Below are 72,089 nucleotides of genomic sequence, written 5' to 3'. Positions count from 1 at the left end.
TGCCAAGTAATACCTTCAGGCATCGCAAATATATTCCCTAACAAAGTATAGAGCCTAATTAGTGGTTTTCATAGTTAACAGCCCCAGTCATTTGGAATGAACAGAACAAGCAATCACCAAGTGATCCTAGTGTAACTTTGCATGTTCCTCTGGCCATGTCTACATCTAAAATTTTGCAGCGCTGGTTGTTACAGCTGTATTAGTACAGCTGTATAGGGCCAGCGCTGCAGAGTGGCCACACTTACAGCAACCAGCGCTGCAAGTGGTGTTAGATGTGGCCACACTGCAGCGCTGTTGGGCGGCTTCAAGGGGGGTTCCGGGACCGAGAGAGCAAACCGGGAAAGGAAACCAGCTTCGCCGCGGTTTGCTCTCTCGGTCCCGGAACCCCGAGCAAGCAGGTCTCCTTCCCCGCGGTTTGCTGGCTGGCTCCGGGACCGAGAGAGCAAACCGCGGCGTTCCCGGTTTGCTCTCTCGGTCCCGGAACCCCGAGCAAGCAGGTCTCCTTCCCTGCGGTTTGCTGGCTGGCTCCGGGACCGAGAGAGCAAACCGCGGCGTTCCCGGTTTGCTCTCTCGGTCCCGGAACCCCGAGCAAGCAGGTCTCCTTCCCTGCGGTTTGCTGGGTGGCTCCGGGACCGAGAGAGCAAACCGCGGCGTTCCCGGTTTGCTCTCTCGGTCCCGGAACCCCGAGCAAGCAGGTCTCCTTCCCCGCGGTTTGCTGGCTGGCTCCGGGACCGAGAGAGCAAACCGCGGCGTTCCCGGTTTGCTCTCTCGGTCCCGGAACCCCGAGCAAGCAGGTCTCCTTCCCCGCGGTTTGCTGGCTGGCTCCGGGACCGAGAGAGCAAACCGCGGCGTTCCCGGTTTGCTCTCTCGGTCCCGGAACCCCGAGCAAGCAGGTCTCCTTCCCCGCGGTTTGCTGGCTGGCTCCGGGACCGAGAGAGCAAACCGCGGCGTTCCCGGTTTGCTCTCTCGGTCCCGGAACCCCGAGCAAGCAGGTCTCCTTCCCCGCGGTTTGCTGGCTGGCTCCGGGACCGAGAGAGCAAACCGGGAAAGGAAACCAGCTTGATTACCAGAGGCTTCCTCCTTCCACGGAGGTCAAGAAAAGCGCTGGTGAGTGTCTACATTGCATTACCAGCGCTGGATCACCAGCGCTGGATCCTCTACACCCGAGACAAAACGGGAGTACGGCCAGCGCTGCAAACAGGGAGTTGCAGCGCTGGTGATGCCCTGCAGATGTGGACACTCTCAAAGTTGCAGCGCTGTAACTCCCTCACCAGCGCTGCAACTTTCTGATGTAGACAAGCCCTCTTTTTGTAACTTACTACTTTTCTTTTCTTTTCTTTTCTTTTGTTAAGGGAACCCAAACTGGCTCTGGTTGTAGTAAATGGGTGATAATTGCTGTCAAGCACCTTGCAGAGAGAATGAACTCTGATCTGAGGCAGGGACAGAGATGTAACAGTTTGAGTAAAGTGGGAGAGACCCTGTGAGCTTTCTCCCCCAAACAGTAACACAGGTGGACAATGTGTGGGGCCTGGGAAAAGCTCCTGAGTTCCCAGTTGTGTTTATAACAGTGTCTACATGACAAGTCAGTGGGAGTTTCACTCCTATTCTGTTCTGTATACATTCTTGTACTGCCTTCAACACCATAGTAGGAGCACCTTACAATTTTTATTTCTACCACCAGGGCTTCCCTGGGACTACTAGAACGGGAGCTCCTGCCCATAAGCAACTGGGGTAGTTTTGAGGGCAGGCCCTACTCTTTTCTGAAGGTCTTGTGGCACTTATTATCCATCCATTCCTATCACATGAGCCACTCAGGTGGTTACAAATCACTGTTTGGGAGCCAGTGATTGACAAGGAATGAACGTAGGAGGAGAGAAAACTATAGGTGGAGTTTTAGACCATTTTTCCTCAAGTTACTGGAACTTGCAGCTGCTCACTGATACCACACATGGTGGGCCATACTGTGGAATAGAGGGAGAGTGGAAGGAGGGAATTGAAAGAAAAAGAAATCTTACCTTGGCTTCACCAGTGGCAGCATGAGCATATGCAATTATAAGATAGCTGGCAGATGACAGAGTTAGTTAATGTAACAAGCCCTGTAAAGCATTTAGCCACATTCTAGTGTTTAATCAGCTGTGTAAAGTGCAATATCTATCTTTCAATTTTATGCCATTAAGGGAGACAAGATTTTGATTAGGTACTTAATCTGGGCAAGAGGAAAACAGGCCCACAGCAAGCCCACAATAGGCAGCAGAAGGGACGTTGGACGAAGGATTCGATAAAGGAGAAAGACAGAATTTAACATAAAAGAGAATTAGTGCAGCTCCTTTCAATCTAGTGCACAGATTTTTATGGACTAATCAATTAGGGGCTGTCGTTGCGCTGCTGGGAAGTGGTGCCGTGTTAGAGGCTTTGCTATATTAATTCTGTTCATTACACTGAGGTCAGACTGAGTGCTTTGGAGAAGCCCCTGCTACTGAGCAGGTCACATCCCTCATGTTGCCTCTTTGTGAAAATGAGGCAATTGGATAGAGCTGGAATTGAGTCAAGGCGGCTCCGGATTGTGTAGTGATCTGCTAGTTTGTGTGTTCTAGAGACTTGTTGAGATGGAAAGGTGCCCCTACCAGAATTCCATGGCAATTGAAAGTACTGGAGTATCTGATTGATCTGTCTGGCCCCCAGTATCTGAGTTTCTCCTACAAAACCCCAAATACATATAGACCAGATCTTTGGTGAAAGAAAATAATTGCCTGAAAAATGATTGGGGGTTGTGTGTGTTAAATGTTTTCTAAAAAGTTAAACAAAAGATACTTTACTATTGGTCCTTGGTCCTGGAAGGCTAAACAGTTGGGCTATCTGCCCCATCTGTTCTTCCCGAGCCTCCTCACTGCCCATTTCCAAGCTAATCTTCCATTCTTTAATGGCGCACTCATTCCATCTAAGGTGCCTATATGGCCTCCATTACCTTAGGATTTGAGCACCTCATACACTTGTATCCTTACAACACCCCTGTCAGGCAGGGAAGTGCTATTATCCCCATTTTACAGACAGGAGAATGGAAATGCTTAAGCAGAGAGACTAAGTGTCTTGCCCAAGGTCACCAAGGAAGAGCTTGAACCCAAATCTCCTAAGTGCTTTAACCACTGGCCTATCCTTCTATAGGTTCATGCCCAGATCTGCTTTCCTTGGAGTCTCCCTCCTGAATGACTACAGGCTTCCTTTTTATCTCCCAGCAGGCCTGGTTCTTGGTTATGACTCTTGTACTCTTATTCCCTCCACCTGGCATATGTGAGGCTGATCTCCACCCCCTTAAAGGGCCAAATCATCCCATGACACTCAGGGGGCAGGTGTTTGATCAACATGTAGGAGTGAAAATGCATAGTGGATGAGAGCGGGATGAAAGTAAGCATATATGAGGGGCTATGTCACAGACTGGGCTGGCCCTTCAAGGGATTTGGGCATAGTCCCCCCTGTACCTTGTTATCCATTTCCAGGTTTGGGACTGGGTCAGGTAACCAGGCACCATATGATGGTAGCTGAGACCAGAGCTTCCTGAAAGATGGAATCTGTTGCCTCAGAGAGGAAGACTAGAACAGAGGAAAGACGTAGTACTGGCCTCCCCAGAGAAGCAGAGTTTGGAGTGGGTCCAGCAGAGCTCCTGTGTTCAAAGAGAGCTAAGAAAGACTTTCATATCAGGGCTTCAGGCCCCAGCTAAATGTGGAAAGTGATCTTTAAGGAGGCTTCTGCAGGAGGCTGAGAGAGGATTCACCAAAGAGTTCTCTACATCAGCCAGATGAAAAGTTCTGGTTGGACCTACCTGCAGTGAGGGACATGAGCAGAAACCTTAAGAGGAAGAGGTTTGAGGAAACTCCAGGCAGGGTTTAGAGAAAGAATTGTTAAGCTTGGTAAGGGGCTGGAGAAACTGTACAACAGAGGAAAGACTTGTTTTGATTCAAGTTGACATTGGAGCTGTCATGATTTCATAAAGTAGACCCCAAGAAGGGGCATAATTTGACACATGAGATTCTTTGTCAAATTAAGTGTAAGAGTTGGCCAGAGTGGGGAAACTGAGGCAAAAGCGGGGCCTGATGCCAGATCAGTAAGAATTATACACAGCCTGTTTCATAGGGAACAGCTGGTGTCGCTGAGAGCATATGGACATAGCACCCAGCAACTGCCTACTGTTCTGCTACCTCTGCAGTGAGGGGAAGGAAATCGGCCATCACTGCCCTTGCTCCATCCCTCAAAAACTCCCAAGGCTGAACTTTGAGGTGTTATGCCACTTGATATCTCTTGTTTGTAGTCTGATTCCTGTTTTTCTTTAAAAGCAGTCATGGTCCATAACCTAGGCTGAATTCTGGTAGGCCACTTGAGTTCTAGCATCTTCCCCAGTTCAGGAGCACATGAGTTCTGCTTAGAGAAGGGGATGTTCCCCCTTTGAGGTTCTCTTGTATTATGGTTGATTACCCTATATTTGATGGTACTTCAGGAAAAGAGAAGCCACTCCAAGTTCTACATGTGCCCTTGGGGAGGAAAGGAAAAAGCCCCAATCTTCAGGAATCGTCCATCTTTTCCACCTCTGTTCTATTCAGTGACTAACTAGCATGTTGTGGGACAAAGTTTGCTCTGTTAGCCAGAGTAACTCCAGCAAAAACCAAATAGTGAGTGTATATTCACTCTTGTGAGAACAGAATCTGATCCTCTGTACAGGAAAGGGATTAAATGCTCCTGTTACTCCCATTCTGTCCCACCAATGTGAAGCCTGGAATGGTCCCCTGCTTTTCCCAAGGTAACAGCTTTCATAGGATGATCCACCATCACGTGAGGACCTTAAAGGGTTAAATACCCTCCCCTAGGTAGAAGCCATAGGAGTTATTCTGGATATACAAAGGTGTAACCATGGAAATAAGCTCTTTGTAACTTTGAACCTTTAGATCATAATCTCTGGAATAGTTTAGGATAGAAATTAGTATCCAGTTCTCCATCTGAAGCAAATCTTTCCTCTTTTCCTGCTGCTCTCCACTTCCAAGTCCCTTTCTTTTGTTTTCTTTTTTTTTTTTTAACACACTGGCTTGTACTGGGCTCCTAATGGCTCCTCTTAATTATATTAAGCCGTAGAATTACCTTTGCTATACTAACTACAGTGGCTCATTCAGACGCTTGTCTCCTGAGGATGATGTGACGGAGCATATTAGTTTATGGTAAGCTGCAGAAAACTTGAACTCCCTGACTGTTCAATTCATGCAGAGTTATGACAGGTTATGCCCGCAGGCTACAAGTTAGGGAAATTATTTTCTGTTCAAACATTTCATTTCCCTGCTACTCTATAATTTTTTCTTTCCTTTTATTTTCCTGCAAGGGAAACACTTGACTGCTCCTTCCCTGTGTCCATGTCTGAGGCTGGGAAAATGAACCATTTTTTTTCTCTTTTCATCATATAGCCATCCTGTGTGCAAACCCAGTGCCTTTTACAGGAACCAAAGCTGAAAGCAGAAGTACAGAGAGGAGCGTGTTCATTTAATTCCCTTTGGTCTGCAAGAATTTGACACCTGGAAAACACCTCTAAAGGACCACATGAAAAGGGATAAGTGGTGTTGTGTCCCAGCTTACCACGAACCTTTAATTATGGTCTGATCTTGTATCATGGAAACCAATAGGAGTTTTGATGTTGGTTCCAGTGGGAGCAGGATCACATTAAGATACAATATCAAAGTAAGGAAGCAGCAATTATATTGACTACATCTAGGCAATTATATTGACTATAGCTACCCTTTGGAAGTGATTAAACTCCCAGAGCATCCTTAACATGTATGCACTTGGAGTGAACTAGTCAGAGAGAGAGTCTGTTTTTGTCCTTAAATTGTGGGCAGGGATATGGAGAGAATCTTTCTAGGTGACACAGCAGGTGATACAGTGGAATATTGCAAAGACTTCTCATTTCCTAGTCCTTGGCATTGCAAGGGACCAGTGCATTTACTTAGTACTCTTGGCAGTGTATACTCAGGTGTGAAGGAACAGAGAAATTCCTGATCAAGACTGGGGTGTGCTGCCAGAGTTGGGTGGAGAAGTCTGCACTGTAGCTACTTGATTTGGACCTGTGACCTTCAGGCTGTATCCTAACTTACATCTGCCAGAAAGATCCCTGCTGACAGTTCAATAAAAGAATAAAATCCTGTCAAATGTATTTGACTCACTCTCAAAATGCATTTTCAGTAGAAAGCTGACACAGTCTGAATTTATGTGTGCAGTGTTGTTGTAGCCACATTGGTCCCAGGATATTAGAGAGACAAGGTGGGTGAGGTAATATCGTTTATTGGACCAGCTTCTATTGGTGAAAGAGATAAGTTTTCGAACTTACACAGAGCTTTGTTCAGAATAGTCTGAATTTGGCATTATTGGAGGGAGAAGACTGTCTGAAGAGGCCGGGAAATGGACTGTGGGAGAATATGAGAACTAAAAAAAGAGAAGACTGCATGGTATTCCATTAATGTTATTAATACCCTATCAGATTTTATGGAAAAGATGCTCTCTATATCTGAGTTTGCCACTATTTCAACCCATTTATCAAGGCTGAAATAGCTGGAGTCACTTCAGACCATATTTATTATTATTATTTGCTGAATGAATGCTGCGATTATGGGACCAAGGGGAATTAGAAGAGATAAAGTGTCATCTCTCAGTCTCTGCTCACCCTCCCCAGGGAGCAGTGGAGAGGATAGCTTCCTCTCTGTCATTCTTTATTAGATTTCCCTCTAATTTCTATTAATAGGGTTCTGAGACCTGTTGTAGCACTTGGAAATTAATCTTTTACATTTTGAATGGTGATATTTAACAACTTGTTATGATGTGCTCTGAGGTCTGTTTTTCTCTTTGTGCTTCCTGCTGTGCTCTCCTTTCTTGGCTGTTGAGTTACTGGACTTTTAGAGGATACTTCAAGGTCTTTCTGGATGTCCCCAAAATAGAGAAAAGCTGTTGTTTTTTATGACATTCTGAGCTTTGACACCTTTGCAGTTCTGGAAATAATATCACTGTGGTGACCAATTGGCTTGGTCTAATGCTGGGACATTGTTCACAGTAGCAATGCTTTTGGGCAGGATGGGGTGAAATTATATGTGTACCAGGATGTGCTGGTCCTTTAAGGACAGGCCCAGATCTAGCACAGGCCTGTTTTCAATGTCATCTCAGATTGGTGGTTGCGACCACAAGGAATGCTGGGAAAGAGGAAGAGTATAAAGGCATCCCCCTTTCCTACTATGGAGAAACCAGGCAAGACCTTTTGTGGGTCCTCTCTAGGGAGTGGAAGAGGAGAAGTCCTGGTCGATGCTTCTGCAGCAGTGACTGTTGGAGTCAGCAAGAACTGAGAAGCTGGAAAAGGGGAAACTCTGGAGGGGAAAGTTGGAGTCTGTTTTGGGGATCTTGGTGGGGGCAAGAGGGCAAAGGTCCCGTCCACTTCTCCCTGCAGAAAGTGGAGAAGTGATGAAGTGTGTTTAGAACCTTAGAAGAAAGCCACTGGCCCTGATGGAGATGGGGTGAATGCCTGGAATTTGTTTTGGACTTCCATTCCTCCAGGAAAGGATGTTTTTTCCTAACTTAGAGGACTAAACTAAACTGGCTGAGAAGGTAAATCATGGATTTAGTACCATTGAAAATGGCAATAGTCACCCATTGCTTTGGCTACAGTGGGAATCCAAGCACTCCTTTGTTCAGTAGAGATGAGTTTTACCAGTTCAGAGACAATAGGAACTTTTGCATAAACCTCAGATCAAACCTGAACCCTTTGTGCTTCCAGATAGAAATACAACAACTTCCCATTTTTTCTGTGAGAGAGATGGTTCTTGTGCTGTCTCCTTACTGATCTAGGAGTAGAAGGAACCAGGAATCTTGAGAGCCTGTAGATTTTCAATCCAAATTTGAGGACTTAAAGCACCCACATTTCGAACAGGCCTCTGCAACTGCACCCACAACATTTTTAACTGCCTCAGTTTGTGCAAATAACCCCTCCCCCCAATAACTGCACACACAAACACATTTGTGTGCACAGATAAATATTGTGAATGAAAAACAGCTGAGTGCATACAGGCTTGTTTGCTTTTATGCCAATAGATGTTTTCATGCACATATGAGGGTTCTAGCATTTCAAATGGCTGCTCTTGCAAATTCTGAGGGTAGTTTCAATTTGTAACTTTAGTCCAATGACTTAGAGAGAGCTGTTTCATTTTTGGGTCCTTCTCTGAACCCCCTCCCCAACATATAAAGTTTCACATATTAGGCTTGTCCTCACCTGTCGTGGTAATGCCTTACTCTGTGAGTTGTCCCGTTGAAAGCAACAGGGTTACTCCTGGATAAGGTGGGAGCAAGGGTGGAAGAATTTGGTAGTTAGTATTTGGAGTAGGTTACTAAATGATGTGAGCCAAATCTACTTGGTCACTTGCTAATGTTTTTGTTCTATTTTTACATGAGGCATTTGGTCCTATTCCAGATTTATATGGACTGTATTTATAACTGATTTGAACATTGCAGGGTAAAGGTTGACTCTGCAAGTAAACAGTGCTGAGAATGAAGTCTGTGTTTTGCTCAGTCAGACTCTGCCTGCCCTTTATTTTTCCATTCATTTAAATCTCTCTCCTTCTACTAGCCCAACATTTCTTCATACAAGATGAAGAAAAACAGTGACCGTGTAAACAGAGTGAACAACAATAAGGGAAAACAAGCATATATTGGGAGCCTGGAAACATACTTTCCTGCCTTCCTGTGTGGGAACAATACAAAAAGGAATAAGAACAGCAGCATTATGCCAAAGCAGGGCTGAAAAACAAGTGTACAGTCAACTAAACTGTCTGTTCACAGAGCACAGCGACTAATTAACCTTTCAGGGAAAGTGTGAACTGAAATAAGAGGCAGTGTGTGGATCCAATGATAGTCAGACCAGCATCTCCCTAGTTTTCTTTTGTCTCTCCCCTCCCCCCCCCAAAAAATTCCAAATGTTGTTGACTCAGATGTCTTGCCCTCTGGAGCTTCCCTGTTTAGAGGTGCTCCAAAGGGAGGTGCCTAGGAACCATAAGCAAGATCTTCAAAAATGGCTAGTCGCTTTTGGGTACCCAACTTAAGCTATCTTAAAGGGGCTGGATTCTCCAAGTGCAGAGCTACCCAACTTTGGAAAAGGAAGCTCCTTTAAGGTGCCTGTCACAGGTAGCTGGTCCCTGTGAGTAGACCAGGGCCAATGCCCCTGTGTCAGAGCAGGTGTGCCCAACTGAGCTAATTAAAAGGAGTAGGGATACCTGTGTGGCTATCAAGGCCTATCAGAGCACAGGAAGATGAGTAGTAATGGGGCTAGGCTGAGACTGGGGAGAGGAACCACAGGTGAGTGAAGCTAATTCCAGTAGTGGGTGCCTGGAACAAACCAGTATGTGCTCAAGAAGCAGGCCTTGGGCTGGTGCCCCATAAGGGGAGCTGAACTGTCTGAATGAGAGTTAGCTGTGAGAAGGGAGCTGGCTGGGACTGGGAAGGAGCAGGATTATAGAGAGCCCTGCGTGCAGAGTCCAAGAAAGCCTAGGATAAACGGTGAGCTAAAGAACTGTGTTTTTGTCTGTTATGGGTTTATGTTTGGATACGTAAACTTACTTAAGAGTCTGAGCATGGCAGTGATTGCTTGTTAAAATGGGGAGAAGCCGTATCCTGTCACAATGCCTTAATTTGGGCACCCAAAATTGCTCGTTAATTTTTAAAAAGGCAGAATCTTACATTTCTATTCTGTTACATTCTGGCATTGCTTTTGTTGCAGTAATGATTAGGATTCACTTGATCCATGGATCAGATGAATTAAAAAAAAAAAAGAGGAGGGGGGAGGAAATGGTGATTTTTTTTTTCTTTTGGTCAAAATTTTAACTAATTGCCACAGACTGATCAAAACTGAGAACTTTCCTCAGCTGTACTTGGAATGCTTGTTTTTGAAGCAGGTAAATGTTACCTGTTAACATAAGTTTCCTCTTTGTTTTATACTGCAAGAAACAAAACTGAGAAAATATCAGACATACTTTGACTTTAAAGAAGTTTGTACTGTGACCTGAAATTTGACCAAATTGGACCTTGATGGGCAGCTAGGGGAAGCAGATTCTAGTGGCAGGGCCAAGTGCTAAGAATTCCCTGCTGCTTACCTCAGACACACTGGCCTTGGCACTTGTATATCTCAGCTGTTGTAGTGGAACATGAGAGAGAGGGAGTTCTTTCATTTATGTGGCTCTTAGGACTAACACTTCAGATTTCTTCTGGTACTGAACAGGTAGCCAGTGGCAAGAATGAGTATTCTGAGTGCATTATGGCCAGTCCCACTCAAAGTTCAGTTCTATGTCCTGCACCAGCTGGAGCTTACCGTCTCCAAGGACCATTCCATTATAGTAACCCAGTCTGCAGGCGAAAAAAGCTGAATGACTGGTAAGGGCCACATCTCAGAGAAAGTCAGTCCTCTGGAAAGCTACAGATGGAAGAAAGCACTAAACCTTATTGACAATCATGAGTAAAGCCCCAAAGAGTTATGAGATGAGCTTAAAATAAACCTTTCATCTGCTTCCTGGTTTTTGAGTGTGTAGGGTGCACTCGGGCCAAGTGTTTGTCTTTTCTCTGCAATTTGACGAACTAAGAAACTTTTAAAATGACAGCTGAGATTCTCACTTACCTGCCTGAATCTGGGAGCTGGGGCTTATAAGACACACCATAGTGTCACAAGACTCGTGAGAACTGGGAACTCTGACTCTGGGCTGTTTGTTACTATCTACATGAGTAGGTGCGGTCAGGGATCCATTAGGATCCTAAGACTGAGCCATTAAAGTGGATGCTTACAACAAGAACATTCTCTCCTTAAATGATTTACTTAAACCAAAACTGAGGAGAGTATAAACTCTGTGCAAGAGAGCTGGAATGAGTGTTAGATGATAAATGGGTGGCACCGAGGCTCCTTATTAAGGTGTACAGCAGCCTTCTCATTAATGCTATTGGTGACGGAGACTCTCACTTATACTACCAATGAAATTAGACCATAGGAGGCATCCACAACCAGCAATTTCTATCCTGAAGAAAAATCTTTCCCCCTCCTTTTTGTTGACCTGTAGCCTTTACATATATTTGAGCTTGGTTAGCTACTCACAGTTCATTCCTATATGAAAATGGCTTCCAGTTTTATTAACAATTAAGATTCTCCACCTCATTCCTTCTGAAAATCTGCAAAGGACTTCTGGTTGGAGACACTATAAATGATACTTGGTAATTAGCAAACCAAACATCTCCCAGAAGTCGGATGCTGCTATTCTGTGTATTATATCTCAGCTGGGCATTGCTGATTAAACTGCACCTAGGAAGAAAAACAGCCACAATAAGGTTGCCACCATCCAGTGCTGAGATTCAGTGATAGAAAACCACAGGGAGCTCACTTAAAGGAATGGGCCTATTTTATTTTATTTTATTTTATTTATTTTAAAAGGCCATATCCAAACTGTGGTTGAACTTGCTAACAGAGTTTGTTAGGGGTATGAGAAGGGCTGGTGTCTGGGCCAGATGTTCAGGTGGTTCTTCTGTTTTTACTCTATTTTGCTGAGTCTTTAAACAAGACCTCAGGGATGTGGACCATTGTACTGGGTTTTTAACAAGTGTTTTTCTTTTTAAAGCCTTTGGAAGCCATTTATGGAGAGCTGGTCTTCTGGTATTTCAATTCCAAATGGCGGAAGTGCTGTGAAACCCAGATCTTTCGGTTGTAGAAGCTCACAAATGGCCTCCTTAGTCAGGACTGGAATCAGGCAACATGTTGCCCTGTGCACACAACATGGGGACATCTGTGTTCTGCTTCATTATTGTGGTTCCTCCTCACCTTCCACCTTCACTTGGAGTGGCAGTGGTATATTGCCTTTACTTCAATCTGGCTCTGCCTTCTGAGAAAAAAAAAGTATAAATGCTCAGAAGTGTCTTGAGGCTGTTTCCTGAGGATCTTTAATGGATTAAATATGGTTGCAGCTAGCCTGTTTCTAACACTGTTTCCCAGATCTCTGTGGAGAGCGATTTCTTTCTTAAAAACCCTGTTATGATGATGATCTAGAACCATGCTGTCAACAAACAGTTTAGCCTGGTTGCTAATCTGGTTTAACCACAGTGTGGACAGGAAGTGTTTTAATTACCAAAACTTCTACAGAATATCAAAGTTCTCTTAGATGTGTCCTTGATATAGGAATAAAAAAATAACCTTGTTAAAGGATTAAATTTTCTGCAAAGCAGTAGCCCTGATCCATTTCAGAGAACCAACTTGAACACTTTTTATGGTTCAGAGACTTGTTTCCAATTTTGGTTTAAAGCTCTGATGAGAAGTGGAAGTGCCAAAAAAATCTCATCAGAAAGTATTTCCAGACCAGCTTTGCAGCTGTAAAAGGGTCACATACTTTTGGATGAGGTTCAAATAAACATCCAAACTTTTAAAATCCTTAAATGAACTAAAGCTGAGTTCCTAACCCTTTGAGATTCCCCTCTGTCCTTAGTTATTAAACCTTAGGACATGGGATACAAAGAGCAGATGACTCAAAATGTTTTCATTGTTTCCTGTTCTAACATCCCTGAATTTTCCCAACACTAACAGGTGCGTGGGTGACTCCTTCCAAATGCTCTCGACTAAGCACTTCTGCCTGATCCTTACTTCATATTACTACTGGAGGCATGCTTCTCTAAAACCAGAGAAAGAGAAACTTACTTTATAAGCAAGCCCAATATTAAACATATGTATTGCATTCTCCAGCATTATTTATAATACAATAGCATCACTATAATATAACACATGCAGTTTTGCATTGCTCTCTTTAACCTTTTTACTGCCAAGCATGTGGTCTTCAGCAAGTTCAAACAGAACAAGTCCCACTCATATGGATATAATTTCAAGATGTGCCTACCAGGTACACTGGACTAGAGAAACTCATTCCTTGGACAAAACTTTGTATATCACTTGGCATGGAAGAGGTTAAATTGTAACAATCTATTATAACAGCAATTTAAATGGATTTGCTTGTCTACACAGGGAAACTGAATGGCATAGCTATAGAGGAATACATTATTTCTGCTATAGCTTTTCTTGAATAATTCTGTGTGGGTTCTCAATTATGGAATAAAAGTAACTTTATTCTGGAATAATTACTCCGCTTCCAAAGCACAGTAATTATTCTAGAATAAAGTCACTTTTATTCTGGAATAGTGTTCACATGCCAGAGTTATGCTGGCATAGCTATAGTCTAATAATTACTTGTTATAGCCATGCTGATCAATTTCCCTGTGTACAGAAGCCCATAATCTTTGTATTTACAGCACAAAACTATTATTCTCCTAAAAGATCTGCAATTGCAATACTGCAGCTTCTATCCTTCCAAACTGAAGTAAAATCTGTAGTTTAATGTTCGTTTTAATTTTTTTAATTAGCATTCTCAGGCTGTGTGCCCTGTATTTAACAAATGCACACTAGGAAACATTTTGTGGTGGTTATAATATAATTATTTTAGTTCTGCATCTTTTTTTCTTGAGTTCTTGCAGAGTTCAAAAGGGAGCTAGCAGAATCTTTTTGTGAATTCAGCTAAATAATTAACAAAAAATTGCAGTGTTTTTTACCAACTTGTCCTGCAGTTAGTTAGTTAGAAAATGTTCCAGCTACACTGTTTGGATAGAATTTTTTATTTTATTTTATTGACTTGGCAAACCATATTTTCCACACTCATTTTTTGTGTCAGGAAGACACCTATTAATTTATGTCAAAACCAAATAACTATACAGCAAAAATGTTTCAGTTTTCATCCAAAAACTGAATCACATTGATTTGGATAAACCACCAAGGTGCTTCCTGGGAGATGTAGTTCAATTACCTCATGTCTCTGTTCCCTTCAATGGGCTGAGGTCCTCAGCTGGAGTTCATCTACCCATGATGGATTGTGGCATGACACTCACATGATACACCTCTTCCCCTCACTAAGAGGGAAGCAATAGTGCATCATGGAGGACGCAGTCCTGTCAGGGATCCCGGCCTATGGAGGATAATGGGAAATGGGTGCACTGCAGTAGTGTTTCCAAATCAAACTATTCCATTTTTATTTTAACTTTTTTTATTAAAAATTCAAATTTTTCCACAGGGCAGAGGGAATCCCATTTGCTGACTAGTCGTACAAGTTAGACATTTTGTAAGTACAATTGCAAATAAGTACATAGTGGCATTTCTAGTTTCCCAAAACATATAAGAAAGAAGCAATTCCTGTTAGTAAGAGTGAGTGGCTGGGCCCATTCTATATTGCTGAGAAGTGGTCCTTCAGCATATCCTGTTGCTGTATAACTGATAAGTTAAAGTTCTTAGGAGTCAGTTCACTTGCTGCCATACGCATTGAAAATCTGAAATTTAGAGATCTCTGATACTAAGAATATTTCTTATATTTGTGTATTGAGAAGGAGCTAACGTACAAGCAAGTCTTATCATACGCGGGGGTTCCATTCTGTGGTTATCGCGTAAAGCGAAAACTGCGTATACTGAAAATTATATCCCCGAGCCCTTTATATCCTGCCTGCGGCTCCGGCAGCAGGGCCAGGGTGGCATTTAAAGGGCTCCTCCGGGCTCCCGCCACCATGGATTTAAAGACGGGATTTAAAGGGCTCTGCTGGGCTTCCAGCCTCCGCGGGGAGCCCAGTGGAGCTCTTTAAATGCTGGCTCCGGCCCTGCCGCTGGAGCTGCTGGCGGGATTTAAAGGGCTCTGCCGGGCTTCCAGCCTCCGCGGGGAGCCCAGTGGAGCTCTTTAAATGCTGGCTCCGGCCCTGCCGCTGGAGCTGCTGGCGGGATTTAAAGGGCTCCACCGGGCCTCCTGCCATGGTGGGGAGCCCAGAGGAGCCCTTTAAATCCTGCCCACAGCTTTGGAAGCCGGGCTGGGGCTGTCATTTAAAGGGCCTGGAGCTCCACGGTGGCTGAGCCTCAGACCCTTTAGTTCGCCCCAGGGGCTACCAGCCACCTCTGCAGCTGGGAGGCCCCTGGGTGATTTAAAGGCCCTGGGACTCCCAGCCACAGCTGGTGCCCCAGGGCCTTTAAATCTTGAGGCCGTGCCTCTTCCATTTGAGGCCACACCCTCCTGGACTCCATCCCTTCAGCGTAAAGCTGCAGTCGCGCATGTTAAATGCACGTAAGTTGCAACAGACCTGTATTATGCTTAAAAGTTTCATTTTAATGCAGGAAGTTGGTATTTTGCTGGTATTGTTGCTGCAGTATTTTACCTTTGCCAGGGAGTATGGTGCAGAGTATAGAGTTCTGGAGTAGGAGTCAGGAGATTTGAATTTCCTGTTCCTGATTCTGCAATGGAACTGCTTTATGACACTTAACATCTCTGTGCCTTGATTTCCCCGTTTGTAAAATCAGGGCAATATATATTGGGCTTACTTTTGTAAAGCAGGCCTTAACATAATGATGATCGTTACGTGTTATATGAAATGTGACTCAACAATTCAAATGTTGTATAGAGTTATCCAAGCTAAAATAGACAGGCCCACTTAATATCACTCATGCATATTAAATGCTCAGCTTTATCGTCAGTAACCCTCCATGCCCTGAAGGCACTAATGATTGCAGTGCCTTCCTTATAAGGGACATATATTGTTATAATGTGAAAAATAGGAGTTACTAACTGAAGGCTCTGGGCTGTGATTTTTAAGAGGTTTTGTTGAGACTCTTAGTTTTAAGTAAAGAATGTAGTCCAGAAGAATACATTTCTGTTCTTTATAAAGCCCACACTTTCTGCATGCCAGGTGGGCTAGATTGAAACTATAGGTAGATAGTGGCTTTTGTTACCTGAGATGGCTGGGAGTGGACCTAATATTGAGAGTTTTCAGCAGTTTTGTTTTTTTAAGCAAAATAACAAAACACCCACAGTCTGATAAAACACAGAGCAAGTCTAATGAGTGAATATCCTTTGTGCATATGAGTTTACTAGAATTATGCTATATGATACCATTGACATGATTCTAAGCCAAGACTCAGAGAGGTATCAATAAAGTGCTGGGATCTGTTATTGCCCAGAGAGGATGTTTCATTATTATTTACTTTTACGTTGTATAAAGCTGGGAAAGCCTCTTACCATTACAGCTGAGCAACTAGTAGATTTTTCTGTTATGATACAGAACACAAAAATCTGGGAGAAAGGATCTGGTTTGATTCAAACAAACTATTTTTCCTCATCTCTTTTTTTTTTTTTTAAGGAAAAAACTAAAACTAAAATTCCCCCCTCCATTCCCCCGATGAACCTATTTGTCAAATTTTCCCCAAATTCACAGATAATTTCAGGGCACTGAAAAATTGATTTTTTTTTTTTAATTTGAAAAATCTGTCTTTTTTGCTCAGGAACATTTACCCCTCCATTACGCTACAGTTACTGTCCCTGATCTTAAGCTTTGTCTAAACAAGAAAGCTATACCGGTTTAACTTAGCCAAACCAATGCCAAAGGCTGAACTCTTATTTAATTTAAACAAGGTTTATTTTGCAAAATTGCAAAATAAGCATCCACATAGGAGTTTGTACTGATTTAAATCACACAAGTTAAACCAGTGCAACTTTCTCTTGTAGGCCTCTGACACTACACACACAAACACAAGGACTGCTCTCTGCTAGCGACTACCGGGGTACAAGCCACCCCAAAAGGACTGAGTGGGAAAGGGAAATGAGATGGGACCACAGCCCCAGCACTTTCCATACTGACTGGCAATGGTGTTTGGCCTTGGAGCAGATGTATGGTTCCATCTGTCCTGAGGAGTGAAGCAGTGGGCATGCTCCCCTTCATCCTTGGGATGTGTGGGAGACTTCTTGTCTCCTAGAGGCAATTTCTGCTAAGGCACCTTATTAGTGCCATTTTAAAAAAGATTTCATTTATCTGTTTTATGGGGAAAAGAATGTTGCCAGGGGGAATAACAGCAGGAAGGTGAGAGTAAATGGGAGCAAAGGAATGGGTTGGGGAAAGAGGAGGGGAAGGAAGGGAATAGAAATGAGAAGGGAAAACAGAAAAAGGGGAGAGGCAATTGGTAAGGAGCACAGAGAGCACGTGAGTCTCAATAGGTCATGACCCTGCACCTGTTGTGGTCCCATTACCTTGGGGCACTGCCTTGTCATATGCAACAAAGCTGAGTCTCCCCAGCTGCCCTACCAGCTGGGCTTGCAGAGAAAGGGGAAGGTCTGTAGAACACTGAGCCTGTCTTGTAGACTTGAAGATGGGCTTGCAACTGGTACTGCAAGTATGTTATGGTTAGAGCCCTTTGTGCCAATCCTCCAAGAAGGACGTGTTGTGTTGCAAGTCAGTGGTTAGATGTCTGTCCCAGATCCTTTCATAAGGCACAGATTTTTAACAGTGAATCTATAATCTTTGGAACAACTTACCAAGGCCTCTGGAGGAGTCTCTATCATGGGGAAATTTTTCAATCAAAACTGGATGGTTTTTCTAAAAGAGCTGCTCTAGTTCAAATAGGAATAAAATCAGTGAAGCCCTATGTCCTGTTATGGAAGAGGTCGGCTAGGACTGTTGTGATGGTCTAATCTGGCCTTAAAATCTATGTGGTGTGTCCACTATGTGCTGTACCACTGTCTTTAAGCTGGCACAGCTGACCATGGGACGATCATCCCAGTGTTAGGATCCTTCACGTAGAGCAGCATAGACTTCTTCCCCTCACACATTTATGGGGCCAGTGTATGGAGTATGGCTGGGGCTGTTCAGCAGCTTGGGGCCACTGGCAGGTGGCACAACCTGGAGAATCATGTAGGCCGCTCCCGGTTGCACTATAGAATGAGCACAGCGCACAGCTGAACTAGCAACAACAGGCTGCCTTTGTAGCCTCATATGTTCATGAGGTGCGCGCTTCTCCTCCACTGCTGAACCTTTTGGGCATTTGGGATCATTTTCCCCTGTCCTTCAACTCAGGTACATTGTATGTATTTTTCTTCTTTGACTGGTTCAGGGAGAAAACAAACAGTGGAGTCCAAAAGAGACAAGGCTGTCTAATCTCTCATAAAAAGGCTGTGGAAATTTGAAAGAAAAGGAAGATGATGGTATCGCCTGCACTGAGGCGGTAATTATGGGTTCCGGGAGGAAGTGTATAAAGCCTTATTGAGTGGAGATAACTGAAGCGGCTGGAGGGGCCTGTGCTGTGTGAGGAAAAGGCTGGAGGAAACCCTTATCAGACCTGTTATCCTGTCTCTGTCATTCCCAAACAGATTAATGAGCTCCAGGATGCCCTTGTCCGTGTTCAGACTGGGCTCTGTTTATCCCAAAATAGAAGGGTCCGTCTCGTGCCAGAGTGTCATATTCCCAGGCTAGCAGCACCATTGTGTTTTATTACCCCATTGTATTCAGGGGTTACATCCAAACTTTTCCTCTTAGATCCTTAATCGCTGTTTTGATGGATGGGTTCCATGAGACAGTGGCTGCCATAGATCACATGTATAGATCCAAACAGTTGCTAAATGCTAGCAGAGGCTAGTTATATTCCTCCCCTTTGTACTCCCTCTGGGCAAAACTAGCACTGATGATGGTGCTACACTTCCTGATGTCTGGGATGAAGGAGAGGATGTGGCCACACACCCTCTCCTCTCCCCCAGCTCTGGTTAAGAGTGCTGGGCTCGCCTGGGTGAAGCATACTTTGCCCAGTATCCCCACGATGGACCTGGAGACAATGGCAGGTAAGTTCACATGTTCAGGAATGTCCCCTGCCCTCTTTGGATCCAGCTCAGAAAGATGTCCCTGCAGGAGATAAAATGATATGTGGGCTGTAATACAGAGCCTAGTAGAAGCATGACAAGTCATTTTACCTCCCTCCCCCATCTTTCAGTTCTCTCTGAAGCTCCTGGATGCTGTGCCATTTTCCCCAGTTCAATCCTGGGGAATTATCCATATCTCTGACAAGAGACTAGGTTACTAATGCACCAACACAGCTGTTTTGACACTTTTGATGAATAACATTCAATACTATTAATTGGAACAATTGCTTTTCATTTAACTAAATCACTAGAATTGCTAAACCAAATTGAAACGGAATGTAATTTTGCCTTGCTCTCCTTTTATATGGGTCTCTAAATGTCTTCTCCCTGAAGAATTAGTAACTTAATCACCTAGCAGTGATAACTGTTTCATAGCCCTCAGCTGGAAGGCTTTCCTGCTAAGCAGCACTGCATGAGAGTAGAGTGTTAAAAGGGACTAAATCCCATGTCTTTCCTTTCTCCCCTCTCTGCTGTAATATTAATCATATTAAAAATGATTCTCCCCCTCTCTCTGTTTCAGCCACATCTTTGCAGATCATAATTTCACTCCAACCCCACCCTTGTATCAATCACTCAGTATGTCTAACAGAGTGCATGATGATTATATCTGTCCATTATGTTAAAGATGGCTTTTTGCTTCCATTGATTGGGGAATGAGCTCTTGTTCGGTTTTTTTTAACGAGTTCATCATACATTGCACACAACACAAACACAATTGTAATTATTATACTAAGTCCAAACTGATGTTAAGCCTAAAGTAGGCCTCAAAGAAGGTGAGCATTCCATTGCCTCTTTGTCTGTTAAAAAGATTGAGCCACACGCTTCAATGATCTGAAATTTTCCATTGTTACTACTGAGAGGAAGTCTCCTTTTTCAGAATGTTAAACACCCTGATTGCTTCCTTCAAGTTCTCAGATATTAGTCTTACAAGTTTTTTTTATGCACGTTCACTAGCCCAGACATCACCTACATATCCGTCCTCTGCTGGAGCTGATGATGATAATAAAAAAACACTAGCTTAACATAAAAAAAGTGATTTATCGTGGATGAATAGAATTTTGCAAGGCTGAGTGATTATAAAGTATTTATGTTGCATTGTAAATTACTTGGGGCTTTACAGACAGACAAGGCACATTTCCTGCTCAGAAGATTTGATAACCAAATAAGACTAGATTTGGGAGACTGGGACTGGTAGGAATTATTGAGGAGACCGCGTGCCAACACTTGGCACTTGCACAGTGTTATAAAACAAACATGAATGGATTGAGCCTCCTACCATCCATCTGAGTGAGGTATTCTCCCCCATTTTATATATGGGGAAACAGAGTCACTGAGTTCAAGTTCCTTGCTGGAGATGACAGTAAATCAGTAGAAGTGAGCTGTAGCTCACGAAAGCTCATGCTGAAATAAATTTGTTAGTCTCTAAGGTGCCACAAGTACTCCTGTTCTTTTTTTAGTAAATCAGTGACGGCACCAAAATTAAAACTCAGATGCTTCTAACTCCCAGATCTGTGCTCTTTCCTCTAAATTGCACTATTTTTCCTCTAAATTGCACTCCATGAGCTTGGCAGATTCCCTCTGGGTAGGATCAGAACCAGGGAGGGGTACCAGACTGAATTCCAACTGCTGAAATTAAGTAGCTCTGAGTTCCAGTTAATAGTAATGTGCTGCAAGAATGGCATATAATAGTGCATTTATTGCTAGCAAAAGGGGCCAGACAGCCCTAGACACCTCTTTATCCACATAACAGTTACAACAGAAGCACAAGTTTCCCCACACTGTCCCACATCTGATTTCTAGGGACACACAGTTATTCATTCTCCAAATCCAATTCATTTTTGGCCTCTGATGCTGCCAGTTAAACCTGTTGATAGTTTTTATGATATTGAGTTTTGCCAATAGAAATTTGACTATATGAAATGTGGCTCTTAGACTATCATCTCCAGATGATTTTTGGTTGCTGCCAGCTTGGGCTGGCTTTGAACAATTGGGCTGGCTGTGTAAAAGCCCATTACCAAGCACCTGAGCCATCTAGACCTTACTGGAAGGATATACTAATAGTGTCCTCTGATACTTCATGGTCCCCAGGTCCATCACTTCATGAGCCTTTGAACTAGTTTTTGCAAGGCTCATCTCTTTAAAAGGGTTATTGTTACAAGCCTGCCAGTTCTGTAAGCAAACCGCTTTCTGGCGTGCAGTTACTCTGTTCAAGTCTGCTCTTGGGGTTTTGCCAGAATTTCCATTCCAGACTCTTATCCCATTTATTGACAATAATTTGACTCTCTTAAGAGCAGTGGGGATCCCTCAAGGGTTCAAAGCCATTGGTGTTGGAGAAGTTGATTTTCTGCACCTTAACAGTTCATTTGAAATGGTATGTATTTAGGGCATATCATGGTCCCACTGTAGCCAACAACTGAGTTGTTCATTGCAATCAGTCTGACAGATTTAGACCGTTATATTAATAAATTACCCAGTGATGAGACATTTTCCACATGTTTAATTTGTGAATGTCTGAACCATTTATGTGAATAAATTTTAATTTGGGGATCATTCCCAAAGCGATTGCTTTGATTACTCACTGTTAATCCAGCATTCTATCCAGTTATTTACTTGACCATCATCACTGCATGTGGCTAGTTACTGTTTGTGCCATATGACTGATTCACCTAAGTCACTAGGTATTGTTGCTGTTCCCTGATTGGATTATGTAAATTTTTATAAAACATGGCATCTCTTATCTGTTCAGAACTTACCTGTGAATGTGTGTAATAAATTGTATGATGAATCTACTGGGTGACTGATTAAAAGGGCTTCCTAATGACCATAAGAACACTACCCATACAAATATTCAATGCAATTAAATAATGGCAGCCCTTATAATGCTTTTGCTTTCCTTGAATATTCCTGTGAATGAAACTTGCTCACCCCAACGTTGGTCAAAAAGACAATAGATGAGGTCATGGATACCAGTGAGGCAAATCAATGGAGAAAGGTCTAGAGAAACATCTGTCACTTCAGATGACTATCTGGGTCAAACTTCAGTTCTGAGATTCGTGATGTATTCGTGATGAGTGGTGATGTATTTTGGGTTTGTTTTATTTTGAGTTAGAACTGGATGAACAGCTCATACTTTCCATGGATATGCACTCAAATTAAATTAATTTATAATTACCTTTGTGCCTGCTGAACTGAATTGTGTATGCAAATTAGGTACAGAATTGCCCATCCAACAAGTCTAAAAATAGGTAAAGTACCCTCCCTCCTGTTAATAAAAATTCTCTTTCCCGCCCTTTCTGTGATGCACATACCTGCACAGGGTGTGTGTGCATGCATATGTACTCACCTACCCTATGGCACTATACATTATGCCAGGGTTCCAAGAGTTACCTTAAAGAGGGAGTCATAACTAGAGGTGACTTAAGGAGAAAGCCTTTTGGATTTGGACATCCCCTGTGAATATAGCAGTCACCGACACATATTCTCTTTGAATCTCAGCCACTCACCTCCCAAGATATTTGTAATCACAGGTTAGTTCAGATCAGCATCTGGGAGAGGGAGGGAGAGGATGATAAAACAAAGAATGAAATCTGATGACTAGAAATGTGGGCTCCATTTTAGCAGCAGAGGGCTGGAGTGGTGCAGCTTGCAAGATGAGTACTCTGTGAATTGAGGGCATCATGGGAGAAGTAAATCTGCTTCCTGCAACACAGACTGAGCACTGGCCCAAAGACCCCAGGTAAATAAGAATCAAACTTCACTACAGGACGTTTATATGGTTGTGATTTATCGCTGCTCTCAAACCCTTTGAACCTTTGCAGTCCATTGGGAGAAATGGTGTGTTAGAAGGTTTTAAATAAATAAATAAAGAATAGAAAGAAATACATGCCTATAGCTACAGGAAAAAAACTTATTGTGCCATTTGTTCCAAAAGCCTTGACATGTTCAGGTTTTTTCCTGAATTTGATTTTTTTTTTATAGGATTTTGGTCAGTCAGCCAGCACTGTAGGAAATAAAACAACTGTTTGACAGATTCTTGCTTCTCAGTCCCTTTCCCAGCACCGCACTCCCCTCCCCCAGTAAAGAGAACTTAACTGCAGGATCCTGACGGGAAAAATCAAGCAAACCGGCCGAGCGTAGCTGAGGAGTAATAGAAAACTACTTGGATCTCATGGTCCTGCCAGTGTAAGTTTAACACACCCCGTTGTTCCTTCACCACATGTCAGATTTCCTTTTCTATTCTCTGCATTGTGTAGTGTGTCTTTGATTCATGCTCGTGTGACCAGCTGCTGGTTCTGACTGCCTGGGAAGGAGCAGGTACCTCTTTTTTTTTTTTTTTTTTGCATAGTTTTTCAAACCCTCAGTATGCCTCTCTATCCTCGAGTCAAAATGGGCCTTACAATTCAAATTACATACTCACCTTTTTCGTACACCAGAGCAACCTGTATCTTCAGTCTGCGTGAATTCCTGAGTTAGATTAAGGGAGACAACAAAACAAGGAGAATCAAAAGTGGTCTAAATTTTGCTCCATTGAAGTCAATGGCAAAACTACTTCTGACTTGACTGGAGCCAGGATTTCACCCTCACAGTGCAGTGTGCGCCTCCTTTGTAACACACTGCATCAGGTATTCCTTACAAAATGTCAGCTGCCTCTGCAGACAGGCTGCATCAAAATTTAAAGGTGGAGTTTAGAGAAAACATCCTATCAGTTGCACATATACCACTATTATCATTTTACATTTTGCCCATTGACTTGTGGGTGATTAGATCGTAACACTCCACGTGCACTCACCTGTCTATGTGTGAAAAAGTCATGTGATCTATATATGTCTTCGGCATTATTATTAGAGTTGGTGGAAACTTTTTAATTAATTTTTTTTCCCCATGGAAAATGACTTTTGGATCCAAATGAATATGTTCACTGAATGTTCATTTTGGCTGAATTTTTCATTTTTTGGGAATTTTTCTAAAGATTTTCTCATCTCATTTTGGTGGTTTAAAAAAAAGCCCTCACTTTCTCTCTCCTTTTTATCCCCTCTTTTTATGCAGTCTCTCCCCCCCACCCCCCGCCAACCAAAATTTTCTTTAAACAAAAAATTACAGGGACATTTGAATGAAAATAATATTTCTCTAGAAACTTTTCATTAAATAGCCTTTTCCAACTGACTCTAAATACACACCTATGTTTTGGGTCTGCAGTTTGTTAGTGTAAATTAGCAATAACTTCAATTGAATTCAATGAGATTACACACTGGTGTAAAACCTATGTAAGAGAGACTGAGTGTCCATGTGTTGGTCCCTTTGAGGGGTCCCATAAATAGGGGGGGGAGCAATCTTGTACAGAGTGGACTCCATGCAAGTCCTTGTCTCCTTTGGTCTCCTCCATTGCCCCCTCTCCCGACCTCCCCATAGGACTGATGGCTCTCCTGGAAGCCTGATACTATGTTTTGGATGTCAGCAAAACTCCTCTAAAGTTTGCAGGAAGTTAAGGATGAGCCAAGGCTCTTGGGAATGATCTGTGTGACATGGTTGTTGTAAATTAATTCTCCCAGGTTATTTCGAACATCTGTAATCAAGGAGCTGAGGGGAGCAAAAATGTATAGCCCACTGTATAACCCCAGGGTATAGTCAATGTGCTATGGGTATATCCCATAAGAGAATAAATGTCATGCCTGCTTCCTGTATAGCTGTACAGCCTGTATAGCTGCTTCCATGCTTCCTGCTTGGCAGGTCACTGTGCTGGGATCCTCCTCCTGCAGCTACCGCTGGCCCTTGTCCAGTTTTTACTCTCAGGCCCTACACTGCCTGGCCTTCTCTCCATAGTCAGCTCCTAAGTGGCTACCTCCATCCTGCTACTTCTGAGCTCATGTAGCTCCTGGCTCCCTTGACCCTGTCCTCAGGGTGTCAAATCCTTTTTCCTGTTCTCTCAGCATTATGGAGCCTCTACTCTCTGGTTAATGCAGTGTGTTCCACTGGCCAAATCCTTTCCCTCAGTCTCAGCCGGGGCTCACCACCGTATTTTCACATCTAGTTGGGGAGTCATTTAAGCCTGGGAACATCTAGCTAAAACAGCCATCCATTTGGGGCAATGGGAATATATAGTGAGAGGTGCTCTCCATGCCTAAATGGGTAAGCATGGCAGTAGATCTGTAGTAGGTTGGAGAGCTGGTTAAAATGCTACAAGTTGTCTTTCTCCAGTCAGTTTCCCGATCAAATCTCTCTCTCTCCCCCAGCTTCAGTCATTTTATTGAAATTAGTGTGGACTGTGCAATCAAATCTGGGTCTCAGTGGAGCTGGTGGTGTCATGCAAAGGACAGGAATAATAGAGTTATTGCATGTTGTGTAGAGCGGGACTCCGCTGCCCTGGGGAAGGGGTGTGTGTGGATGAGAGAGAACCTTGCCCTGCTCCAGTGCTATTAGTCTATAATTTCTGAAAGAAAGAGACCTTCCTTTGGTGTGTCATTCTGCAGCATATCCCGTCCTCCACAGAACAAGAGAATGTGAGCTGGCAGTTAATGAGAAACGCCGGAAGCTGTGTCCCAGGAGATGATTAAACCCCAGGAACCAATTAAAAGGAGTGTAATTGTCCCTGCTGTGCAAGTTGTTAAACAAGCTAGAGGTTATTGTCCTTCTAGTCAATGTACTGGAACAGCCAAGAAAAATCTAGCAGGAAATCACTGCTAGTCCAGTTTTGCCTGGCCTAAAGCATAGACTCATAGACTCATAGGTCAGAAGGGACCAATCTGATCATCTAGTCTGACCTCCTGCACAAGGCAGGCCACAGAACCCCACCCATCCAGTTTTATAACAACCCCAATCCCAGGATCGAGTTATTGAAATCTTCAAAACTGGTTTGAAGACCTCAAGCTGCAGAGAAACCACCAGCAAGCGACCCGTGCCCCACGCTGCAGAGGAAGGCGAAAAACCTCCAGGGCCCCTGCCAATCCGCCCTGGAGGAAAATTCCTTCCCGACCCCAAATATGGCGATCAGCTAAACCCTGAGCATGTGGGCAAGAGTCACCAGCCAGCACCCAAGAAGGAATTCTCTGCAGTAACTCAGTTCCCATGCCATCCAACATCTCCCCGCAGATCATTGAGCAGACCTATCTGGTGGTAATCCAAGATCAATTGCCCAAATTAACAATCCTATCATAACATCCCCTCCATATACTTATCAAGCTTTGTCTTAAAGCCAAGAAAGTCTTTTGCCCCCACTACTTCCCTCGGAAGGCTGTTCCAGAACTTCACTCCCCTAATGGTTAGAAACCTTCGTCTAATTTCAAGTCTAAACTTCCTAATATCCAGTTTATACCCATTCGTCCTCGTGCCTACATTAGTACTAAACTTAAATAATTCCTCTCCCTCCCTAACGTTAACCCCCCTGATATATTTATATAGAGCAAGCATATCCCCCCGCAGCCTTCTTTTGGCCAGGCTAAACAAGCCAAGCTCTTTGAGTCTCCTTTTAGAGAAGTTCAGGAGCTGTACAGGAAGTAGGAGGCTAACATGGCCTTGTGTCTGATTACTGAGGGGTAAGTACTTAAAGCAGAAAGTGAAGTTTGAAAAATCTCTCATGGGCCTGAAAACTGAGTGGCCTCAATGTGAGTATAAAAGCCACGTATCTTTCTATGCATCTGAACAGCATGGTCACTCACCACGCTGGAGGATAGAGACCTGGCTGTTCCCATGTCTTGTCACTTTGTGGAATGCTACTGAAGCAGTAGGAAACCCTGATGCTCAGGTGGCATGAGCAGTAGAGGAGTCTGGTGTCCAAGATTCACTCTGTTTTCATCCAAACTGTTGGGAGAACTTTAATTCTGCCTGATCTCTAGCTTTTTCAGTAATCAGAAACTGCAAATTATTCTTATCTACACGTGGAGTGTCCACAGACATAGAGTGTGATTGTTTAACAGAAATATGAGACAATTATTTTTTATTTATTGGCTCTGGATTTATCACAAACAATTGAGTGCTCAATATTTTTGGTATGAGCAATATTGGATACTTCTGTTTGGTCAAAAAATGTTCCTATTTCCTTATTGGATAAGTCTGCAAATGTAATGATTCCTTCCCCGACACACCCCAGTCTTCAGCCAGTACAGAACCTGAGTGCTTCAGCACCAACAAACGTGTATCTACCATTTGAGCTGAACTCTTAGCAGACTCTCACCTCCTTGTGTATACCAGCCATCAAAGGGCAATACGGCACACTTAGCTTGGTTTTGTAAATACTTGTTCATGCAACACACACATTTCTACCAGTTGAATTCTATGGGATAACTATTCAGGGAAAGCAACTCCCCAAAGGGGGAATGCAAGCACATGGGAAATGAATTTACTTAAAAAAACTAGGTGTGAATAGGTGGAATATCTTCTTGCTGTAGTGGAAACTCTAGATAGTTTTGCAAGATGGATGCAACCTGTTGGTTCAGACATGGCACTCGGAATAAGAAGCTGGACCTAGTTCTGTAGCCACCCCATGAACAGAATTCCCACTGGGATAGAGTAGCTACAGTATTTTTGATATACCATAGTTTTGTGGGCTGGAGTCAGGTTGGTGTTGTGGGGGAGCAAATCCTTGTTAGACTGTGCACTGAAGCTTCAGTCTGTAATTAGGAAAATGGGTAAAAATTCATTTTAAAGATAAAGAAAAGCCTTTGAAGGGGAAAAGAGGCACAGGAGTAAAAATTATCACACTAGGCCAAATTTAGCTTTGGGGTAAGCAGGTACAACTCCACTGATTTCAGAGGTTGATTTGCTGTATTGTACTTTTCCAGCTTCCTTGGGGAGGACTGGGGGGGCGGGGGTTGGACGAGGAGAGATCTTGTTGGAGAATCCTCATGGATCAGCTTCTCATTCAAGGTCATCACCCTGTCTCCTGTGCTTTTGTTTGCCATTATTTCAGGCGATGCACTATTAATTAGGAGCAATGACAGAGTTTGGAATGATAGGGGAACTGAGGCATATTCAACACACTGCCATTCAGCTAACTCATGCTAATGTTCACTAATCCAATCCCGCTGCTACTCTCTAATGGTTGTGGGCTTGATAGAGCCCCTCATTGAACTGGTGTGTTCATATGGGGCCTCTCCACCCATCCTTCGTGAATTTTTATTAAACAAAAACTGTAAGCAGATTGATTTTGTACTCCTTTATTGCATTTTTATTTAATTCCTTTTAATGGTGGAAGTTCCAACATGTTATCTCAGTGTAAATCATGCCAGGGCAACATACCAAAAACACAAAGAAACCCAGAAAAACTCCAGGATCATACTTACATCCAGTGTAAATTTCACTCCTATAATCTTTATTAGCAGAGATTCATTGATTATTTATTTATTTTATTATGTTAGGTCAGACCCGAACAGCCCTTCTTTTAAATAAGGGAGCACAGGCTCTTATTTTTCTTGCAATCTATAAGAGATGTAGTTTGAGTCAGCGAGGCCAGGCTTTTTCTGCCTGTAGTTCACAAGGACCAATGAGAACCCAAGGAAACATTGATGTTACTGGTTTCTTCATCAGAAGCCGTAGCTGGATTTGGGTACAGGAGAGAAATGAGCAGAATCAGGACTGTCAAGCTGTGTACAGTAGCTCACAAATGTGAGTACCAACCTCAGGGCAGGCACAAACCTCAAATGGGTTGTTTGTTCTACACTTAGATTTCAGCAACCAAGTATCAAGTAATCACTCCCCAAGCACTGTGAGAGCCTTAACAGGGAATCACAGACAGTCCCCTTGGGTATTCCATTCTATCTTGACACCTAGGCAAGCTTGCCTTTGTGATAGATGGTCCCTTACACCAAAAATCACTCCCAGTCCCAAAGGACCAGTCACTTCATCTGGCTCAATTGTACCTCAGATCTCATACCAAAGACAACACTATGAGCCATCCTACAATAAGCTATCTAAAGATTTATTAAGTAGGAAAAAGTTATGTTATTTACAAGGTTAAAGCAGGAAAATATACACATACAAAAGACTCAGGGTTTGAAGTGTCCAATAGAAGGTGTTGTAATAAGCACACTCTATAAGTTCTCTAGGACTAGCCCAGGCCAAACAGCTGGGGATCTCTTGCTTATACTCGGGAATCTTTTCCCCCTCAGAGTTCAAGCAGAATAGAGAGAACAATTTCTTCTTGACGAGGAATTTTTATTCCCTTTCCCCAGAGTTCAAGCTGATGAAATGAGTCCACTTGCATGTCTGCTCTTCATGGCTGCAGGGGAGCAATAAACAATGTCTTTGTTCTTTCATGTTTCACAATGGCTCATTTGGTTTCAGTGGGCCTTCTTGGTGGGCAGGACCTAGCACCTTCTGTAGCAAACCAGCATTTCTACATTAATGTTCTTTTCCTGTTTGATGACTTACATGATTACAATGCCAACACTTAATATAACCTTATAACGCGGGGAACAGATGTTATAATATGAGTACTGGCAGCATCCTACAAAAATTTCCTTAAGTCTAAATGCTAAACACATTCTTATAAACTTAACATCTATTTTAACAAAAGTCATTTACAGATGAGCCAGACTGGTTTTTACTTATGCATTTGTCAGTGTTCAGGGAGGCCTAGGGACCTTGGCATGAGCTGGCACCTTATCTGCCAGTGTTACAGGGACAATTTCCCCCACCCCCAGTTTGGTCACTTAATGCTGAGTGGAAGTTTCTGTGCCACTTCTAAGTAGGGTATGCCATCCTCGAGTTGGCCTACATGCCTTCTCCTCATTCAAGATACTTCCTACAACCTGTTACAGGAGCATTATCTGTATTTATGTGTAAAGAGTTAGCAGGTAAGCAGGGTGCCAGTAGATGTCACTCAAGAGTATGTAGCATGGTTCCAGTGTACAGTACTGTAAGATCAATAAGACTTCTGGGGTAGTGCAAATGGCTTCCTTTGAGCAGCTCTTTACATCAACTCTTTATAAAAACTTTCTCTACAACTGTTTTGTGCAGTGCCCAGTATGATAGGCCCCATTCTTGGTTGGCCTCTAGGTGCTACCTTAATGCAAATAATAATTTTAAAAAAATAAACAGGGGAGAACCCCTTTCCTCACCATGGTGTGCACTAGTTTTTGCTGAGTTATCATGCTGTATGCTCCACTCAGTGTCTTGTTGTCCTAGTATGTCCTGTCCATTCTTGGTCTAGAAGCTCTTTAAGGAAGGGTTCATATAATTTCTCCGTGTTGTGAGGTGCTCAGTATGCTTTTAGGAGATTGTAGCAAAAGTAAAATGCAACTAAAGAATGTTTTCAGAAATTCTTTTTGTCTGAGGTAGGCCCTGAAATGGGAACTGCAGAAGGGCAAACCCTTACACCTCTGTAGATTGCTGTTGACTTCAGTGAGACTCCACATGGCCATAAGTGTTCACACTTGCTGCATCCTCTTGCAGAGTTGGAGGTCTTAATTTCCGCTGTGGACTTCTCATAGGTGCCCCCCCCCAAAAAAAAAGACAATTCCTGTGCTGCTCCTTGGGATTCTTGTGTTACTTCTGAAATATCAATGTTTGAAAGGAGAGCAAGCAAATTCTGTAGCATTAGGTTGTCACAAATGTTGCTGTATTAGGGTGTTGCACCAAAGCTGTAGTGTTGTTCACCACCTAAAGATTTAATGTAGCCAGAATTTCCAGGCTAAGCAATAATACAAGGCAAGGAAATATTGGTTATAGCTCACATACCTACTGTTCAGATTCTTGTCCAACTCATAACTTGAAGATGATGAGTTGTCTACTCATTTGAACTGGGAACTAGGGAACAAGACTGGCTTGTTTGAACCAATATGGAACCTCCACCTGAAGGTGAAATGTAGTTTGAGATTTAATAGAATGTGGATAATGGTTTGTTTCTAAAAGCTGTTTCCATGGAATATGAAATTCCTTGCTTTCTGATGTACTACACACACGTGTCAAAAATGTAAAAGGTGGCTTTTGATATTTCCAGCCAGACCAGAATTCACATGACAGCCACTTCTCATGCAGTCTCCAATCCAATTTCGTAGGTTCAAGGCAGTTGGATAGTTTGGATAATGATTTGATTCAGAACTTCAAACACTAAGTGCCCATAGAACTAATATGGAGTTCTGCTTGAGTGTCATGGGTCAGATTCAAAGTTTTATGTGTTGTGCCTTATATATCCTGGGTGCTTGTGAATATGGTCCCTCCCATAAATTAGAGAAGTCCTGGAGGCATATATGAAACAAGAGCAAGGAGCAAAATTGACCATCTAACATTTTTGGGTGCTTAAACCTCCACAAAAGATCAATAACCATCCCTTTATCTATGGAAAAACAAAAACTTGTTGATAAAGCAATATTATTAGCGTCTAGGGTCCAAATCTTGGTTACACTCAACCTTTGTAATCCAGAGCAGCGTCTTCTTGGAGAGATGTATTCCTTTTGTTTTTTGTTTAAAATCTATAATTTAGCAAAAAATATACATTACTGGGGAAAAGTTATATATGTTTTTAAACACTGAGGAAAAACAGTGATGGGAAATTCTCTATCTATAGCAAGTAGTTTCTGAAAAACATTATCTGTGGATCTTTCTAATGATCTCTCGGAAAGAGAAGTAAATAAAATGGAACTAGAGTGCCAGATTCTCTGCAGGTTTAAATTGACATCAATAGAGCTATGCCAATTTTACATGTGTGCCTTTGGCTGTAATATGCTGTCACTCTATTGCCACACAAGGGTGAGGAGAATCAGAGTTTGTCTATGCAATTGACAAAATTAGGAACAATATCTTACTGATTAAATTTTTCTGAGATTTTAGCTAAGGTGAAGATTTTCAAAAAAAGTAAGTAGTGATTTAAGGTGTCTCCGTTTTTGGCTGCTGAATTTCAGAAATTTGAGGACTGAATTTCAGAAATTGCTGAACAGCCCCCCTCTGAAAATCTGACGCCTTTAATGTTGGGTCTAAAATCACTGGTCACTTTTGAAAACCTTGGCCCAGCAGCATAGAATTAAAACCATCTTTTTAAAAAATATATATTACTTGGTATTCTCTTAACCAACTTATTTCTTGATATGTACTGTCTATTTCAAACAGACACATCAATCAGTGGCTCAAACATATAACAGGAAAGCTTGCTGTGTATTCAGGAGGGTTTGCAAGAGAAGTATAAAGATGCAAACAAGTGGATATTCAGTGGCGGGCCTCACTTGACTGTCCTGAGTCCAAACAGATCAATCTAATGCTGAATGCTGCAGAGGACTATGCATTTAAAATATGAGATGATCATTAGTTTGCAAATGTTCCAAGTTCAATTCATTGATACTTGGGGGTAAAATGAAGACAGAAGAATAAAAAAAAAAGGAGAGAAAATATTAAGAGACATTTCTTCTGATTTATCACTAGCCCAGAGGTAAAAATAGTCCATCTGAGATGGGTTAATGAGCTCGTCATTTATGGTTGGTGAGGGAAGAGGCAGTGTTTCTAATGGGAACCATGGCATTAGTCAGAAAACAAAAGTGGCAATCTACAAACCTAATGACATTCCAGATTATTTGATTATAACATGATGATTGTTTAAAACTGTCACTTTTAATTTGTTTAAAAGAAATAATATGAAATGGATCCATAGCTTAATGATCTACAAAGAATATGTGGAACATTAAGGGGAAGAATCTCAGGCCATTAGAGATGCTCTGCATTTAGGGGACATGGGAGTAGGAGAAATGGGCTGGTCTAGTCCATAGAAAATCAAGTTGAATGGTCTTAAAGTGTCTCGACCCTTTCTTAACCTTATGCATTGCTGGAGCTTTAGAATGAACTCACTACTTTCACCCCCAAGAGCAAACCTCACTAACTAGCTGGCTAGGATGGAAGAAGTAATGTTTCTAATGATTAGACCAAGGGACTGAGAATCGAGAGTCTTAGAGTTCTATTCTTTGCTCTGTCACTGAGTTGCCATTTAACCTTTGGCAAGTCACTTACCCTCTGTGCTTTTCAATCCCTTTCTGTTAAAATACATCACATATTCCTGCCTGGATCCTGAGGCTTAATTATTATGGCCATGTCTACACTAGAGACATAAATTGACCTAGGTAGACTTACAACTATCACAGTAATTGCTGTAATGGTTCATATCCACATTACCCTCCTTCTGTTGGTGGTGCGTGTCCTCACCAGGAACACTGCCACTGACTGAAGAGGGGTAATGTGGCCAGGCTCTCAGCTCCACATGCAGCAATCTGCTGAGAGCCTGACTGCCTTCCCTCCCTCTATGGACTCTGGGCATTGATCTCCTCTCTGGAAGCGAGAAGCCCTGGGTGGCCTCCCACCCCTGCTTTCATCTGGGAATGGGTAAGCGAGAAGCCCTAGGCAGTAGCTAGGCTCCCTGCGGAGAGCTGCACGGAGCTGAGAGCCCTGGCTCTCACCCCCCACACTGCTGCTTTTCAGTTGGTGGGAAGGCTCCTGGGAAGGACGTGCACCACCGACAGAAGGAGGGTAGTGTGGACTTCAGCCACCTCACTAATTACTGCAGTGGCTGTATGTCGACCTAACGTAGGTCGATTTAAGACTGTAGTGTAGTTTTGTACAGACACACAGCATCCTTATAACCCAAGTAGTTCTAGCCACCTCAAAAGGTCCATTTGCTTCTTTGCTTCAAGTGACCACAAGGCTTGGACCTGTTGGCCCTGATTTCTCTGGCAATGTATTGTGGAATTAACTTGGAAATTCTAGTTGTTTAGCTTGAGTTTTGAAGCTGTCTGCATGTGTGTTGTCTTTCCCGTCTTGTATCCACGTAATCCTACTGTCTGGCAAGCTCCATAATAAATCCAGATAGATGAGTGTGTGCACCATCTTCATTAACATGACTGTGCAGGCTAATGATGAGGACCCCCCACCGTTCTCCGCTTGTTTTCTGTTGATTGTTATGTAATGTTTGGCAGCAGGAGGTAAATTCCTCTCCAATTTCAAGACCCGTTACAGCATGTGAACCCCACTGTGGGAAGTCACGGTGATTGAGCTTTCGAATCAGGTCCCATGCTGATAACTATAAATCAGGCCTATTATATACCCCGACCCACAGCCGGAAACCTTCCTACTGGATGTGGCACAGCAGAGTCTTGGAGCTGTGTGGGAGTTTATTTCGTAAGTCTCAACAGTTGCGTCCTTGAGGGGCTGTTCGTTAAATGTGGTTGGATATTTGTGCTCATGCAGATAAAGGGTGGTAGCTGTTTTGAAAGCTGAAAATCTAGTTGATCAGAGCAGTAGTCCCCAAACTTTTTCATCTGGTAGGCGCCGGATGACGAGCCACCGAGGACCGTGGCCGGCAGACAAGCATCCACCGAAATACTGCCAGTAAGCGGCAACATCAAGAGGCTTCACTGCTGAAATGCCACTGAAAATCAGTAGCATTTTGGCAGTGATGCCTCTTGATGACACTGATTTTCAGCTTCATTTTAGCAGTGATGCCTCTTGACATTGCCACTTTTCAGCTGCATTTCGGTGGATGCTTCTCTGCAGGCCAGTATGCGGGTGCAGATAGATGCCCTGGCGGGCGCCAAGGCATCCATAGGCGCCGCGTTGGGGACCACTGATCTAGAGGATCAGGCTTTGGGGCTCACTCATGATCTGTGTATATGACATCCTCCTTTTTGGTTAATGCACCAGGGATGTTTGAATGGCGACCTCCAGATCTATGAGCACTAGTAGCTACAGAGTCAAGGCTCCCTAGAGGAGGAGAAGGAGCTGTAACAAATCATATATTCTGTGATTAGCATTGGGGGGCAGGGGAGGACTTGTAACACACACTCACCAGTAGATGACACAGACTTGGTTGCAGGATATGATATCACTGTTTGAAGTGAGTAAGATTTTCTTGCCACTGATGGAACTTCTTCCCAGTTTCAGATCCAGCTTGTTCATCCCTGTGAGACAGGACTCCGATCTAAGGCTCAGAAAGATACTTCTGGCAAGTGTATTACATTTCTGAATGTACCAAATGACGTCTGTCTTCAAAATATTTAGGGTAGTTTGCCATGGACATGCTAGTGCAGGAGAGGGTGTCAGCAGTCTTTCCATACCCTTCCTAAATCCACTGCACATGTGCAAAGTGCAGTGGCAATCCTTATATTATTTTTATTACAAATATTTGCACTGTAAAAAAATGAGATTTTATTTTTCAGTTCTCCTCATACAGGTACTGTAGTGCTATCTCTTTACTGTGAAAGTGCAACTTACAAATGTAGAATTTTTTTTTTTACATAAAAGCACTCAAAACTAAAACAGTGTAAAACACTAGAATCTACAAGTCAAAGCACAAAGGGGCATCCAATTTTTAGCATATCTGGCAACGACAGCTACAACAGTGCCATGTGATCGCCTGTTCTCACTTTCAGGTGACATTGTAAATAAGAAGCAGGCAGCATTATCTCCAGCAAATGTAAACAAACTTGTTTGTCTTAGCAATTGGCTGAACAAGAAGTAGGACTGAGTGGACTTGTGTGAGGTGTATTGAAAAATACTATTTCTTTTGCTTTATCTTTTTTAGTGAAAATATATAATAATAATATGAGCACTGTACACTTTATATTCTGTGTTGTAATTGAAATTGATATATTAGAAAATGTAGGAAAGATCCAAAAATATTTATAATAAATGTAAATTAGTATTCTATTATTATTTAAAGGTGTGATTAAAAATGTGATTAATCATGACTATTTTTTTAATCTAGTTAATTTATTTTGCATTAATCACATGCATTAACTGTGATTAATGACAGTCCAAATACAAGAATTATAGGATAAAAGTCTATGGCCTGTGTTATGTAGGAGATCAGCCTTGATGATCGTAAAGGTCCTTTGTGGCCTTAAAATCTATGAATCCTCATTTGCTTCCTGCTCGCTCTTTAGCTCAGTCTTTTGACCGTGATTGCAGAATAGCAATTTACACATTTCACTTTCCACTCTAAATCTTACTTTTCTTCATGAGACTTGAGCTTTCTCCAGCCCAAATTTTGAAGCCACATTGGTAAAAACAGAATATTTCTAATAATTTAGACCATGCACTATGATTTGAAGCTTGGAGAGAACCTAGGCACACAGTAGAGTTGATCTGTGCCATTAAGTAAGGATGAATTTTGGGAATTCTTAGTAGGTGAAATTAACAGATGTTTACTACAGTTGCTATTGAGAGGCCCTGTGTAACGGTCTCAGTATTGTGCTCTCCTCCTCTAGTGGTAGCTCAGCCGTAGACAAAGATGGTTGAGTCTGCTGTAGCCTTGGCTAGGAGACCTTGGTCTCTTAGCTCAAGCGGTAGAGGCTCTTGCATTTAGATCCAGAAGGATGTGTCATTTGCAACTATACCTGACACAGTTTTTCACTGGAGCAAACTCCTGTTGATGTCAGTGGGGTTCTGCCTAAGGGCTGAGCATAACTAGGAACCTCGGCATTTGGCCCCTGGAGAGGAGAAAAGTCAATTGTACTGAGGATTGGGGGCTAGGCATTCCTGAGTTGTAATTGCAGTTCTGCCTCTGGTTTTCTGTATCGCTTAACCTTGCAGGTTTGTTGTGAGGCTTAATTAATGTGTGTATAGTGCCTTGAAGCTGTGTGATGAGATTGTCAGCTGGTATAAATTGGCATGGCTCCACTAAGTCCTCAGAGCTATGCTGACGTATGCAAGCTGAGAATCTGGCTTGGAAATGCTATCTCTAAGCAGTAGTAATAGGTGAGTGAAACAAGCCCTATTCGAAGGTTATGCATAGATCTCATATGAAAGGAGCTGACTGCTAAACACACTTAAATAGTTGAGTGACAGGGCCTTGAAATAAAATTTCTGTCTTATTCCTGTTTAATAGTCAAAGATTAGCAAGCATGCAGGTGGAGATATATGGTCTGGGCAGCATGTGATGGGCTAATGATGAATGTGAGCTAGAGAAGGGCTTCAGATTTGCATCTCACTTGCATAAATATCACATGTGGGTTGACAAGGACAGAGGAAGTCACTGAAAAGTATGTGTTCGCATTCATGGTCTTTAGAGATTCAGTAGTACATGAGCAAGTTACCTTCAGGAAAGCATGGTCAGATGGTATTCCCAGAAGCCTTTTCCAGCTGACATGAGTTATTCAAATCCATCTTAACAATGTGCTGATTTTGTGGAGCACATAGTATGTTGATAAACATTAAAATGTTTCCACACCTGTCTTTCTTTCTTTCACCACAATGTTAATATTTCTTACTCTTGAAGTTAGAGATGGAAAAGACCCATTCGTTCATCCAGACACTTTGAGTAAAGGAGTATTCCTTTTACAATGCATTTCTTAGTGTTTTTTCAGTTTAATTTTGGATGCCTCGTCCAAAAAAAAATTGCATTGCAGTAAAGTTAAGGTTGTAGGCAGGCATGTTAGTGACTTTAGTATATATTACTTTATGAGAACATAAGCTTTTTTTTAAAAAAGGGAAACTTTGGCTTTTAGAAACCCAGGAAATGCAAAGCTAAGCTTGTACTTCTCAAACAAGGTACCCAAACTACCTTAACTTTGCCTTTCCTTAGTTTCTACCATTTGAGGGTTTCTTAAACACTTGTGGTTGCAGGGAGGTAGTGTTAACATCTGTACTTGGAGGCAGGAAGAGAGGACAAGAGAAACACTTGCACTTCCACGGATCTCTCTGAAATAAGCAGTCAGTACTGGGTTATTGTTTAACTTTTGTCATTGGCCATTAACAAACTAAATCATGAATAATTAAAACCTTCTACTGGATCAACCCCAAGCTCTGTGTGTGTCTGGCTGCCATACTGTAGGATGTTGTCAATTAATGTGCATTTCCCTGCTATTTTTTTCAGCAATGGAATAATAAAAACAAGTGTCTGAAGCTGTTGAATTTAGCCTCAGCTGTCATATTTTATTCCACTCAGTGATATCTCTAAGGCTATCATTGGAATGGACACCTCATATTGTTCCAAATGGAATGTTTACTTTTATTTGTATCACTTCTTCCATAATGCTTACAGTGTGAGCGAATAAGAAACCTTTAAATGCCAGATTCAGCCGCTGTTAATTCTATAAGGAATCCAACAGAAGTTAATAGGACTCTGTGCTAGAAGATCCCATTACAAAATTGGCATCTGTTTTTTGCTTCTGTTTTGTTTTTTTCTCTTAGGCCCTTGTCTGTACTAGACTTTACTGATGTAGTCACATGGGTCCAGACCCCAGGGTAGATGCTATACATAGAAGTAAGACAGAGGCTGAACCAGTCTGACCTACCACAATTGGTTACCACAGTGAAAATTGCATTGGTGCGGTGTCTAAATTAGGGGTTTACACAATATTGTTCTAGTAACACTGGTGCATATTTCCCTAGTGGAGAGAAATGAGGATACCCCAAGTTCTTCCCATTGCTCTTTGAGGTGGGGGCGGGATATCACATCACTTGACTACAGCTGTTTGCGTATAAATACTAAAGGTATTGATGACATTTTTGGTTGCATTTGGATCCATTTTTCACCCCAGAAAAAGAAAAGAAAAGCACTTGAATGAAAACACACAATTCTGGAAATGATTGAAAGCACCACCGCTTGGTGTTATATATGTTTGTTTTTTGGTTTTGGTTTAGGACAGAGTTTCCCAATGGAAGTCTGCTTTGCTGGCCTTTTTGTGATCTGGACCACAACACAAACATTCCTAAAAAACATTTATTAAGTAAAGAGGATTGCAATATCAATGGGAAGTTATCATGCAGTAGCCTTCTATCAATCTGTATCAGAGGGGTAGCCATGTTAGTCTGGATCTGTAAAAAGCGACAGAGTCTCTTGTGGCATCTTATAGACTAACAAACGTATTGGAGCATGAGCTTTTGTGGGTGAATATGTCTGACGAAGTGGGTATTCACCTACGAAAGCTTATGCTCCAATACGTCTGTTAGTCTATAAGGTGCCACAGGACTCTTTGTTGCTTCTGCTGATCTGCGTATCATAAGTAACAAAATCAATGGAAATATTTATTAAATATATTGATTAGTGGAGGGGGGGGGGGGCGGAAATCTTGCCAGTGAAGAGAGGCAGTGTTTTCAATGGACATAGCTGGGGATCTTTTCTTATTGGTACCAGAAAAAGAATTACAATGTGAAAATCTGAAGCCCCTTTCCTTACCAACATAGAACTATTTACAGCCATGTACAACTTTCATATCGTTATTTGAATCCAGTCTCTAGTCAAGGTTCCAAATGTTTTGGGCCAGATTTCAAGTTAATCAGGATCAGTTTATGGTGTCAGGGGAAAAAAGCTGTAGAATTCAGCTTGTGTTATAGGGCTGTGTGCCAAGGCTACCCACAGAGAGGAGTGGAAGAAGCTGCCATGCAAGGGCATCTTCATCCCCTTTGTGCATGATGGAGGATGACGTTTAGGACTGGGCAAGGGAAGACTGCATAGGACCATAGGTATACGGTGGTGGAATCCTTATGGCCCTAACACTCTAGCTAAGTAGTGGAGAAAGTGTGATCTCTACTGCAGTCCATAGGTTGGAATAACAGATAAAGTAAGAAGCATTTATGTAATCCATCCTCTCCCCAGCTCAGTACTGTGACTGGATATAGATTCCACATATCTCAAACACCGCATACTTTGCTGGCATAAAGCCTATTTGGCCTATCTGCAGGTGATGTGACAATCCCCCTAAATATGTTAAAAAAACTAGCTTCTTTTAAGATTCAGCTCGAGATCAGGGTGTTTTTGGTTTTTAAATCTAATCAAACATACACCTGATGAAGTATCTGCCCTTTCATTAAGTCCGACAAAGGCCCAAGGAAAAATATCCAAATCCAAGTGACTGTAGGGAGAAAGCATGCACTAAGACATCTTCCAACTCATTGTGTCCATTGACAGCCTGATGGTGACCAAATTGTCTTACTCTATCCTATAGAGTCCAGCTTCAGTGTGCATAAATTAAAAATGTATAGCCAATATTTTGAAAATTAGGGATTTCTGGGTGCTCAACTTGAAACTCTCTTAAGAGGCCTGATTTTTTTCAGAAATTACTGAGCATCCTTCATTTGAAAAGGAGGTCCCTTCAAGGCATCTCCACATGTGCACCGAAAAGTAGCGATGCTCACAAATACTAGTCAGTCCTGAAAAATCTAGGCCGAATTTGTATAAATAAACAACATCCAAATGCTGCTGACTGGAGGAGCAGAATGCCTTAATATTGACACTCTCCCATTCTGCAAGGTACCCTGATACTACTATGATGGACATTGTATGAAAACCTTTAACCCTTTAGCAGGGCCGGCTCCAGGTTTTCTGCTGTCCCCTCCCCCCAAAAAGGCCAATCAGCGGCACTTTGGCAGCAGCTCAATCATGCCGCTCCATTCTTTGGCAATTTGGCGGCAGGTCCTTCACTCCTTCTCTTCCTCTTCAGTGGCAGCTCAAAAAGGAGGGGTGGCTGGGCCAAACCTGAGTGACACTATAATCCCATGTGTCAGGTTGCAGTGTCTGGAGCAGGAAACCTGTCCCTGCCCCTTGGGACAAGCTGAGCCATCCCTGCAGGGTGAGTGCAGTTCAGTTGTCCATATCGTGTGCAAAATTTCTGGGAGCCCCTAGTGAGTGCAATACCAATGCTAATCCAACTGTTTTATTTTTACTATGTGTAATTACTAGAGCTGGTTGGAAAATTTCAATGAAACATTGTTCTGTCTGAAAATACTGAGTTGTTGAAATCGAAACATTACGTAGGAATGTCTATTTTGATGAAAATCTGACAGAAACCAGGCAGTATCGGCTTCCAGACTCCTTGGTAGCTTGGTCTGACTCCTTGGTAGTTTGTTGGGTCCTGGGCAGCTCAGGGCCTCTTGGAAATGTTCTCAAAAGGTTGCAACAAAATTTTAGAATTCCCATTCTGCTGAAAATTCCAAATTTTCAGTTTTTGTTACATTTCACAATGACTTTGATTTTCTAAAATGTTGGAACTTAGCATGGAACAGGAAATTCCAGTTTTCAGTCAGATATAACAATTCCTTGTTTTGTGTATGGTGTGCATGGAATGGGCTTGCAGGGTCTGAAGTCAAAATAAGGAGGCCTGTTGAAAACTTAGGCCAAGTATACAGTAATGGAGGTTACCAGGGTAAAGTCATTCATAGCGAAGCCATAGATGACCAATTTTTAATGGCTACCACTTTGTGATAAATCAATCTCTTTGGATATATTTGACATCTGGTCTAATTCTGCACTGACTGTAATCTCTAGGAAAACACCCATTGACTTCAATGGAAGCAGGAGTAGGCTCATGTTATAACAGAAAGTTTAAATAGAATGAGAACTGGCCAGTTCCATGCTGGTTTAAATATCAGTGTAATGCATCCTGTGCACCATCTAACAAACAGAGAACAATGCTATTATGCTTTGGGCTCAAGGATATTAAAGCTGCTGAACCTGAAGTATAGCGATTTCCCGCAGTAGTTGAAATCAGCTTGGCACTGCACCAGTTCCTAGGGAAACTGTACGAATGTCTAAACTGGCTCTGTGGCTCAAAACAGGTCATCATTCATCTAAGATCTGGATGCGAAGCCAGTTCAGGAAGCCTGAAAAATTGAGAGCAGCCACCCCAACCCTCCTTGCTGAAAAACATCTCTTCTGAAAGCCAATCACACTCAACAGTGTCTGACTGTATTTCAAAAGCAGGAAAAGAAAAACCAAAATAAGATTTTGTCAACATAGTCATGCGAGGCAGAATGAAGTCAGAGAAATAGGTGACTCAAGGACCAAAAATTTAGTAATTCATATAAATAAGAATATGTATTTATTTAATTTATATATAAAATAAATACAGGAAATGGAATTATTTATGTAACTATAGTAACATGACTTTGGATGCAGAGGGCCAGAAATCAGCCCTAAAATAAGTCTGTGCAGCACCATGGAATGTTATGCTAACAGTGACCCAACACTGTATGTTTTCAAAGCTGTCTGCTAGTATTAATTCATAAGGTTCAAATCCTGCATATGGACACATCGCGGCATCTTCAAACACTTAAATCTACCTATTGCTTAGCTGAATCTTAACTACCACCCTTTCAGGTGCCATAGCAGAGTGTGGTCTCAGGTACATAGGTAGGAAAACTGAGTTGGAAAAGGTTGAGTTGCTCAATGCCACAGAGAGGAACCAGTTTCAGGGTTAGGATTGGAATTTGGGACTTCTTCATTCCCAGGCCTGTGCCTAAATCACTGGGATAAATCTCCATTGTTTGAACATCTGTGGAATTGCACTTACTCACCCAACAGCTGGATTTGGCCCTGATTATTTTATCAATCATGTCACATTTTTACTCTGGAGAGTGACTTTATATATGTGCAATGACAGTGGGGCCCTGTTTAATGTACCACATTGATTCTGTGTCAAATCTGTTCAATTGACAAGTTAGACAGTTTTTACCAGAGAATTCGTAACTTATTCCAGACAGAAAAAGAATTTTATAACTATTCTTCCAGTGCTGTTAAACTGTAATATTTGTCATGTTCAGATAACAGCTGATCAATCCTCTTGCTACCCAAGGTGAACATGTGGTAATAGTGGGAAAATTGAGGCACAAAAGGTAATATTTTTAACAGTGCTGAAGTGACTTAGGATATTTTCTCACTGAAAATCAGTGGGCCTTGGGCTCTTAAGAGCCTAAGTCACATTTGAAAATGAATCTTAGGCTAAGTCACTTAAGGATAGATTTTCAAAGGTAGGTAGGTAGGCACCAAAAAATGTAACTAACTCTAATTGATTTCAATGGGTGTTAGACACCTATCTGCATTTCCAGGTGCCTAAATACCTTTAAAATTTGGCCCTTAGGCACTTCTGAAAATTTTAGCCAGAGAGATTAAGGCCCAATTCACTGCCTAAGAAAAAAGAGTTTCCCTATTAGCTTCAGCAGGATTTGGATCCGTCCCCAGGTGACTTGCCAGTGGGAGGTCAGTATCAGATGTGTCAGAAGAGCCCAGGATTTCCCGTGGCTAGGGTACAAGACTACACCTCCGTCTGCTAGTTTCTGTTATATTTTCTACTCTGAATTATCTTCCAGAGTGGAAGGTTATGTTGTCTAGAATCCCTGAAAATTGTTTTTAAATGTGATTTTTAAAATTAAGGTGCCATATAATTACAAGGACATCTAACTGAGTGTTCCTGGGCCACTAAATGAATGTTGGTGACCAGGCTTCCACAGATGCACATGCTGACTATAGGTGAGTGAGGTAGTGTCTTTTATTGGACCAACTTCTGTTGGTGAGACACAAGCTTCAGGTCTGAAGGAGGCCTCTGTGTAGTTTGAAAGCTTGTCTCTCACCAACAGAAGTTGGTCCAGTAAAAGAGATTACCTCACCCAAGTGTTGTCTCTCTAATATCCTGGGACTGACACAGCTACAACAACACTGCATACATCTTGACCCTGACTAACTGACCCACAAACCAGACTGGTCTTATTGACTCACTAGAGCTGTATTTGTATACATTGTGTTTTAAAAATTGCTGCATATAGAGGCTGAGATCAGAGTTTCAAGTTCCAAAATTTCCTTTGAAATCCCTGCAAGAGGGGATACATGAAATCATAGACAAGAGCAATCAAGCTGAGTCAGATCACAAACCGGTGAAGGATCTCTGAATTACCTTTGTTTTATTCAGCTCCCCCAGGTGCCATAACCAAAGCTTTTTAAAATATCAGACATTTGTTTAAATCGGCTGATTTCTTTCCCCCTCTACCAAAAGACATAGGTATCTTTGAAAAGCAGAATTTCTAAGATTTGTGAGATGCTTTTTTTTGTTTTCTGAATAACTATGGGCAGTTGGGCCGTCTATACATTTCCCCATATGATCCAAGCCAAGACACACTATATGGACCCAAAAAGTACACTCCAGCCATTTTTATAGGAAGAGGGAAAAGCCACATTAAAAATGTTTATAAGTTTAAATGGCTAAGTTCCAGAAGCCGCCACCTGGGTTAACCTCCCTCCACATTTACAAACCCAGAGAGGGGACTTGTGGTGTATTTGAAAACTGTGTTGGAATTGTAGGCTGTCAAGGGATTTCTTTGTCCTTCTTGCAGTCAGGGGCTCTGTAAGAAATCCTGCAATAAGAGGAGTCAGTCTGCAGCCAACCAGCCTAACGTAAGGTGGCTTGAACTGTACCTCTCTGCTTTTTAAGGAGCAGCCTGTTTTGCATCTGTCTGTTTTTGGGTTCTTGTGTGTTATCATTCTGAATACTAAGAAATAAAGTAGAGTTATGCTACAACTTTACTGCAACTGCCTTTTTTAATCTAACTTCTCTGTGTGCCATAAACATAACACTCAATTAACAGCTGAAAGAAAAGCTGGTTCAAAAACATATTGCTTTCTTCTCCCCTCTAGATTATCAAGGGAAAAAAAATCCTTCTACCATATCTGGGCCCACTCTGGCAGTCTTCATGCTTATGATTTTTTTCCCGACTGAAGTCAATGGGACTCCTGCTGTGGGTAAGTATTGCAGGACCAGCCCATCAATTCTGTTTGTTGAAATAATTTTTCTCCTGTGTTTTGTAATGAAGCAGAAGTGAATGTAGCAGCCTCATGTTTGCTTATCTGTGTATCATTTAATGATGCCAGCTGGGAAATACACATAGCTCCGGGAATATGGGTTGGACTAGGAGAGGCTTTGAGCCTTGCCTTCAATGGAACCAGGACTGGGCCTTTTATTTAAGTGGGTCCTTCCAAAATAGTGATTAAATGTTTTTCTTTACTATCCTGGGTCCCAATTCAGCAATTTTCATGTTAAACTTGTATGTAAATGCTTTGCTGAATTGGGGGTTCTATGCTGTAGTGGAGACATCTTAAACACTTGGAATCTGGACAGCATTTTCCATTAAATCATACATTTAAATTCAGGATCTTTTATTCACATGAGGTCTGTTCCAAAGCCCATTGAAGACCATAGAAAGACTCCCTTGATTTTTTTTTTCATGGGATCTTGATCAAGCCTTTCGAGTAGTTTTTTGATAAAACCATCGCACATCATTTTGGCTGCAGACAAAAGGGTCTAACTTCAGTGGTGTTCGTTCTGATTCACACTGATGTACAGGAAAGCCAGACCTAAGAACTTGGTTTGAATAATTATTTTGGTGAATCTGGAAACATTTAAATTCTCATTCATTTTTATAGCACTGTAAACGAACGAATCCTAAACTAAAACCCATAATATTGTTTCTTTTGTTATGTCGTATTATGCTGTCACTGCCCCATAAACATCCATCCTCCCACTTGTGCAGCAATCACATGGTATTCATTACCATCTGAGATATATGAACCTTAGACGCAAGACTTGGACCATATGGCTGCAAAGAAATTGCATCCAAATGAAGGAGTTTGTACTTGTCCAGAGAAGAACCTCAGATGTGTGAGTAATTATCAACGTTGGTCCATTTTTAGCTAGCCTCAGTCTGTATTGTTTGGCTCAATTCTGAGTTGCTATTGAAATATGTGTGAAGTCATATAAGCTGATATTGTTCACAGAGATAACTGCTGTCTAGTGGAAAAAGGCCAGGGGATGTAAGTCAGGGAACTTAATTTCATGTCTTGCCTCTGTCACTACTTGGCGTGTGACCTTTGTCAAGTCACTTCACCTCTGTGCTTCAGTTTACCCATATTTAAAATGGAAGAGCACATCATTGTTGTCCCTACCTTTGCATGTAGGACTTTGGGATCAATGAATAGAAAATATTAAATGATCGGTAGCCTAATCTTGGGAACACTTTATATTTATGTTACTTGAATCCCTAGAAGGCTAATGTATTACTGAAGTGCTGGTGGATCAAAGGCATTAACTGGGGACAGCTGAAATAAAAGTTTGAGGATCTCTGTGACTTGACAGCCACTGGATGAGAGGAATAAGAGTGGAAGAGGAACAGTTGGGTGATAAGTTGTGAACTTGTGGAAAATTATGGACAACATAATATTAGTTATCATTTTTTTTCTCGGTGGGGAAACAAAGTGTGCTCAGGTACTAGGGTGTTTAACGCTAATATGAAATGCATAGAAAGCTGCATCTGGGTTATATGGCATGGGGTATTATAGGCGTTAAGAGAATAGCCAAGAGGAAAATCTTAGTCTTTCTGATTTGCCATTGTAGCCAGGTGTGATGTGGAAGAGCCTTGGTCACTCTCTTGTGTGTCTTTCAGGCCCCAATTCACTGCCTAACTCCCAAGCACCTTGTAGCTTAAAGGTTTGGCCAGCTTTCCGAACTCTCCGGTGCACTAGAAACCTCCCAAAAGCAGTAACATCAAAATGGGAAAATTAAGTAATACAGTTACCTGTACGGCTTCCATGTAACCCCCACCATTTTCAGGATCCCAGAATATTCCACAAATATTACAAACTGCACACAGGAATAAACATTCCAGCTTCTAGAATGGAACGCGAAGAGTTTAAGGCCAAATCATTCAGTCCGACCTCATGGATGTCACAGACCACCAGCAACACCCAGCGTCCGCACATTAAACTTAACAACCAAAATTAGGTGAAACTATTACAGCTCATGAGAGACTAGACTTATGTGCCACAGGCTGAGAATAGGAGGGACTGAGGTGCACCAGTGCCCGAGGTCCCCCAATGGCAGGGAAATGGTGAAGTGAGATGTACCTAGATAATCAGCCCATGCTGCAGGGGAAGGCAAAAAAAATCCCAAGGTCTGACCTAGGGGAAAATTCCTTCCCGATTCTACCTGTGATAATCAGTTAGACCCTGAGCATGAGAAAGAGTCAGCATATAAAGTATCTAACCCTCCCTATCTGATGTTCCATCTCCAGCCATGGCAATCCCCGGTGCTTCAGAAGAAGGAGATTACCCCCACAGAATATGTTTGTGTGTGGGGAAATCCAGTTCTGACCCCTGAAGTATGAGCTTTTAGGGATATAAGACATAAACCGGAAGTGAGCCCCAGGGCTGTTGAACCTTGCTCCTACCATCACAAGCAACCCCAGCATACAATCGCACTCATAAATTTGTCCAGCTCCCTCTTAAAACTATTTAAATTGTTTGCTAAATCAAATTAAGGCCACATTAATTCAGAATGAGTGTGTTCAAATAGGGGTGAATACAGTTTAACTAATCCACTTTAAATTCACATCTTCAATTAATTCGGATTAACTTTCCTGAGTTTTCCCATGTAGATAAATCCTAAATCCCACTGGGATTTACTCTGGTAGTTAATCTCCTAAATGACCCAGATGCTTTTGAAATAAGGCACTTTTGAAAATTTTACCTGAAATCCTGAATGCCATTTTTCAAAAGCTTCTAACTCATTTAAAAGATTAACTACCAATGGAATTTAGGTGCTTAAGTGACTTAGATTGATGCTTTTGACAATGAGATTTAAACACTTTTGAAAATTTTACCTGAAGTGCTGTCAAGTCCTATGGAGATTTAGACTCTGATTCTTAATCTCTTAAGTGATTTTGATGCTTTCAAAAATGGGAATTAGAACGCTAAGTCACTCAAACAATTTTGAAAATGTTACCCTTGGTGCGGAGTCACTCTCACTGTTTTCCCCAGGCAGTTTCCCCTGTTTGAGTGGGCCTTTTACACAGCAATAGAGGGGAGGCTAACGTGTGTTTGAAAAATGAAAGCAACTGGCAGAGGGACTCTAGGGCAGATAGTAATGCCTAAGACTATATTTAACTCATTTTTAAAAGAAAATGCACTAATTGCAAATTGCGTGTCCTTTTAAGGAAAGGAAGCAGAGGAAAAACAATCCTGATCTAATTTAGAGTAATTTTGCAGAGGCTTCATTTGGTGTATGTACCTTTAGGGCAAGTATGATTTTGCTTTCTGTCCACTGGAGCTCCCAGAAATTTCCAGGATCCTGCTGGCAATAATGGCCACTTTGTATTGAGTTCAAATGCAGCCTGTTACAAAGGAGGTACGCGCACTGCACAGTCTTGGGGAGATTTTTGTTTTTCATCATTGCCTAATTGAAAGGGAACTAAGAATCCGGTCTCTGTGCATGGAAAATGCATCAAAATGGAATTGGCGTAACACCACGACATCAGGACGTAACCTCTTCAGCCTTGCAAAAAACCCAAAAAACAAAAAACCCAAGGCTAACAGTTGACTTGTCCCTTATTCCGTTCTTTGAATAGTAGCATATACAGAACTACCTTGCTCATGCTCAGAAGGCCTATTGTCAAATACATATGGGACATGAGGTTTCCTATTAAAAGTGAAGACTCTTAATGACAAAAAGGAGCCAGCATGTCACTCAGTTCAAATCCAGATTCAAATTTCAAACAGCCTCCTATCTAGTGATTTGCTTCAGCCTATCCTAGGAAAAGGGCACCAGTTCAGAGGTACAACCCCATAATAAAGCTGAAGGGAGAGGTTAGGAATAAGAGTGTGGTTGTAATGAAGCAGTGAGAAGTTGTGAGGAGACTCAAACTCCTTAAAGGGAGTGCCTGTGCCCTTGGGCCAGTCACAAAACGTGGATCTGGATCCAGGTTTGGATGCTGACCCCCTCAGAAATTGGGGGCATTTGGGTCTGGGGCTTTGGTTTCGGCCCATTGCTACTGAAACTCTTACAGTTCCATCAGTAAGAAAAGCATATAGCTCCATATTGGTTATAAAAAGCAAGTGCCTCAAGCAAACAAGGGATCAACCCTTTTTCGTTTGAAGTCATGTTTATATAATGCTCTGCAGAAAGTGAGATGATCTGCCAACCCTTTGCCTCAGTTCAGTGGTATGATCTGATCTATCATAGGGCTTTGCATGGCTGCCTAACGTTATAGAGTCCATAGTATTCCCCAGCAAATTAGGGAAGACCCAAGCCGACTCGGTTCTTGGCTCTAGAGTAAGAGAAAGCAGGCTGCAGTAGGTTTGTTTTGGAAGGGGCAGAAGGGTTGCAATATGATGTCCCCTTGACCTGCGTTTCTGATGCCCCGTGTTCGGACCTCTGCTACTTCACATCTTCCAGATGACACAGATGGCAGGATGGAGAGGATCGGAAGCACTTGATAATAAAACAGCAATCCATTTTTGCAATTCCTTCTGCATTCATGCTAACAATACTGGTCCTGATGGGCTCCTTGGGTATGAATGTCGCTTTCAATATGCAATTCCGCAGGAATTACACCACTGCTCGGCTCTCATTAAGTCTGCTTTATTGTAAAGTGTTGCTGAGAAACCCTGCTATTGCTGATACAGGGGAACTGCTTTGCTTCAAACAACTGCCTGATTTTGAAAGCTCCTGCCTGTGTTGGGTTTTTTATACAGCTCTTTACAGAGCATTATCTCACTTTGTTTATATTTTGGACGCTAATGCGCTGTGCTTAAGTATGTAAATTGCCATAATGTGAGGAAATGAGATGTTAAAAATAGCTAGGGAGGAGGGAGAGTAGGAAGAAGTGTTTTTGGATCCAGAAATTCTCAGCCTATCCATCTTTTTAGGGAAGGCGAATCCCTTTTTGAAGCCAGAGGAAAATTGCTCTAGGAGACCGTGGGGGGGAGGGGCGGGGGAGAAAGAGAGCTGGCAGTGGGTACTGCCTAGAAATAGGGATTGGCACCCAGCCCCTAGTCGAAATCGGATCTCTCACCTCTTCAAAACATCCAGCGCCTGCTGGTCTGGGACACAGGAATTCAAGCCTAATTCCACACATTTGAGTTTTATAATCCAATCTCCAGTTAAGACTGCCAAGTTAAAAGGGATCATTTAGTCTTGTTGTGTGACTTAAACAGAAAGTTATCAGTCTTGAAATTAAATGCATCTCTTTGTGCCAGCTTTGTATCCTGCTAGAATATTGCTGTTTACAGTAGCAGGTGCTATCAGCACTTGATTTAAAAGACCTGGGGCTGGATCCTGAGCTGTGGCTGAGCAGTGTACAGCTGCAGCTCAGGGTGGTGAGGTGCAAAGGTAGGTTTAGGCTATCGTTGTCTTCTCATGCTGGAGCCAGTCTGCACTATCTCTATCCTGCAGTAGAAAAGTCTTGGATCAAAAGGTCTCTCTCATCAGCCAGCAATCTCTGTGGGGTAGGGACACCCAGACCATGCCCCTTGCGTGGGAGGAACTGGAAAATGGGAGATGTTGGAGCTGCTATTGTGGCCTTGCAACATCTGAATATGTACACAGGGAATCCTCATGAAACTAGATTCATTAGCTTTGGTGGGTCTTTTGAGCAGCTAGAGCAGTGTAAAGCTGCCTGGGCATATCAGAGGCTCTTGTCCCTGCTCGTTTGTTTTTTTCTTAAAGTAGGGATTCATAATAATTTATCATCTGAACATGAGATCCTCAGAAGGATGGTGCTATAGAAATACAAAGTATTGTCATCTAAGATTGCCGTGTGGGGGTAGGAAGATTCAGCTAAAGTCTGTATGATGATGAGGTTCTTTATTCCATGAGGAGGTTATTGCCAAATATCTTGTCTTTGTTTTGGGGTGCATTTATTATGTAGTCTTAATTGTTTGGGTTTATCATCTGTTGTCTCTCTGACCCAGAGGAAGGAGAGATTTTTTCTAAAGTCTTCATCCTAGGATGGCTTTAAATTACTCTCAAACAGTAAATTTAAGATGCTTTTATTAGAGCTCTTAAATAGAGTTTGGTAGCCTAGTAGGTTGAACATGGTATTAGGGATTGGCGACAAAAGTTCCTGACTCTGTCACTGACTCCCTCTGTGGCTTGAGGTCCAGATTGTGCCTGGTTGCTTTGTGGGTGCACAAGGAGGTTGTGAGGATGCATCCAGGTCCCTCCAAACCATTTTTCTTTTTTCCCGCAGTCCTATGGGTTTTCCTGACCTAAAACCTGACTTCAGCCAGAGCCCCAACAGCACCTTATGGGTTGGGTCCAGGTCTTTCACTGAGAACCCGGTTAGCTTAAGATCTCAGAAAGGACAGCAGTGAATATCCTCAGGACAGTCTGACACCACAAAGAAAATTAGACCACAGAGTCTGAAATCGTAAGTACAGGGCATTAACCCCTTTCTACTCAGTCCATGTCCACACATTGGTGAGATATGAAGCACAGCTGAGTCAGTGCAGAATGAAAGAATCATATCTCCTGAGTTCAGCCATGTCCTTTCTCAGCCTTCTGGGCTAAACTTCCTAGTCTCTAATTCTACGTTCTGCTGACTTGCTTCTTAGTTACCCATATTATATTTTTAAACAACCTGTTCTCCCCTGGTACACAGGATGATGGGATTTGCCCTGCTCTTTGGGCTTTCTCTGGATTTACACCAGTATAAATGAGGGTAAAATCTGGCTCATTAATCTGACTACTTCATTTTTATCTCCATTTCTGCTGAGAGAGATCTGGAGTAATCTGTTCTAATGTCTTCCCATTGTGGTTTTGGACTATTTGCTTAGTTACACAGCATGGTATTGGGTCATTTGCATCTTTTAGGGTGTGTCTACACTGCACACGCCTTACAGCAGCAGGTAGCGTACATACTCTGCATGCCCCCTGGCATGGGTATAAATTGCAGTGTAGATCGTGAGACCCTGCTTAGGAGAGTAGAGTAAATACTCATTCACCTGAACCTTAGGGTATGTACCCTATATGGCTCTTTATTTGCCCAAGCAGTGCCTTCCCCATCTATGCTGCTTTTTTAGTAGCACAGTATCCTGCTGCAGTGGGGAAAGACTCCAGCAAGTTCCTCCCACCCCATCAGAGCCTTTCCTCACCTCATGGAAAGACTCCTGGATGCTCTCCACTGCTGAAGCCTTTCTTTGCCTCAGTGAAATTCTCTAGTGGTGGGAAGCTGCCAGAGCCTTTCCCCATTACCTCCCCCCAGGCTAGAGCCTTTCACTTGCCACATGTAGCTAAACACTGCAGTATGGACGCAGCTTGCTTTTCGCGGCGGTGTGTAACCTACACATGTAGTTCCTATACCCTACGTGCCATTGCCAGTGTAGACAAAGCCTTAGACTTCGGCCCCCACCTGTACTAGTGAACTATACAACAATATAACAAAATACGGAAGCATCATGCACCACAAAATGCTGGACCATCACTGTCAGACAGGGTTTTCCTCAGATGACCTCCAGTAAAACACAGGCCTTTCCTAATGCTGCCTTTACTGTAGGGATCATAGAAAAGTTGGCCAACCCTGTTGAGCTGGTTCTCCCTTCACATCCTCTCTCTGGCAAGGCCATCAGTGGATCACTCTATTTTAACCTTGTTTGCTTTCACTGAGGAGGAAGGAAGCAGCTCCCTTCTGGGGTGGTCTTGCAGATGCAACGCCATAGGCATTCAAGCCATTAGGCTGCGTTCGAACCATGTGCCTATATATGTAACAGTGGGAAAGCATCTGTATTTTTTTTGCCTCCAGCCCCAAAGGGTGCATTGTGAATACCCTGAAAACAGCGCTCTACAGCCAAAATCCTTCTGTAATAAATGTAGTCCAACATTACTAATTCTGGGTCACTGAGAACGAAAATGATGCTTAAAATTGTTGATTGGCTCTAGTTTTCAAGATATGCTATTGGGTCAGTATATACTACGTTTCACTTGGGAATGGCGGAGGATAAGTGAGTTATAAAGGGAAGGGATCTCAATTTAAACCAGAAATGACTAAAATACATCTTTGACTGGATCTATGAATAAATCTATGACTGGGTTTGGACAGTACTTGCTTTTTAGGCAAAACAATGAATGATGCAATCTGAAGCTGGTATTGCGTCATATATGATATGAATTGCATCATGTTATTCCTAGAAGTCATGGATGATGCAATCATAACGAAGCCTACATCACTCTGCTGAACAAATTGCCCTATATCAGCTCTAGAAATCATACAGTGTCATGCTCTCTTCTTTGTCAGTGTTTGATTTTGCAAAGGGACACATTTCTGTTTAGCCAAAGTGAGCAGAGATGCCTCGTACTTGTGTGAACAGTGCAGATAACTTCTGCTATGTTTGTGGTGAAGTGACTTTTGTGTCACAAAAGCGCAGTATAATCACTATGGTTAGGAAAGCCTATCACCTTTATTTTGGCTGCAAAATTGAAGATCAGGACAAGAGGGGGCCCCATACATATGCTGCAACACTTGTGCAACAAATCTTCGCCAGTGGTAGAACAGGAAAAGGAAATCTATGCCTTTTGCAGTGCCAATGATTTGGAGAGAGCCAACAGATCATACCAGCAATTGTTAGTTCTGCATGATGCCTCCAGTTGGGAAAGGTGTGTCGAAGAAGAAAAAGTGGACTGTGCATTATCCAAACATTCCATCAGCTATACGCCGGTTCCTGATGCACCAGAATCATTCTCACTTGAGTCAGACGAGGAAGAGGAAGAGGATGAAACTTCTGGACCTGAACCATCAATGTCACAGGACCCATATTTTCTCTCATCCTCCTCCTCTGAACCACACCTCATAACACAAGGTGAACTGAATAACCTTGTCAGGGATTTGGAACTACCCAAGAGTAAGGCAGAGCTGTTGGGCTCCAGGCTACAGCAGTGGAATCTCCTGGCAGGCTATCAGGGCAAATGGAGTCCATCAATGCTTGCAGACTATTGCTGGACAGTGACAAGAGATGCTCCATTTAATGAATACAAGAGACAAGCCAAGAAGCGCGGAGTAGACACGGAATAGGACTAAACTATCTACATAATAGTTTGCCTTTTGTTTCATAATAAATTTTATTTATATAACCCTTTTGCTGATTTTTAAAGTGTTACATAAACAGGACAGGTGAAATATTATCATGTAAAGCAACCATAAACACATGAAAAGACCTAAGTTTACAATTTATGATTAAAACTCTACTATCTACACAATATACATAGACATAAAATGTAAAAACTTAAATATCTTAAAAACAGTAGCCAATCAGTTGTTTTAATTGTCATATTTGAATTCAGCACATCAAAATACATAATAAATATCACATTTTATCTCTGAAGCAGACAACTTCTCAAAAATTGATGACCAGTGTAATCAAATCATTGATTTGTGCAACACAGTGGGCAGTGCAGCATTAAAATATGTTGCAATGAAGGGGGTCGTCTTCATCTGCCAAGATCTGCCTGCCAGAAGGAACCTTCCCATTTCCAGCTGGGAAGAAGACTGGCAGCAAAGGTGGCAGAGACAATGAGGCCCCCATGGTTTGCTCCTTGGTTGCTGATTATCACATTAATGTTCAGCCTCCCAACTGAATGCCAGGCAAAGGACAGTACATCTTTAATTGGAAATATGAAGGACTGCTCATGGCCTGGCTTGAACTGGGAGGATTTATATCTCTCCTTCTAGAAGGGATTGAAGGGAATGGTGTGATTCATTGAGGGGCCTGCATGTTGCCTGATTTACTGCCTATCATTTACATTCCACTAAAGTCAATCAGTGCAGAAGGTCATTCCCAACCTGAATTTTTTCACGTTAAATCTTTTCCATCCCAGAATCTGTTTGAGATGCTTGGCAACCCAAACTGCTGCTTAAAGATGGTTGCTCTTTATGCTCCCTTTCAACTGAAGGGAGATTGAATAAATAGAAACAAAATGCAAGATTCTTGTGCGCCTCAGGAAGGTGCCTTGGGGCATGAGGAGTCCATCAGATACAGCAGGCGGCTACTGGGCCATTTCCTTACATGATTTGCACAGCCATATCTGTGTCATGGGCTTGATGAATCCATTACACCTTCTGATTCAGAAAAAGGTGGTGTTGCTGCCACTGGCTGGATCCATGTATTTGTTGTTGATGTTCGGCCATGATGCTCAAGTCCATACATACTCAAAGAAACTAACTGATGTAGGCTTGAGGAGAAATGAGTCTAACGCCCACCTTTTTTTTCCTGAAAATTAATTCGAGAATAAAAAATCCTAACTTTCCAAATGATAGATGGATGCAATTGTTGATGTTTTAGTAAATAAATAAACTTCTAATATGAAAAATATTTGCTTAAAATATATTGATAATTTGCAATGGAAAATGCCTAAGGCTGGACTTTCACATGTTAGATGTGCAATTATATGCTTAAATTGCACATGCAATTGAATACACAAGTTTAGAAACTGCTAAGAAATGGCTAGACACAATTGCATGTGCAATTAACCTGTTTGCATGTGAAGTCTCAGTAGCTGTGGATATGATTGTACATATTCTGGAATCCCAACACCTGACCCTTAATTCTTACATAACTACTGGGTAATAAAATGACAGCACTAGAAGAAGGTTATGTTCACAAGGGTTTCAGTAGACGTGATCTGAGGTTTGATCAGTCTGGGACATGTTTCTTGTGGAATCTAGAACTGGGCAAATAGTTCAAAGACCTAATGAGGAATTTCTGTTTGAATTTGAAAGTGAAATTTGATTTAACCATAACCTGACAAGTTTTTGTTTTTAAACTGAGAGCAGGCCCAATTTGGCAGCTTCACCTGAGTTCTGCTTTGCATATCTGGGTTTTTTCCAATTCCAAACCTCAGAGATCCCTGCAGGCTATTGTACAGAGTTGTGCATTCCTTGAGTTCCATTTCTACCAGCGCAATAGCTAGGCACTGTTCTCACGCTCCTCTGACTTGCCCATTTTGCATGCTTTTACCAAACCCTGAATCCATACATGGCACTGTTTTGTGCAACCCCAAAGTCCCCATGCTCATGTGAGTTCAGACTACTGTGTTTCCAGTTGGAGCTCATTGTGGAATATAGGCAGTGCCTTCAAGATTGCTTGAGTTCAGTAATGGGCATCATGGCCATTTTGTGGGGGTTTGGTTGTAGTAGAAGAGGGAGAAAATGAAATTTGTGTGGCATAAGAGATGCTTTTCTTTTTAAGATATAGTAGAGTGAGGGGTCACAGAGAGGTTTGGTGGCACCTAGCCCAATTACATTTGTTATTTTTTCCTATACAGAGGTAATAAATATTGCAATAGTGAGAACTGGTTGAAAATCTCTTTGGCAGTTCTTTTGCTGATAATTGTTTTATGGTTAATTAAAAAAAAGACTGAAATTGGAATGTGCGTGCATCATTCAACCTTAAGATTGAGCTGTTTCTTGTTCTATTGTATGTGCTATGTTTTGCAAGATCTGCTGCTTACATAAACTGCTTAAATACACCATAGTATGCAACGTAGGACCCAGATTCATGTGTAAAATTTAGAACAGTATATATGATTATACAGGGGAAGTCAGTTAGGGCCAAATTATGCAACTCTTATATATACTGGTGAACACTTACATGAGTGGTCTCAATGGCTTCCATGGAACTGCTACTAGAGTTGGAGTGTGTGCATGCTATTTCCAATGTCAGTAAGGGTTGCATAATTGGGCCTTTGACTGGGACAACCTGGTGGTTGGCCTGTGGCCCATAAGAACATAAGAACGGCCGTATTGGGTCAGACCAAAGGTCCATCTATCCCAGTATCTGTCTACCAACAGTGGCCAATGCCAGGTGCCCCAGAGGGAGTGAACCTAACAGGCAATGATCAAGTGATCACTCTCCTGCCATCCATCTCCATTCTTGGACAAACAGAGGCTAGGGATACCATTCCTTACCCATCCTGGCTAATAGCCATTTATGGACTTAACTACCATGAATTTATCCAGTTCTCTTTTAAACGCTGTTATAGTCCTAGCCTTTACAACCTCCTCAGGTCAGGAGTTCCACAAGTTGACTGTGCGCTGCATGAAGAAGAACTTCCTTTTATTTGTTTTAAATCTGCTACCTATTAATTTCATTTGATGACCCCTAGTTCTTGTATTATGGGAATAAGTAAATAACTTTTCCTTATCCTCTTTCTCCATACTACTCATGATTTTATATACCTCTATCATATCCCCTCCTTAGTCTCCTCTTTTCCAAGCTGAAGAGTCCTAGCCTCTTTAATCTTTCCTCATATGGGACCCTCTCCAAACCCCTAATCATTTTAGTTGCCCTTTCCTGAACCTTTTCTAGTGTCAGTATATCTTTTTTGAGGTGAGGAGACCACATCTGTACACAGTATTCGAGATGTGGGTGTACCGTGGATTCATATAAGGGCAATAATATATTCTCAGTCTTATTCTCAGTCCCCTTTTTAATGATTCCTAACATCCTGTTTGCTTTTTTGACCGCCTCTGCACACTGTGTGAACATCTTCAGAGAACTATCCACGATGACTCCAAGATCTTTTTCCTGACTCGTTGTAGCTAAACTAACCCCCATCATATTGTATGTATAGTTGGGGTTATTTTTTCCGATGTGCATTATCCACATTAAATTTCATTTGCCATTTTGTTGCCCAGTCACTTAGTTTTGTGAGATCTTTTTGAAGTTCTTCACAGTCTGCTTTGGTCTTAGCTATCTTGAGCAGTTTAGTATCATCTGCAAACTTTGCCACCTCACTGTTTACCCCTTTCTCCAGATCATTTATGAATAAATTGAATACGATTGGTCCTAGGACTGACCCTTGGGGAACACCACTAGTTACCTCTCTCCATTCTGAGAATTTACCATTAATTCCTACCCTTTGTTCCCTATCTTTTAACCAGTTCTCAGTCCATAAAAAGATCTTCCCTTTTATCCCATGACAGCTTAATTTACGTAACAGCCTTTAGTGAGGGACCTTGTTAAAGGCTTTCTGGAAATCTAAGCATACTATGTCCACTGGATCCCCCTTGTCCACGTTTGTTAAGCTTCCTTAACAATTAAGCTTCCTTTCTGGGTAGTCTTTGGGAATGCCTCAGTTTCTGAGACACTTCACACATCAGTCCTGCAAGCCACCTGGAAGAAACTTTGCATTATATTGCTGCTTAAGTGTTTAGGCTGACTATTCTACCTTTCCTGTGCTGCTGTCAATAAAATGGCATGACAGTAGGCTTGTGACATGAGCCCATCTTTGATACACTGAACCACCTTGTAAGTCTACTCTCTTATATTGACAGAAATCCCAAGAAAAATGGTCAGGTTAAGCCACGGATTGAAGAATGTTGACATTATGTCGTGATGTTCTCACTGCACGTCCTGGGTAACTGATATTTTCTGCAAGCTGTTTGCTAGGACCCAGGGACTGCCTGCTCATATTAATGGAACGCGGTGAAAAATTAAGGCGTATTCAGATCTGAGACACAGGTTCAGGACCCTCACTAATTCTAACCAACCACCGCTGGCGAGATTTTGATCTCAGCTCAAGGCTAATTTAATGTTGCAGTTCTGACCAAACAGTTCTCCCAGCTTTATGTATAAGCCCACATGAAGCAAGAGGGGAAAATATGTTGCACAAACCTATCTGAACTGAATCTTCTGAGCTTCGCAGTTACACACCAAATAACTTATCTTATATATTGGCCCAAATAAAGCACTTACCTTGAACGGGGGCTGTTCATACAGGTCTAAATTTTTGATCTACTTGTATCAATATACTGTAATTTTACTAAATGCAGGGAAGGAAGGCAGTGGATAACAGGAAACTGCATATTCTTTTTTTATGCTTCTGCAAGAAATATTGGCAATATTCTAACTCCACTGATATCTATGGAATTACATCAGATCTTAGCGTACATCTATACTGCAGCTGAGGCTGTAATTTCCAGCTTGGGTAGACATTCCCATACTAGCTTTTATCAAGCGAAAAACAGCAGTGTAGCTGTGATGGCATGAGCAGCATGTTGAGCTAGCCTCTTAAAGTACATAACTAGGGTTTTAGATGGGAATATACCCAAAGTGACTAGCCCATCCTGCTGTCTCTGCAATTGTAGCTACACTGCTGTTTTGAGCATGCTAGCTCAATCAGAGCAAGCACGGATATGTCTACACAAGCTGAAAATTGCAGCTACATTATAGACAAACTCTTAGATCAGTTGTGTAAAAAGGATCACACTGGGCTTTTAATACTTTATAAGGGCTTATGTTATAGGCATATCATACTGACCGCACAATAATGCTGTGGGTTTTTTTCCTTTCCCCAGTGAAAAGCACATAATTCAGAGTATTTTCACTGTCAGTTCTATTTGTTATTTTTAGGACTTAGCAGTGCCAGCGAGAAGGCGTTTCTGCCCTTGGCAAACTGGAAATGTCTGCTTTTCTTAGCAGACAGTTGTTTAGTCACTTAACCTTCTGTTTCCCTAGGTAAGTCTTGCTAGGCAAACTCTCTTTTGGACTTTGTACTCCAAAAGTATTGCAATTGCTGCCATGAGCTTTAGGCTGACATATTTTCAAAGAGGCCTAGGGGATCTGGATGCACACTTCCTCTTAATTTTCAAAAGCTGCAAAATCCCTTAGGGAACATTGAAAATGTCAGCTTTAATTTTTTTCTCATAGTCTCAGTTTTTTTTTCTTTTTACACACACACACACACACACACACACACACACACACACACACACACACACACACACACACACACACACGTTAAGTGGGATTTAAGTGGTGCATAGGACCTCAGACTGGATAGGAAGGCTTTCTCGTTTATTATGCTCAAGTCATACAATCTTTTAATATTGTTTGCAATGTTGTTGTTGTCATGTTGGTCCCCGGATGGGACACATGCAAGGTGGGTGAGGTAATATGTTCCATTGCACCAATTTCTGTTCGTGAAAGAGACTAGCTTTCAAGCTCTATGTAGCTCAAAGTCTTCTCTTTCACCAACAGAGGTTGGTCCAATCAAAACTATTACCTCACCTACCTCATCAGACTCTTTTAAAAACAGATAAAGATAAAAGCCAAACTTAAAAAGTTAACCTAACTATATGCACGGGTCATGTCAGAAATACAGCCTTAAAATGTTATGCAAGTTCTGTTTCACTAATTTAACTCTCTCATTTCACTAACTGTGCTACAATTCTATCTAGTGATGCTGAGACACACATTGGCACCAATGTCAAGGTTTTACGGTGACTCTATTGCAATATTGGAGTTGGAAGAGAAAGTTGCAAGTAAACTACCTCATTGTAATCATGGGCCAGGTGTTCACATTCTGTTTTATACAAGTGTAGCTGTGCGTGTTGCTCTGTCAGGGGCAGGTACCCTTTTCTCTTCAGGCTTATCTATGTGAGGATTCAAATATCCCGTGTAGCTAATTTCATAGTCAAGATAAACTAATGCCTCAGTCTGGTGTCAAGCATACCATGCTGCTGCAATTGGCCTTGTGAAGGTGACCTAAGACAAGGCTCTTTGACTTCTTGGGGTATTAATTATCTCATAGGGTATGTCTACACTACAGGATTATTCTGATTTTACATAAACCAGTTTTTGTATAAAGTCGAGTGCACACGGCCACACAAAGCACAATAATTCGGCGGTGTGCGTCCATGTACCAAGGCTAGCGTCGATTTCCGGAGTGTTGCACTGTGGGTAACTATCTCATAGCTATCCCATAGTTCCCGCAGTCTCTCCTGCCCACTGGAATTCTGGGTTGAGATCCCAATGCATGATGGTGCAAAAACAGTGTCGCGGGTGATTCTGGGTAATTGTCGTCACTCGTTCCTTCCTTTGTGAAAGCAACGGCAGACAATCATTTCACGCCCTTTTTCCCTGGATTGCCCTGGAAGATGCCATAGCATGGCAACCATGGAGCCCGTTTTGCCTTTTATCACTGTCACCGTATGTGTACTGGATACCGCTGACAGAGGCGGTACTGCAGTGCTACACAGCATCATTCATTTGCCTTTGCAAGGTAGCAGAGATGGTTACCAGTCGTTCTGTACCATCTGCTGTGCCATTGTAAATTGGCAATGAGATGATGGTTATCAGTCGTTCTGTACCGTCTGCTGCTGTCATGGGTGCTCCTGGCTGGCCTTTGCTGAGGTCAGCTGGGAGCACAAAGACAAAAATGGGAATGACTTCCCGGGTCATTCCCTCCTTTATGTTTTATCTAAAAATAGAGTCAGTCCTGCCTAGAATATGGGGCAAGTGTACTAGAGAACTAGTGTATCAGAGAACCAGAGAGCACAGCTGCTCCGTGTCAGATCCTGCAGAAATGATGAGCTGCATGCCATTCATGGAGGGTGCCCCTGCGACAACCCCACCCGTTGTTTCCCTCATCTCCCAACCTTCCTGGGCTACTGTGGCAGTGTCCCCCCATTTGTGTGATGAAGTAATAAAGGATGCAGGAATAAGAAATACTGAGTTTTTAGTGAGATAAAATGAGGAGGAGGCAGCTTCCAGCTGCTATGATAGTCCAGGCAGGACATTAAATGGTGTGGGGGGAGAGGACCCCAGCCTCCCTCTGCTATGATAGTCCAGGCAGTATAGAATCTTTTCTTTAGACATGAAAGGGAGGGTCTGATGGAACTCAGCTCCCAGTTGCTCTGATGAGGATGGTTACCAGCCATTCTGTACCATCTGCTGGGAATGACCGGTAGTCATTCCTATTTTTACCCAGGCGCCCCCGGCCGACCTCACCTGAGGCCAGCCAGGAGCACTCACGGGCTGATGACGAGGACGGCTATCAGTCCTTTTGTACTGTACCGTCTGCCACCGGGGAGGGGAGGGGAGAGGATGCCGCTGTTCAGTGCCACAGCACCATGTCTACCAGTAGCATGCAGTAGACATACGGTGATATTGAAAAAACTCAAGAAATGATTTTTTTCCCTTTTCTTTCACGGGGAGGAGAGGGGGTAAATTGACGAGATATACCCTGAACCACCCCGGACAATGTGTTTGACCCTACAGGCATGGGGAGCTCAGCCAAGAATGCAAATACTTTTCGGAGACTGCGGGGACTGTGGTATAGCTGGAGTCCTCAGTCCCCCCTCCCTCCCTCCATGAGCGTCCAGTTGATTCTTTGGCTTTCTGTTACGCTTGTCATGCAGCACTGTACTGTGGACTCTGTATCCTAGCCTGGAGATTTTTTTCAAATGCTTTGACATTTCGTCTTCTGTAACGGAGCTCTGATAGAACAGATTTGTCTCCCTATACAGCGATCAGATCCAGTATCTCCCATGCGATCCATGCTGGAGCTCTTTTTGGATTTTGGACTGCATCGCCCCCCGTGCTGATCAGAGCTCCACGCTGGGCAAACAGGAAATGCAATTCAAAAGTTCGCGGGGCTTTTCCTGTCTACCTGGCCATTGCATCCGAGTTCAGATTGCTTTCCAGAACGATCACAATGGTGCACTGTGGGATACCGCCCGGAGGCCAATACCATCGATTTGCAGCCCCACTAACCCTAATCCAACATGGCAATACCGATTTCAGCGCTACTCCTCTTGTCGGGGAGAAGTACAGAAACCGGTTTAAAGAGCCCTTTATATTGATATTAAGGGCCTCGTTGTGTGGATGGGTGCAGGGTTAAATTGGTTTAAAGCTGGAAAATTTGGTTTAAACGTGTAGTGTAGACCAGGCCATAGTATTAGTGGCAAACTCAGTTCAGAACAGAGTCCTGGCCAAATTTTATATACAGGAATAAAATACAGTTCTTCCAGAATGCCTATTAAACTCTACTCCTTCCCTCATAGAACAAACACACATTATGGACTGTACAAGGCATGTACAATGTATTGCTCTTTGCTCACTTGTTCTTGCAACCTATTCACATCCTTTTCTATATGTAGTCTATTTACAGAGCAAGCTTTTTGTTGTAAGGACCGTGTTCTCATACTTATTTGTAAAGTACCCAGCACATTTCTTGCACTATGTATAGTAGCAATTATTATTTGGATAATTGCATTCTGCCTGTGAACCTTTGCAAGTACCAGTTGGGTCCGGTATTCTTAGTTTTCTGTCCTATGGCTGTACAATGTTACTGTGTGAGGTTATATAGCTACCATGTTCCACCCCAAAGGTGGCTGCAAATTGGTACTGGGGGAAGTGACTTTTATAGAAAAGTAGACTCTTTAAATATGCTTTGGGCATCCTTGCCAGTGAAAGACTCTACAAATGCAAGATAGCTATTAATTATGATTGATTATATTAGTATAAGACTAGGATTATGAATAAACAGTAGAGATCATAAAAGGAGCTGGGAAATTCAGCAACAGCAACAAAAAAATCCTCGTACTTTTATCTTTTATGGTGAAACTTTGAATATTTCAAAACGTTTCCAACCAGATTTAGTAAATAGCTATGTGAAGGTAACAGTATGTTGGAAAAGAATCACTGCCTATTGTTACCTGAACTCAGATGCTGCAGATCCTTTGATAGTCTTGAAAACAGTGGCATTATCAAAACTATACTGGCTCTTTCTGTAGAAATAATGAAGTAATTCTGGGTTGCAATTTCTATTTTACTCAGTTGTAGGGTTTATTTTCTGATTACCTTTGTGCAACGAAACTTCAAAAAAAAAATCCCCAAAATAATTTTCAGAGGGTTTTTTTAGTTGCTGTGGCATATATCTTTCTTAACATCTGTTTTTGCCAGTAGTAAAACACAAGTAAAAGGGAGAAAAGAAAACTTAAGTGAGGGAGTTGATTCCTCAAGATTCTGAACACGAAGGGCTTGTCTACATCACAAAGTTGCAGCGCTGGTGAGGGGGTTACAGCGCTGCAACTTAGGAGGTGTACACATCTGCAGGGCATCACCAGCGCTGCAACTCCCTGTTTGCAGCGCTGGCCGTACTCCCGTTTTGCCTCAGGTGTAGAGGATCCAGCGCTGGTGATCCAGCGCTTGTAATCAAGTGTAGACACTTACCAGCGTTTTTCTTGACCTCCGTGGAATAAGCAGGTATCCCAGCATACCTGAGGAAGCCTCTCTGGTAATCAAGCAGGTCTCCTTCCCCGCGGTTTGCTCCGGTGTTCTCCGAATCCCCCCCCAAGCGGGTCTCCTTCCCCGCGGTTTGCAGGGGGGTTCGGGGAACGCGAGAGCAAACCGCGGGGAAGGAGACCTGCTTGCTCGGGGGTTCGGGGAACGTGAGAGCACACCGCGGGGAAGGAGACCTGCTTGCACTGGGGTTCGGGGAACACTGGAGCAAACCGGGGAAGGAGACCTGCTTCCCCGTGGTTTGCTCTCGCGTTCCCCGAACCCCCCTTGAAGCCGCCCAACAGCGCTGCAGTGTCGCCACATCTAACACCACTTGCAGCGCTGGTTGCTGTAAGTGTGGCCACTCTGCAGCGCTGGCCCTATACAGCTGTACTAATACAGCTGTAACAACCCGCGCTGCAAAATTGTAGATGTAGACATACCCTCAGGCTCTGCGATAGATATACTTAAGCATGTACTTAACTTTAAACATGTGGGGTAGTCCCATAGAAAGCCATGGAACTGCCCATGCACTTAAGGCTACGCGTATGATGAAGTGCTTTGCTTAAACTGGGTCCAGAGTGCAGTGCCTTTCGGGATTGAGCAGTGAATGAACAGCAGCATGGAGCATGCACAGGAAGTGCTATAGACTGTAACTCATTTTCTGTTCACACTGACCACTCTAAATTCCCCATCCTGCAATCAGATCCACTAATGTGAACTGCTGTGTGTGCGCAGGGGTCCACCCTCGCAGATCCAGTTGCAGGATTGGGGTCTAATTTCCAGCATAAACAGCATGTATATTTGTTGGAAATTCCCATAAAGGAACCTTTATTTTTTTATAAATAATTTTTGTGACAATTCTGATTGATGGCTTCCAGTTTCAGAAAGAATTTGGGATCCCCAATCATGGTAATTAACAATACCATAAAATTATTTCCCCCTAAGCAGGCCATGGAAATAACCACCTGCTTTTCTTCTCTGTGAAACTCTTCCAGGAGAACTCTACCTCATCTATAGCACTGTCTATGCCTGTGTGTATGTGCATGCATGTGTGTCTCTGTGTGGTATGTTTATATACAGTGACTTACATTGAGAGATGGCTATAGATTAAAATTAGGAGGGTAGTTATTGGGTTTTGATGTTTTCTTAGAAATTGATGCTATTCTTTCCCTCTCCCCTGAAGGTTGCCAGGAAATGCATCATTTAACATAAATAAAACCAAACTTGCCCTCAGATTGATTTTGTGATCGGGGGTGGGGGGGAAGCATTAAAATGCTAAAACATGCTTTAAAATGTCACAATTATGTTCTGTTTAAAAAAAATTCATGAGAAGAAATTGGATCTGTTTTGAAGCTTGATTTCCTGATTAGCTTTTGCTGTACAAACCTTTTAAACAGGGGTTCTTATTTGGAACTCCAAAGTGCCTCCCTGTCATTGAGTATGGAAATGAAACCACAAGGGTTAATTTGGTTAAGATGCTGTCATCAGTGTACTGTACACTCTAAAGGCATTTCTTCGCTGCAAAATTGGCACCAGAATGTGTGGAGTCGCGCTGCAAAGCCCTCCATGAGTTATTGTGTCCTCACCTTTGTGGGGTGCTGTATCTTCTGGGGCTATATCCCATGGTTCTTAGCACTGTAATAAGATGCCTATATACAAATGCGAGAAGTATGGGTAATAAGCAGGAAGAACTGGAAGTGCTAATAAATAAATACAACTATGACATTGTTGGCATCACTGAAACTTGGTGGGATAATACACATGATTGGGATGTTGGTGTGGATGGGTACAGCTTGCTCAGGATGGATAGACAGGGGAAAAAGGGAGGAGGTGTTGCCTTATACATTAAAAATGTACACACTTGGACTGAGGTGGAGATGGACATAGGAGACGGAAGTGTTGAGAGTCTGTAGGTTAGGCTAAAAGGGGTAAAAAAACAAAGGTGATCTCGTGCTAGGAGTCTACTACAGGCCACCTAACCAGGTGGAAGAGGTGGATGAGGCTTTTTTAAAACAACTAACAAAATCATCCAAAGCCCAAGATTTGGTAGTGATGGGGGACTTCAACTATCTAGATATTTGTTGGGAAAATAACACTGCGGGGCACAGACTATCCAGTAAGTTATTGGACTGCATTGCAGACAACTTTTTATTTCAGAAGGTTGAAAAAGCTACTAGGGGGGAAACTGTTCTAAACTTGATTTTAACAAATAGAGAGGAACTCGTTGAGAATTTGAAAGTAGAAGGAAGCTTGGGTGAAAGTGATCATGAAATCAGAGTTTGCAATTCTAAGGAAGAGTAGAAGAGAGTACGGCAAAATAGAGACAATGGATTTCAGGAAGGCAGATTTTGGTAGAGAGCTGATAGGTAAGGTCCTATGGGAAAATCAAGACTGAGGGGGAAAACAGCTGAGGAGAGTTGGCAGTTTTTCAAAGGGACACTATTAAGGGCCCAAAAGCAAGCTATTCCGATGGTTAGGAAAGATAGAAAATGTGGCAAAAGACCACTTTGGCTTAACCACGAGATCTTGCATGATCTAAAAAATAAAAAGGAGTCATATAAAAATGGAAACTAGGTCAGATTACAAAGGATGAATATAGGCAAACAACACAGGAATGCAGGGACAAGATTAGAAAGGCAAAGGCACAAAATGAGCTCAAACTAGCTATGGGAATAAAGGGAAACAAGAAGACTTTTATCAATACATTAGAAGCAAGAGGAAGACCAAGGACAGGGTAGGCCTACTGTTCAGTGAGGAGGGAGAAACAGTAACAGGAAACTTGAAAATGGCAGAGATGCTTAATGACTTCTTTGTTTCGGTCTTCGCCGAGAAGTCTGAAGGAATGTCTAACATAGTGAATGCTTATGGGAAGGGGGTAGGTTTAGAAGATAAAATAAAAAAAAGAATAAGTTAAAAATAACTTAGAAAAGTTAGATGCCTGAAAGTCACTAGGGCCTAATGAAATGCATCCTAGAATACTCAAGGAGCTAATAGAGGAGGTATCTGAGCCTCTAGCTATTATCTTTGGAAATCATGGGAGTTGGGAGAGATTCCAGAAGACTGGAAAAGGGCAAATATAGTGCCCATCTATAAAAAGGGAAATAAAAACAACCCAGGAAACTACAGACCAGTTAGTTTAACTTCTGTGCCAGGGAAGATAATGGAGCAAGTAATTAAGGAAATCATCTGCAAACACTTGGAAGGTGGTAAGGTGATAAGGAATAGCCAGCATGGATTTGTAAAGAACAAATCATGTCAAACCAATCTGATAGCTTTCTTTGATAGGATAACGAGCCTTGCGGATAAGGGAGAAGCAGTAGATGTGGTATACCTAGACTTTAGTAAGGCATTTGATACGGTCTCGCATGATATTCTTATGGATAAACTAGGCAAATACAATTTAGATGGGGCTATTATAAGGTGGGTGCATAACTGACTGGATACCCGTACTCAGAGAGTAGTTATTAATGGTTCCCAATTCTGCTGGAAAGGTATAACAAGTGTGGTTCTGCAGGGGTCTGTTTTGAGACTGACTCTGTTCAATATCTTCATCAATGACTTAGATGTTGGCATAGAAAGTACACTTATTAAGTTTGCAGATGATACGAAACTGGAAGAGATTGAAACTGCTTTGGAGGACAGGGTCATAATTCAAAATGATCTGGACAAATTGGAGAAATGGTCTGAGGTAAACCGGATGAAGTTTAATAAAGACAAATGCAAAGTGCTCTACTTAGGAAGGAACAATCAGTTTCACACATACAGAATGGGAAGAGACTGTCTAGGAAGGAGTATGGCAGAAAGGGATCTGGGGGTCATAGTGGACAACAAGCTAAAAATGAGTCAACAGTGTGATACTGTTGCAAAAAAAAGGAAACGTGATTCTGGGATGCATTAACAGGTGTGTTGAGAGCAAGACGTGAGAAGTCATTCTTCCGCTCTACTCTGCACTGGTTAGGCCTCAACTGGAGTATTGTGTCCAGTTCTGGGCACCACATTTCAAGAAAGATGTGGAGAAATTGGAGAGGGTCCAGAGAAGAGCAACAAGAATGATTAAAGGTCTTGAGAACATGACCTATGAAGGAAGGCTGAAAGAATTGGGTTTATTTAGTTTGGAAAAGAGAAGACTGAGAGGGGACATGATAGCAGTTTTCAGGTATCTAAAAGAGTGTCACCAAGAGGAGGGAGAAAACTTGTTCACCTTAGCCTCTAATGATAGAACAAGAAGCAATGGGATTAAACTGCAGCAAGGAAGATTTTGGTTGGACATTAGGAAAAAGTTCCTAACTGTCAGGGTGGTTAAACACTGGAATAAATTGCCTAGGGAGGTTGTGGAATCTCCATCTCTGGAGATATTTAAGAGTAGGTTAGATAAATGTCTATCAGGGATGGTCTAGACAGTATTTGGTCCTGCCATAGCGACAGAGGACAGGACTCAATGACCTCTCAAGGTCCCTTCCAGTCCTAGAGGCTATGAATCTAAGATGAGCTGCTCTGATTCTATCCCAGTGAATTGTGGGAGAATTTGTCCATCTTTCTTGGCACTCTGAGGGGATTGTGGGAAGGCATTGGAGAACTGTCACCACTCAAGTGATTTAGCTTGTGTCCTCACTGAAAAGTGGGTGGATTGCTATATTGGAGACAAGGCACTTGTAGTGGTTACAGTGAGGTGTCTAGATGAGGTCAGCTCTGTATACCACCTGGGCTTTACCTCACAGTAATGTCCAAGGATCCTCACTCCACTAGAGTTTTAGTTATCTCATAGTAAAAACAAATCTTTGTAAGGAAGACAAGTGATTTAGTCTTTCTGTGCCTCAGTTCCCCATTTGTAAAATGGAGATAATAGTGCTTCCAAATGCCTTTATCAAAATTAGTTGAGCAAAATGAGCTGATTGACCTTAAATATTAATAAGGGCTGAGATAAATATTTTGAACAGCCATAGGATCTTTCAACCTAGAACCTCAAAATATATTAATAAGCAATACCTACCTGGCCCTTGTAACATCCTTGTGAGGAAGTTACATATTATCTGCACTTTACACTTGTGGTCCAACATCACACAATGAGTTGCTGGCAAAATAGAACCCCAAAATCTTGATTCGGGGCCCAGTTATCTACTTCTTTTTTCCCCAGTGCAAATAGTGTAGTGTGTTACACATGCATTGCACAGGAGTAATGACTACAGAAAAAGTAAGCAGTGAAGAATCAAGCCTGACATCCTTCCTCTAAGCACTAGACCACATTCCCTTTTTTGCCACATCCAGTGAACAAGGGCTGCTTTTGTTTTCAGTTGCCTTATCTTATGTCTGTCTTGAGCAATTGTCAATTTGCTTTGCATTTTAGCAACCTGGCGTGAACAGATGTAATCGCAGAGCACTAGTCATCGTTTACGTGCTGGTTCCTAACAGGACAGCCCCAGTACAGTTGAAATCTCAAATCTTACCACATCTGTTTCCCAGCTACATGGAGAAATCAAGTTTTAAGCTTAAACGGATGTCCAGGGTCAGCATTTTGGTGCATTGAGTTGAGATGTGTCCCCAGACATGGCAAATGCCTGGGGAAAAAAAAGCACATGCTGTAGTGAATATAGTACAGGTTGCCAAAAACTCAATTAGACCACCTTGTTGGCACAGGAAATCATTGCAGTTTGAATAACGGCTTCTCTTATTGCCTTTGAAAAGAAACTATATAATGGATAAATGCAGTCAGAAATAAAAGCTAAGGCAAATAATCTTAAATTCCAGCATTTCTCCCTTCAGCATCAGGCTTTATCTCAATTCAGCTGCAAAGTTTCTTCACACCAGAGTAATCTTACAGCTGTATACCATGCACATGCTGATATCCAATACATAAAGTAACAGGGAACAGACATGCATCCCATCTCAAATCTGCATCACGCAAGAGACCAGGTTGATGATCTGCCAACATTCAGACCATATCATCCCTATATCTCACACTGGCTTCCCCTCTCTTCATTGACTTCCCTCCTTCCATGTCAAGCTTCTTGCCTTTACTTTCAAGGCTATGCACACCTCTGCCCCTTCCTAGTTACCTGATCTCATTCCATACTATATGCTCCTCCTCCACCCTATATAATTTTTGTTTCTTCTGATGTTGAGTCATAACTTAACACCTTCCCTTAGGCTTATAAACTAGGCTTCCACTTAACGTGTGCCTTCCCGTCACTCCTTTTCTCTCTTTAGTGCTGCCTTAGGGCCATGCAATGCTTATTTCTTCCCCAAGACCGTCTTTGCACCTTCTCACACTTGAACTGTATTTGCCCAAGTTAGAGTGGGGAGGCTAGCCAGTGGTCAAAGGCAGGTCTTGTGCTCAGCTGAACATAGACTGCCATTCCACTGGACTCTTCTGGAGGAGGTGGTTCTTCCACCATGCACACCTGTTTGAGGCATGGTACAGAACTGACCCTTGGTTAGTATATCCAGGGCTATTAATATGGACCATACGCCGCAGTTGTACAAGGGAAGCTGGAGAAGAGCTTCATTAGGAAAGGCACAACAATTAAGACCTGGTTTTATAGAATTAGTTGTGCAAAAATGGGTGCTAAATTTGTGCCCCACAACTGTATATGCAAATTACCACTTAAATGTCTAAATGGGCACTTGCAAGTGAGCAACAAGAATGATTAAAGGTCTTGAGAACATGACCTATGACGGAAGGCTGAAAGAATTGGGTTTGTTTAGTTTGGAAAAGAGAAGACTGAGAGGGGACATGATAGCAGTTTTCAGGTATCTAAAAGGGTGTCCTCAGGAGGAGGGAGAAAACTTGTTCACCTTAGCCTCTAATGATAGAACAAGAAGCAATGGGCTTAAACTGCAGCAAGGGAGATTTAGGTTGGACATTAGGAAAAAGTTTCTAACTGTCAGGGTAGTTAAACACTGGAATAAATTGCCTAGGAAGGTTGTGGAATCTCCATCTCTGGAGATATTTAAGAGTAGGTTAGATAAATATCTATCAGGGATGGTCTAGACAATATTTCGTCCTGCCATGAGGGCAGGGGACTGGACTCGATGACCTCTCGAGGTCCTTTCCAGTCCTAGAGTCTATGAATCTATGAATCTATGAAAATCATTGTCCTGGTGCATTCAATCTAGGCGCATACACAGTCTTGTGTAAGCAGTACTGAATCTGGGCCACAAGCTTTTCCTCAGCAGGGAGTCACTTAACATACACCACAAGGCAATGGCACAAAATGCTTTGTCTGATGATTTGAAAATCATGCACAGATGTAGAAATATTCCACTAATCCTGTACTATGGTATTTTCCAGGGCTTCATTCTGAACTTCAGTATGACATGTCAGATGGCAGAGCCCTTAACACTGAAAAATCACTGCTCTGATTGGACTTGAATCATATGGATCAACCGTCAGCATTCAATGAGCACCAGGAGTGGCAGTTCAATAAGCAATGGAGGTCCGAGTGACCCTGGTATAGGATACCCATCCATCATAGAGTGATTGATACTACACCCAGGGGTACCATGAGGAGTCAGACCCTCCCCCACTAAGTGAGAAAGTTAGATTGTTTTACTGAATGGTTTTAAATGTAGGAGGGAAAACCTCATCACTTACAAACAGGAAAGAAACCTTTAAACAATATTGCAATTCCTTATGGAATCAGTGGTTTAAGGCAACTTGCCAGAAATGGTCTATACACAAACCCTATTGTCAGACTCTGGGATTGAGGCATCTATTGTCTGAGCATTGCTTTGAAAGTAGATCTCCTGTTTACACATTTTGCAAATTAACTTACTGTGGAACCTCTGGTTTTGTGTAGGGGGACTGAGAATTATCTTTGAGAGGTAACTATAGAAGTGCAAAGTGGTGGCATGTTCTGTAGAAGTGCCACCATCAGGGATGGTAAGGAAGTCAGTGGGGACAATGAGGAAGGTTTGGTTTGCAGAGACTACATATCCCAATGTGCAATTCCCCATCTCGGTTAGAGTGGCCTTCTCCATAGGCTGTTTACGCCAAGTCCACTGTTATGTCATCAGCACCCAAGGAGGAGGGATAGCCCTTACACCTGTGAGCACAAAAGTGTTTCAGGCTTTGAGCAAGTTGCCAATGAGGCACTCCATAGGGCAAATTTTGGGCAACCTTGTTGTTCAGAACATAATTTGAACCAAAATGCATTATTGGCTCTTATGACAAAAATGCTAGTGCTTCTGCCATCAGTTATTTCTGGTAATACCTCTAATTACAATGAGCCAAATTCATCCCTGGTGATTCTGCCTCCACTGACTTGAAAGAAGTTAAATCACAATATATCAGGCCTGCTGTTTGAGATGAAAGCTTTCAAACAGATTTTGCCTTTTATCTTGAAACCAGTCCGTTCTTTCTTCATGCCCGCAATGTTTTTCTATTCACACTTGCTTCTTGTTCTACAGAATGGCAGTCACAGCAGTGAAATAGTTTCCTCCAATTCTCTGAATTTCACACATTTACAATTTGTCTTGTGAGTTTTGTTAGCCAATTTCATTTTTCTGCCAAATGTCCATTTAATATATATGTAAAAAATATAAACTGTAAATAACACCAGTCACTTAGCGTGAATGTTGAAAGCGGAGGTGCATTGCCAGTGGAGATGTCAGGGATGGCTAATACCTAGGATAGTTCAAGTAATTCTCAATACTTGGGGCCAGACTTACATTTTTGCCTTGCTTTGGTGACCACAGTGACATGGCCTCGGGCACTTCTCATGGAGATAATGACTAGCAGTTATAAACCTTTAAAAATCTTGTGGGCACCAGCTTTTCGTTTATTTTCCCTGTAATTTATTTTA

Source organism: Gopherus evgoodei, chromosome 14 (assembly GCF_007399415.2).
Source record: "Gopherus evgoodei ecotype Sinaloan lineage chromosome 14, rGopEvg1_v1.p, whole genome shotgun sequence".
Lineage (NCBI taxonomy): Eukaryota > Metazoa > Chordata > Testudines > Testudinidae > Gopherus > Gopherus evgoodei.
This window is presented reverse-complemented; position numbering follows the sequence as displayed.